Source organism: Harpia harpyja, chromosome 5 (genome assembly GCF_026419915.1).
Source record: "Harpia harpyja isolate bHarHar1 chromosome 5, bHarHar1 primary haplotype, whole genome shotgun sequence".
Taxonomy (NCBI): domain Eukaryota; kingdom Metazoa; phylum Chordata; class Aves; order Accipitriformes; family Accipitridae; genus Harpia; species Harpia harpyja.
This window is the reverse complement of record NC_068944.1, coordinates 26,334,168-26,402,371: the sequence shown is the minus strand read 5'-3', so window position 1 is coordinate 26,402,371 and position 68,204 is coordinate 26,334,168. Positions and strand designations below refer to the sequence as shown.

The window sequence follows — 68,204 nt, the reverse complement described above, 5'->3', positions numbered from 1 at the left end:
AGTTGTCGTCCAGCTCTTTTAAGTCCCCAAGACTCAGGGTTGAGGCTGAATTCTGTTTTTTTCCAGTCCCACATACCACTACTTAACATCAACATATATTCCCAGCAAGGGTTTTTGTTAGGGTAAACTGCACACAAATCATGTCTAACAAACTGCAGAGTGTCAGAGAAAGGACAGACACAGTATGAAGCCTCGTGCCAACCATCATTTTCTTTAGCAGCATGGAATAAAGAGAGTCTTAAGAAATATAAGACCATGAGTCCAGTTCTGTGAGGTCTCTGCTGTTCAGGGTATTTTCTTGAGATCTGAGAAACCAGTGTCTGAACCTCAGTTTTGTAAGGACCTTTTTGTGTAATTCTGGCTAAGACAATTTACTTGCCTGTGTCTCAGTTCCTCTGCTGTTCCTACCTGCACCGTGGGAAGAACATCCCATCCCACTTTCCTTGGATGTGATGAATCATGTACTACAGTGGCTGAGGTCATTTATGTATCTAGGCAGGTTGTACCAAGCACATTTGACTCATGATGACAGGAGGGTGTTCAGCATCTTATATTATAACAGACCAGGTGATACACAGACTCCAATCTTAGGCTGACTAAAGATAATGGTTTATCCTTGAAGCTTAAAAGAACTGAATATGTACTTGCCAGATTGCTTAGTGATTTTTTTTTTTTAAAAAGTAGACATTGCTGTTAGAAACAATTGCAAAGGTAGATTGAAGGAGGAAAAGGCGTGATATCATCAAGTCACAAGTTTTGTGGGTGTTCAGCTGATTGCTTGGAGAGTTTTGACATATTCAGCAGTGTCAGTGAAACACTAGACTTGAGTGGCAAAGAAGGAATTGCTCATGCTATGGTCTAGGGCACCGACTGGCTGAAAGGGCACTAGAAAGCCCTTCTAAAGCACTGCTGCAAACCAATTACATATGGAAGTGTCCTGGTTTCAGCTGGGGTAGAGTTAACTTTCTTCCTAGTAGCTGGTACAGTGCTATGTTTTGAGTTCAGTAAGAGAAGAATGTTGATAACACTGATGTTTTCAGTTGTTGCTCAGTAGTGTTTAGACTAAAGTCAAGGATTTTTCAGCTTCTCATGCCCAGCCAGCGAGAAAGCTGGAGGGGCACAAGAAGTTGGCACAGGACACAGCCAGGGCACCTGACCCAAACTGGCCAACGGGGTATTCCATACCATGTGACGTCCCATCTAGTATAGGAACTGGGAAGTGGGGGCGGGGAATCGCCGCTCGGGGACTAGCTGGGTGTTGGTCGGCGGGTGGTGAGCAATTGCACTGCGCATCATTTGTACATTCCAATCCTTTCATTATTGCTGTTGTCATTTTATTAGTGTTATCATTATCATTATTAGTTTCTTCTTTTCTGTTCTATTAAACCGTTCTTATCTCAACCCACGGGTTTTGCTTCTTTTCCTGATTTTCTCCCCCATCCCACTGGGTGGGGGGGAGTGAGTGAGCGGCTGTGTGGTGTTTAGTTGCTGGCTGGGGTTAAACCACGACAGGAAGTTACATCTGGTATGAGAAGGGAGCAATGAGAACCGCAGTGGAGCTCGTGCATGTGCTCAGTGGGTACTGCTCGTAGAACAACATTGCAGCCATGTCCTGTCATAACAAAATGCTTTGCCTAACAAAAGCCTCCTGCCCACCTGGCTGTGCATACCATGGTGTCCGAGATGTGGCAGCCCAGTGAGCTGGGAAGGCAGATGCTGCTGACAGTCACTGCCATCCTCAGAGGCCGAGGTCAAGCGCTTACCCACACGTGGACTGTCTGTGTGGTGGCTAGGTGCACCCCAGGGCCACCTGGGCTAGCCCCAGGCTAAGCATGCCAGGGCCTGGCAGGAGTTCTCAGCTCAAGCTCCATGCTGTCTGCACATAATGATTGATACACTGGCTTTGTGGCAGCCAAATTTCTGTGCGAGGCCCACAGAATTTACCCAGATTTCTCCTTTTTTTTGGAATAGCTCAGGTATCCATTGTGGGGCACAATGGGAAATTACTGCAGACTTTTCTTCCTCTCCAAATCATCTCTCCAAGCTGAAGACCAGGAGTTGAGGTTGGTAGGCAATACTAAAAGATGCCCATCTGAAAGGAAATTCCCAGTAGACCAAATGGTAGATTCTGGATGCTGCTCGATCATGGTCTTCAACTTGATCCTGGATGAGTCAAAATACCTCTTCTCCCCTCACCTTAATTTGCCATCCAGAGATAATGAAACTGATCTCATTTGTGAAGTGTTTGAGAGTGAGAAATGCTATATATTAGATAATAAGGGTTGTTGGGCAAGATGGCAGATGCCTTGGAAACCCCAAAGAGAGATGCTGCGTATCAGTAGATTTCTGCCTATTGCCTGGCATAACAGTGTCTCTCTTGAGACAAAGAACAAATGAGGGTTGTGATATTTTGTTGATAAATCAAGTGCATTTGCACAAGGCAGGCTGGCCTGTCAAAGTGGATGTTGTTGTGGTTTCAGCCCAGCCGGTAACAAAGGACCACGCAGCCGCTCGCTCACTCCTCCCGCCCCCCTCCGGTGGGATAGAGAGGAGACGGAGGAGAGAAAAGAAGAAAAAAAAAACAAAAAACCCGGAACCTCGAGGGTTGAGATAAGGGCAGTTTACTGGGACAACACACAAAAAAAAGAGAAGTTACAACAACAACGGTACTAATGGAAGAATATACAAAAAGAGTGATGCACAGTGTAACTGCTCACCACCTGGAACCCGACGCTCCGCCACTTCCCCCACCGAAATATGGGAATATTAAAGGGTGAGTGAGTCTTGCTGATCACTCCTTGGCTCTCCAATTGGCAAATCAGCTTATGGATGGGGATCAGGGAGTCTCGGTTGGTGCGATATTGCCGCCGGTGCACCGTCGTGGTAGTAAATGGCACCTGTTGTTCTTCAACCTTCAGCAACCCCACAACCGAAGGGTCTTGAGAGAGACCAGGCAGGGCAGACAGCTGTTCAATCTCCTCTGTCTCCAATGCAGCTATACCAAAGGCCCAACAGTATCCTTTTGGGTCCTTGAAATCCCTCCTGAGATAATCTATACCAAGGATGCACGGGGCCTCTGGGCCAGTTGCAATGGGGTGTTTATGCCACTCATTCCTGGTTAGACTCATTTCAGCTTCCAATACAGTTAGCTCATGGGATCCCCCTGTCACACCAGAGATACAGATGGGTTCTGCACCTTTATAACTTGATGGCATTAGGGTGCATTGTGCACCAGTGTCTACTAGAGCCTTATATTCCTGTGGGTCTGATGTGCCAGGCCATTGAATCCACACTGTCCAGTAGACTCGGTTGTCCCTTTCCTCCACCTGGCTGGAGGCAGGGCCCCTCTAATCCTGGTTAGAATATCTATTACTCACTTTTCGCACACGTGAATCAGAAGTCCCTTCAAGAGGATCAGAAATGAGATCAGCCCATTTGCTGTGTCTGGGGGACTGCTCATGGGAAACTGGAGCAGCAGTTTTCCAAGAAGAATCGTCTTTTCTGATTGCTTTTTCTCACAACTCCCGTACCCGTGCATCCAGGACTGAAGTAGGTTTTCCATCCCACTTCCTCATGTCCTCTCCATGGTCACGCAGGCAAAACCACAGGTTAGCCCGTCGTGTGTACTTTCTCTTTCCTCTCTCTTGGGCAGAGGAATGCTTACTCCCAATAGCTGCAATGTGGGCCTGTACAGGTGGGGAGGAGGACATATCCACTTTGAATTGCTGGAACTCTCGGGACAATTCCTCTACAGCCGAGACACAGGCCCGTAGGGAGGAAGAGAGACTTCCTTCGTATTGCCGGAGTTGGACAGCCAATTCATCCACCGTTTGTCCATTGCCTTCTTTCCAGGACATTACTGCCAATGAGTTGGCATAGGTTGGTGGTGGACTTCGTAGAAACTTCCGCCACATCGGTTGTGTGCATTGGACTTCATCTGGATCTGTAGGTGACTGAGCATTTTCTGGATCATTATAAATCACCTCCAGCACGGCTAATTCCCTCAGGTACTGGATACCTCTCTCCATGGTGGTCCACTTGCCTTGGTGACATGTAACTTCATCCTTGAAGGGGTATCTTTCCTTTACCCCTAACAGAAGTCGCCTCCAGGGGCTGAGGACTTGCATTTTTCTCCCAATCGCCTTGTCGATGCCCCCTTCCCTAGACAGAGATCCCAACTGCTTGGCTTCCTTACCCTCTAATTCCACACTACTAGCCCCATTATCCCAGCATCGGAGCAGCCAGGTAACAATGTGCTCACCTGGGTGGTGGCTAAAATCTTTTCGCATGTCACGCAACTCACTCAGGGATAGAGATCAGGTAATTATTTCAGGTTCTGCCTCTTCCTCCTGTTCTCGCGATGACCCTGGTTCATCTTCATCTCTCACTAAGCGAACTGATTTCTTTGTGTGTTTCTTTTTCTGTACAGGGGCGACTGATACTGGCACAGGTTGGTTCTCTGGTTTAGCTGCAGTATCTGTCACCGGGGTTGGGGTAGCCACGCTGCCTGTTGCCGGGGTTGGGGTAGCCACGGTGCCTGTTGCCCTGTTTTCCATCTTTTCCCCCTTTTCCCCCTGAGGGTACTGCCTAATATCAAGCAGTGTTTGGTAGATACTGGCCAGGGCCCAGCACAGTGCAGTGAGTTGTGCATCTCTGGAATAGCCACAGCATTTTCCTTTCAAATATTCTACCACTTCATGAGAGTTCTGTAGTTGTTCGGGAGTGAACTTCCAAGCCACTGGAGGTGAGAAGTTCTCTAGATACCTGCCCATATCCTCCCACATGCCGTGCCACCCATGAATACCCAGCTTTGGGGCAGATCTCTGGGTGGTACTCTTAAAGAGCCTTTTTGTAGCCCTAAACAAGACCTGAAACATATTCAGGAGGCATAGCACTAACAGCACACTGGCTTGCGCATCCCAAGGATATTCAAAATTCTCAAAAGCTGTTGTAATTAGTCGGAAGGAGAGAAGGGAGGCGAACGGACAGGGGGAAGTATCCCCCCCGACTTCCCCATGGATCGGGTGTAATTACCAATAAAATCCGATAGAAGGTGCCCGAAGTATGGAAATGATATCACTGCCTCATACAGATACCAGCTTAACCTCATGACCAGTGATGTAATCATTTCACAAGTCGACATTGCCCAGTACAGCAAAATGATAATCCCAATCACTCTCCCAGAGGTGAGAAACGTAACTACAGGCAATACATAGAGCATATAAGAACTTACAAAACACCACCATGTAAACAAATGAACCAACATTGTGACTAACATCTATTTATCTAATATAAGAAATGCGTATGACAAATTTGTTTCAACACGCTCTGGCCAGATCTGTCGTTATCTCAACCCTTCGTGCCCCACGTTGGGCGCCAAAAAAAGGACTGTCGTGGTTTCAGCCCAAGCGGTAACAAAGGACCACGCAGCCGCTCGCTCACTCCTCCCGCCCCCCTCCGGTGGGATAGAGAGGAGACGGAGGAGAGAAAAGAAAAAAAAAAAAAAAAAACCAAAAACCCGGAACCTCGAGGGTTGAGATAAGGGCAGTTTACTGGGACAACACACAAAAAAAAGAGAAGTTACAACAACAACAACGGTACTAATGGAAGAATATACAAAAAGAGTGATGCACAGTGTAACTGCTCACCACCTGGAACCCGACGCTCCGCCACTTCCCCCACCGAAAGTCCAGAGCCCTCCCCCCGGCCCGCTCCCCATTTATACACTGAGCATGATGTCACATGGTATGGAATAGCTCCTTGGCTAGTTCAGGTCGGCTGCCCCGGCTATGCCCCCCCATCTCCCAGGTTCCTGTAAAAATTAACTCTATGCCAGCCGAACCCAGGACAGACGTGTATCCCACTATCTTCCTGAATGCCATTTGTCATCCCCAAGCTGCAGAGAGGATCATTCCTTCTTAATGATCAATTGAACTGAGGGGGCATATCTATTGCTAAGTATACACACACTTGCTCTTCAAAACACTTAGTAGCAGTCTGAAAAGGCTGGGGCCATTCTAATGACAGTGGTGCCAGAGGTTTTATTTAACTTATTAGTAATCTACTTAATATAACCTTAAATCCACTGAAGCTATTGATTGAACTTCAGTTTCATATGGAAAGAAATCTCCCCTTGCAAATGGTAGTCCTTTGACAAAGGTGGCAAGAAGATTAAATGCACAGATTTTGATGCAGTCGCCTTAACAAATAACACTAAATTAAAATGTCAATATGGAAACTATTTCTATTGTACTTGCAGTCTTCTAGCACAAAGGAAAGAATATACATTTATGCTAGTCATAAGCCAGTTTGAAAGACAGAGCCATTCCAGAAGTGAAGAGGGTAATACAGAACAAAATCAAAACTCCAGTGAAAGTGATACGGATCTGACCTTGCTCTAATAAGGCTGCTCAATTTGCCAGGCACCTTCCATTTAAAAAAGAAAAAAAAAAAAGATGGTACATACGGCTGCTAAAGGCTTCTAATCTTTAATTCTGGGAATTCTCATATGTGTTCATGCTATTACTGCACAGCCACATGATGGAGAAATAAAAGCCAGTCAGTTGCAGTGAGGAGCAAGCACCTAGGCTAGAACTGAGAGGAAGGTGGGTAGAGGGATGTAAAGGATGGAAGTCATCTAGTCGCCAGCTTCCACTCTTAGAATGTGAGCCAACACTCTTGCCTTTTCTTGGGAACTCTTCAGAAGGACAGAAACACAGACTTGGCCACCTTGCCAGGACTGAACAGGGACTGCAATCTAGCACAGTTGTTCACTGTTTGACAACACACCTTGACTATCTCTGTGGGTGGCGTATTCCACAGTTGCTGGAGGAGCAGAGTGCTACCCTCACTGTTTTCATGATGAAGCAGTCAAATGATTAGATTTTCTCCTCATTTGTGGCACTTTTATCATAGGAGTCATGCTGAACTGAGATGTATCCTTTTTTGTCTTTGAAAGGGCAGAAATGCTTCCTTTCCCAGCAAATACAACCCTGGCACTTCCAAACACTGAAGCTGAGAGAAGGATCATCAGCCACGGAGCCCCTGGAAGGCTGCCCCAAATGTGAATAGATGTGGGGGTATTGAATGAATGGTGAATGCAGCAGCTGGCACCTGTTGAGGTCCAGGAAAAAAGTGAGTTCTTAGCATGCATGGCATTGATTTTCAGGGCCAAATGTAAGATGCACAGATCTATCCATTTCCCAGTATGTACCTACCAGTAGCTTCAGCTAGAGTTTCAATAACCTAGCAGCAAGGCACAAAGGAGAGGGGTGAAGTGCTCCTACTAGGAGTAGCTTTTTGATAAAAAAAGGAATGCTTTCACAGCTTCAATGTTGGTACATGACTGACTCATCAAGAGCGCTTGTATTCAGGTTTCCCTTTTAAATTCCAGACCCTGCTGAGTTTAACTAGGTAACTGTCCTCTCTCCTTTAAGAAGAACAAATAAGAGCAACACAAGGGCCAACACGTGTTTCTACTTACTTAAAGTAAATGAAATACTAAGAGGAGAAGGACAATGTTCTGTAAAAGTACACAGTGCTATGAATACTTTGATCCCCCAACAACAGTGGTTATTACAATTTGACAAAAAATATGCCTTTAAATTAAAAGAGAATGTTAAAAAAAAATAACCAATGTGCTACCTACAAGAAGCACGTTTGCATGCAGAACTAACAAGGAAAATAAGCTCAAAGAGTAGGACCAGTAAAGAACATGGGTCCCATGGGTAATGCCTGAACTCTGTTAAGTTCCTAGGCATGCTGTACCCACACGGAGGAGGGAAACCTAACACAAAATCCTACATCCACATACATCTACTAGGAAAGAAATGCTAAGCTACTGGCCAGCATCTGAAATGCCATCACTCCGGGGCTGAGCTCCAGAGGCAAGCATCCCTGTCAATTTGGTATGCAGGGACCAGTATCTCTCTGGTTATGCTCTCTGTATCTTATTTTTTTTTTTTCCTAAGAGCTGATTAAGGTTCACTCTTAAAAATGACAGCAGAATGATGCTTGGGACTCCCCAGCTAATATGAAGGGGCTCTGCTGGGAACCAGTCAGGGTGAGCTGACCAGAACCACCAGAGAGAACAGAAGCAGCACTTGACATTAGCTTTGCTCCATTTCCATTGTGCACAAGGGAACGGATGCCCTCAGTTCCTCTGCATTTCTACCTCCTTTTCAAAATATCACAGAGAGGAAAACAAGTGACACCTGCTATGCCACACACCTCAACCTGCTTCCCTCTGCCCAGTTAAGTGTAGTACCTCAGCAGCTCACCTCCATCATTCTGCCTCACTCTTCCCCTTTCCCTCCCCTATGCTAAGGGAGAAGCAGGGAAGCTGTTATGTTTCTCCAGCTAGCACTCTCCCTCTAAGTGTCAGAAGGGAAAAGCACAGAAAAAAAAAAAAAGAACTTGGTCCTTGAGCAAACACTTAAGCCTATGGCTGCGGGTGAAGTCCTACGGTGAGTTCTGCTCACCACTCTCAACAACCTCCTAACAGTCTCCCACAGCTGCCAACCACCTGTATAAGATCCACCAGTTATCCAGGATTCTTGATCAGAGCCCAGCTTTTACACTCGAGGTTGTTGTATCAAAAATAGATACAACCATGCCTTTTCCGTCTACTGTCTCTTCTCACCCTGCCTTGAAAAGGTGTCTGCCAGAGATGCGCATCATGGGGGTTCCCAGCCGTGCACTGACCGCCAGCCTCCTGCAGGGCCTGGAGGGTCAATGGCAGTCTTGTTCCTGCATCAGGATCGGGCTGAAGTAGGAGCATGATGTGCTGCTATGAAGGCACCTGCACTGCTAGGCATTTGCACAAATAAGAGTGCAAGTACCTACTGCACAAGATAATAGCTGTTGGATGAATCACAGTTCTGGACTTCAGCAGTTATCTGCCCAGACCTGCTTATGGTGCCCAAATCAGTTATTCAAATTCAGTCCTAAATTCCTTAGCAAGGTATGAGAATTTGAGTCCCTGTTTGCAATGTACTGCTTAGCTTAAGTGAGTGCTCCTGTGGTTTAAACCCAACATGACCGCGTAGCTCTAAGCAAAGTCTTGTGTGTTGGGGGAAAGTTGGCACAAATACAGACATCTACAGCATCTCCACAGAAAACTTAAAAACTGAGAAGTTTATTGGATTGAACAGATCAAAATAAATAACAGAAGTGGGGGCTCATTCAGTTTAGTTGTTTATATTCATTTATACTCATTCCAGCTGTGGATAATGTGTTTTAGAATAAACAGTATTGTAGATGACTACAGGTAAGATAGCATTCCGGCTTGATTCTACCCATCAGCAAACTCTAGGAGACTTTCCAAGGCTACTTTTCAGTGGTAAGAGCTATTCACACCTAATGAAATGACAATTCAGTGGTTGCAAGAATAAGAAAACATAAGGTTCTTTTCATAATGCTTTATGCTAAAATGGGGATGTATTTTATCTAAATAGTAGGATCATACACTTTTTATGTTTGGAAGTTTACTCAAAAATGGTATGAAAATATTCTTAAAATACTACAGCTTGAAACAACGCATGACAGAAAAAATCTGCAGGCGTAGCATGCAGAATGGGTATCACAATGTTCTGGTGGACAACAGGGAGAGTACAGATTACCAGAAATTACATGATTGCTGTCATTAAAAATAGTAAAACATTAATTACATTACAGGAAATACTAAAAATACAGTAAACTTTGCAGTTCGTAGGTTCTGTAAGAAGAATGGTTTTAGTGCTGTATTAATTACTATTGAAACTCAAACAGTACTAGCTCCTTAATCTACAGTGGCACTGTATATACATGTCAGGACTTGTGGTTTGAGTTGTACTGGTCATTGAGACAGGTAACATTCAATGAAGTTGAGAAAACATCAGCTATCACAATAACAAATGTATAAAATTCCCTGAAAAATTGCACAGAAGCCAACAGTGGCTGCTAATACCAGATAAAGCAAGAGAGAGGAAATGTGTTTGCCCTACAGCATGGCATTGACTGCCAGCTGAGAGTCTACGTTGGACTTGCTCTCACAAGAATCCCAAGTCTGTCTGTCTGTCATGGGAGTTAGTTTTAAGTCCAGACAGAATTGTTCTAGCCCATTCCTGCCAAGGACTTCTGAACTGCTCTAGAAAATGTCTCCCTTTTCACAGCAATAATGCACCACGAACTCAGCATCTTGTATGAAAATACATTAAAATAGAGGATAAAAATTCCCCTCCTTTTCCCCTCAATATGAAGGCTACTGTGCTTTTGTCCCCCTACTGCCTTCCCCCCTGCTCAAATAAGAAGATACAATCAAGGAGAAATTTATTTTGAACCAATTCTGCAAAACAGTTCAACAATGCCATACTTTATAAAAATACTTAGTTACATAATTAAACTTATTACTATTTATATAAAAAGTGTGAATGTGAATTTTAAACTCTGTTAGGGTAAGAACCACATCAAGGTCTTCAGGTGAAACAAATACATTTTCATAAACATACAAACTCTTTTGGAGAAGTCTTATAATACACAACCATTTACAATGAACATGTTCATTAAGTTAGTGTTTTATTCCTTTACTATACAAGTGTTATTACAATGAACTGTTCCATTCAGTAATTAAAAATCCAAACAATGCCAGTGTCATTTTTGGCATTTTTTGTTATAACTGTATTAATACATAAACTCATATGATTGTGTTATTAATTTTAAAATATTTAGAAAAATTAAAATTCCATTGTATTTTGGGTTTTCAATTTTTTTTGTGTGTGGTTTTTTATTTTTGTTTTTCTTACATAAAGCCCTTTTAAAATCTGATAACCACATATGTATAGGTGATGAGCAATGATGAGGGAAAATGAAAAATGATGGCACTGTTCTTACAAAGATCTGTTTGGAAGTGGTATTCAATGTAATGTAAACCCACGAAGAATGTTAAGTTTAGTACCAGAACTATATTACCAGTTTTTCTGAAATTCATTTGTTGGATAGCTTTACAATGATAATATGAATTCCAACCTGGTAACTAAGTAAGAGTTTAGTGTTTCAAAATTAAGGTACATAAGTTGATCAGAAATTCAAGAACCTCATGCAAATTGTTGAGTAAAAGACATGATGTTATTGCTTGATATGTCAGTAGCCAAAGAGAATAAATCTAGATGTAGTGTCAGCTGGGCTGAATGCCAGCAAATTTCAATGTCACTATTTGGACAATATTAAATATATTTTATCCCTTTAGTTTTTAAACTTTCACATTTTCTTTTGTTTATTTTTTCATTAAATAATTCTGTAGGAAGGGCAGAAGTGGGAAGAGCAACTGCATGTAAGCGTGTCTTAATAGTCAAGAAAAGCAAAAGTGCAATCAAATCCCTGAACTAGTGACAGCTAGCATTTGCGGCACCCACCCTTGTTAACACATAAAAGCCACATACAACAGTACCAAACCTGTCTGAAAAAGGACTAAAAAGTGGCCATTTACCAGCTTCAGCCTTGCTTTCCTGGTGAGCTTTGTTCAGGTGTCTTCCCATACAAAAGCTCGCTGTTGGATTGGAGCTTAAAAGATTAAAGGCTTCCCCCCCGATTGTATTACATAGCTTCAAGTTCAAATATCATCATACTTTATCAACACAATTTTATAAAATATTACCTCATTTCCTAGTTACCTTCATTATTCTTAATTAGCTATGCAGAAAGAGAAAAAGAAAAATCTCTCATGCTACTTTCCAGTTATATTAATAAAAGTATTAACACAGTGCATTATGCTCTCTAATTTCACTATTGAGGTCTACCATTTAGATCAAGTTTGTCATTCACTGTTCCAATTTCTCTTTTAACTTGCCTACCCTAATTAAGTCCATGCAAGAGGAAGCTTAAAGATCAAGACTATATATCAAATACAGTTGTACCATCTTTTTTTTTTTTTTTGAGCGGTGGGGCGCACACACATGTAATTTTGAACACAGGGAGTTTTACAGAACTGGAATAGAATTGCTTGGTCCCACAAAGTTCTTCTGCTTTAAAAATGTCTTACCACAAGATCACTAATTCCAGACAATTCCCTCTTTAGTAGAATGATTATCAAACATTGGGAAAATAAAGGATTTGAAACATTGTTTTTTCTGCTGTTGTTCACACCAACACTCATTTTTCTACCCTGTATTTTCAGTAAGCTTCCGTTGGACCCTGAAAACAAGTTGGGAAAGAGGAAAAAAACAACAACGTCATTGGTAAGTTAGATTATAACACTTTAAAAGTGGTTTTGTGCAACTGCATTACGAAATTCCAGTTTGCCATTAAGAGCATGCAAAGTAATGAAGATTTTCTTTCCTTTTATTCCTTATAGACTTCAGGAATTCTTTGCAAGTCTTTTACATTTGGCATATTTGTGCATGTTATACAGACTATTGGCTTATAAATTGTCTCCAGGCTGGTACTGTGGTTCTGTAGCAGTAAAGTAGTCCTCCAAGAACGACTGTATATATTCAAATGTTGGTCTCTCATCAGGGTCCTTCTTCCAACAGAGTTTCATTAACTCATGGAGAGACTCTGGGCAGCCTTGTGGGCAAGGCATCCTATATCCACGTTCCACTTGTTCCAGAACTTCCCGATTCACCATCCCTAAAAGGAAAGCATTTTAGCTCTGCATGACATCATACAAAGAACAGTTTCCCAAAGTTTTTCAAGTGTCTCTCCAGCTGCAATGCACGTGAATCTACCATAACAGAACCTTTAATGAACGCACTTTATAACAAATTAATTTTTTACATTTTGCATTAAATACATTTTCTGAAAATTATTTAATTACACTGGTAATTCCTCAACATCTGGTCCTTCTTCCATTTGTATGCTTTCTCATTCATATCCTTTCCCACTGCCTTGGGCCTGTCCTTTCAAAAAGGAGACTCAAGCACAAATACCTTCTGCCTGCCTTAGGTTCCATTCAAGGACCACTTAATTTGAAATCAGGCAAACAAAAAGGCATTTTATGCCTAACAGAACCGCCTTACAAATTCCAGTCACAGCAAAATATCTGACAAAATGTTACATATGCTTAGTTTCAAAAACTGGTCTAGCAGGTTCATGCTACCGATGCTCACTGTAGCCTGGGAAAATGTCAAAAGTAGAAATTTCAGGAACAGACAGATAGGAAAACATAAGGATACCACCTAATCTGAAATGAACTATCAGTCACATTTACAAATGCTATTATCTTAAAACACTTTAAAAAATATATAATAGTTAATCTGTAAATAAAACAAAGTAGCTTTGTGAACAAAGGAACCAGTCAAGCATGACTAAGTTTTTGTCTCTGCTTGTCAACTGTGGGCTCTGAATGAAGGCAAATAGTACAAAAGGTAGCTTCAGAAGCACAGAATACAACAAAGAAAAGAAAAATCTATTATATTTTCCTCTTACCTGGATATGGCACTCTCCCCTTTGTTACCAGCTCTGTCAGTAAAATTCCAAATGACCACACATCGGACTTGATTGTAAACCGACCATATAATGCTGCTTCTGGAGCAGTCCATTTAATTGGAAATTTAGCTCCTACAAACATTGGGAAGACAGATACTCAATTTTCCCTTGCTTATGCATCATTTGCTTACACTTCAAAATATTTTAGAAAGAATACTGCACTCAAAAAATTTTTACATTTTGCTTTGTTGACAAAATGCAAGGTGGTTTAGTATTTTAGTATTTCAAACTGGAAACCAGTTTCAAACTAGGGGAGCAACTACCAGCTACAATTTTTGGAAGCAGCTAAGACATCTGGGATTCTTAATTAAATATATTTCAAAAAGTGGGATGATCTTCAGAATCTGATGAGCAACCTCTCTGGAATTTCAGCTCTCTTCAAACTGTAGCAAGTTTTATCCCCAAAAAATAACTAAAAACATTTTTGAAAACATAAGCAAACTGCCAGATAATTTTGAACATTAAAAAGTTTACTAAAATTGCACTTAGGCGAGGGGACCAGTTAAACATAGCTATGAAAGCACATTTATATGCATAATCTTTATTCATGCAGACAGAATACACAGACACACTCTGCTAAATATAATAGTTCTAAGTAATTGGAAAGTAACTGGTCTTATTTATTCAGTAAATAAATCGGTCTTACCTTGTCTTGCAGTGTACTCATTGTCCTCTATTAACCTTGCTAAACCAAAGTCTGCTATTTTACACACAAGATTGTCTCCTACAAGAATGTTAGCTGCCCGGAGATCCCTGTGGATGTAGTTCATTCTTTCAATGTAAGCCATGCCATCAGCAATCTTAAAAATAAAGTTTTATTAAAGATTATTTTTCATGACTATATACGTTTCTCCCAAGCATTAAGCTGTACCCCTTTATCTTAACTCCATTCTCATTGTGTAAGTCTAGGAAGTATAGCATAGCAAGAGCTTGTGACAGCACTGATTAGAGTGTGTCTGGCTATACCGTATCTGCTAATTGGGAACTATACTGTTTCTTTTTGAGAAATTACAAACCTACAACAGAATATGTAAGACAGAACAGCATACAATAGCCAGAGCGTTCAACGTCTAGTTTAGTTTAGTTGATATCTCATATACTTTTAAATCTCTTTCCTAAGCAATAAATACAGTTTTCTCGGTTTATACAATGTACCTGAGCAGCCATGTCCACAAGCTGTGGGAGTTTTAAGTATTTCCCTTCTCCTTCTTTAAGGAAGTCTAGCAAGCTGCCTGTAAAAGATGACACATTTGGGGAAAAAAAGGAAAAAAACCAAAACATCAATTTCACCTGAAAACATGAATGAAATTTTTTTTCCTAGACATTACAACTTAGATATTCATCTCTCAAAATCTGTGTTTGAAAAACCTGTCATTTAACAGAATACATGACTCGATGACTATACCTGTAGTTGACTCTGCCCTGATAACTAGTTAGTGCAAGTTTTATTCAAGTATTTTGGAATCCATTTCAATAATTCAGCTAACTAAACACTAATAAAACAGACTGCTGCTTGATGATTATATGGCAATACATATGGATTTTTCCCAATATTCCTGGTATCAACACACTTCCTAGTTGGACTTTTTTCCACAGTGAGATTTATAATTAGAGAACAAAAAACCTCCTATCCATTACTTAAATTTTTCTGCCAGCTCAAATTATATACCAAAGAAATGATTCTGAAATCGTTGCTTTTATTTTGTTGCGTTGTCTTCCTTACAGGGGAAAACCAAACTTGCATTCTTCCATTCTTTACTATATATTATCTTCTCCCATTTACATAATGCAATCATTTCCAGAACATTACAACATAAGTAGTATTTGAAATCAGTTCCAAGGACCTGTGCTCTTTTTAAGACATTAATCTTTACATGCATTGTAAAACTTTGTCTCTGACATAAGAGCTTTCCTTACAGGTGTTATTAAGCCATAAGGGTATAGGAACATGATCTCTTTATTAAGAAACTTGTGAAGACTGATAACTAATCAGTCTCATCACAGCCAAAATTACAATGACAAAACTGCAAGTGTGACGATGGTGGGGAAAAACACACTGAACTGCAGATATTGCAGTGGATTCATGGCTGTAGCTGTGAATTAGGTACCTCTGATGTGGTTTTAGTCACTTGCTGTATTTTTGCATTGAAAGTAAAAGTGTGGCAGGCCAGACCCACACTGCTGCTGATGTTTGCTGGGTGTGTTTGCACAGACTTTTCTCCATCTTGGTTCATGAGCTCAAAGGTCTGAAGAAGAGCAAAGATTTCATGTTGACCTCTAGTAACCTGTCCACATTGGAAAAAAATTTTGGGTACTGTGCAGTTCATACCCACCTCTTTCCCTTGTAAAAGGAGAAAGAAAAAGAAAAGGAAAAAAAAATGTTCTACTAACTTTCAAGTATGAACCACCAAAGAGGTTTTATGTTTTTGGTAAAATGTGAGAAGTTTTTGAAATGAAAACAGAGGCTTCCAATGGCATTTTGAATCCATAACTTAGAAAACATGCAACTACTTTTCCAATTTTTTACTTCTGCTTTTGCAAGGTAACATCCCAGTTCTGGTTTTAATCTTTACTTTTTCTTAGGCAGAATACTATAGAGCTTTTTTTTTTTTTCCCCTGACTGCCTGGCCAAAACCTGATTTCTGAACAATGAAAACTGATTTTACATGGCAGCTTTAAGATCTGACAGAGAGACTGTCTAGTGTTATTTAGGAACACCACCACAGAAGGAACTTTTTATATTTTCTACTCCTTTCTACCTTTTTAAACTTATACAATGCCTAAAAACCCCATCCCAGCAGGACCCCCCCCCCCCCCCCCCATATTTGTGGCAGAGTACTGAACACAAGCAGCCACTCTCTTGGACTTTAACACTGTTTCTATTTCTTATCAGGATAGCAAAATTTCTCTGTGAAGTGAACAGAAGTCTGCATTTTATAAAACTGGAACAATTGACTTGAAAATCTGCTGCTTCTTAACACTAATATGCTTATGATGTTTATTTCTACATTCAGCCTAAATCTCTAAATCTCTGTTTCAGCAGCAGGGGGAGGGGGAAACAATACAGAGCAAGGGAAGAAGGATGAAAGACTGAAAACAAGGAGGTAAGGGAGGGAGTCTGGAAAAAAACCCTCAAGCTTTTTAAAATTTACTATTACACTCCTGGAAAAGAAAAACTAAAAAAAAACCCCCAACAAACCCAAACCCAACTGATTCTGTTGCTGTAAGCACCATCTGTCTACAGGCAGGTGTATTCTCATGATAATATTCCCAGCTATACCAACCAATTTAAATGAAACAGGCAGTACACACTAAAAAAATGAGGGGGAAAAACCCCCGAATCTTGTACTTGGAAGATTAGCAAGGGTGACAGAGATGTGCAAAAAAATCATGCCTCCACCCACGATCTAAATCAGAACTGCTTCAAGTAGGTCAAGCGTTGCTCATTTTAATTTAATCAAAATTACCACTTCCACTCCAGTCAGCTTAAACCTAACATTAATTAAACATTTAGTTTGTTGCTGGGATCTTAAATAATCTTTTAAATGTAGTATCTTCAAACTGTTCTGTCACACACCTTTTGTCATGAATTCAGTGACAATGTAGATTGGTTCCTCAGAAACGACGGCATAGAGCGGAACAAGTTTGTCATGTCGTAATTTCTTCATGATCTGAGCCTCCTGCAGGAAAGCTTCTGGCATCATTGTACCAGGTTTTAGTGTCTTGATCGCTACTTTTGTGGTTCCATTCCATGTTCCTAGAGAAACAAATTAGATTTTATTCTCCTCTATAATACTGAAGAGATTTTCTGCTGAAACTGCTTTTTGCTTCCATTTTGTTAGCTAACAGTATAATTATAAATTACAACTATATTGAATATTATTTTTACCTTTATGTGACTGATTGTAATTGGTACTTTTTCTGTTCAATTCTTTATCAGATTATCTTTTTAGATCCCAATACTGATTTACTGAAAATACTATTAAAACATTCACATGAACAACTGAAAGGTGTCACATTAAGCTCTTACCCATCCATACTTCACCAAAACATCCTTGGCCCAACTTAACTTCCAGCCTCAAGGATTCTCTAGGAATTTCCCAGGCATCTTTTGCTAGTCCCTGTGTTTGTGGTTTCACAGTGGGACACACGGTTGTTAGCTTATGACACAGCCCATCAGCATGTTCTGGAAAATGGAAAAAATAAGCTTTGTCATTAAGCAGGGGTTAAGGCTATAACAAAAGTAAGATCCTAATGTTGATAAAAAGAACTAGTCCATTTACTGTTTGTCAAAATAAAGAAGAAATTTTATAATTGTGAATTTTAAAAATAAGCTACATACGCAGGTTTTTTTCCTCATGATAGTCACAAGGTAGCATTAGGACACTAGGACTTGGGCTTACCTCTGTAGTGTTTCACCAACTTCTGCAGAGATTCAAATTGTGCTCTAGTTGTGATATAGTATCCACCATTGTCAAGTTTTCTGATTTTGTAGTGTTTCACATTATCACCTCTGACCTCATCCCAGTCACGTATGGAAAGGGAGTAAGCACCTAGGAAACAAGTCATACTTTGTTCTTCACCAAAAATTTAAAAATGTATTTAATGTATCTCCCCCACTGTCACTATACACGTGTGCACATGCATATATAAAATGTGATAGATGTAAAAATGCTCATTATGTCCACCTTGGTGGGGTGGGGGTGTGGGGAGAGAGAAGAGATATACATAAATATACATACCTTTAGTGGTTTCGCTCTCTCTTACTAAGAAAATACCACGCTGGTTCCCAGGATTTAAAAGTAGCCTTTCTGCATCCTTCCTGCCCATCTTACCAAAATACCACCTAAAAAATGTTAAAGGAAATATGTGTAAGTAAAAGCTTCCTATGCTTTGGTAATCATACAAATACAAGATTTAGAAATCTCAAGCATTGACTGGACTACTAATATCCCAAAGCAGTTACAGAGCAACAAAAGTAATGACATCCATATAATCAAAATATTTAGATGACCTATTTCTATATGACTCTCATTTCTATTGTTTGCAAAATACATGTAAAGAGGCCTCTATCTGCAAATACTGTGTTTTTCTGATGGTTTAACAATGGACATCAATGGTACTTAACATTGAAAGTAACTTCTGGTTAAGGAGTTCACAGGTCAAGCTGAATCAGATGACATACTTTGGTAGCACACTCAAAACACTGCAGCAGCTGAAACTAACTTCTGTAAGAAGTTTTGGCTGTATGATAGAAAACAATATGTAATGCAAAGTGGGTATGCATAAATATCATTGGATCACAGGTTTATTCAGGTTGGAAGGGGCCCTTGGGAGGTCTCTGGTCCAGCCTCCTGCTGCAAGCAGGGCCAGCTGTGAGATCAGACCTGGTTGCTCATAGCATTGTTTACTCCAGTCTTGAAATCCTTGAAGGATGGACCCTGCACAGCCAACCTGGGCAACCTCTGCCCCTTCCTGGTTGTCCTCAGGATAACAAGGTTCTTCTTACATCCAGGTGGAACGTCTTCTGTTTCAACTTCTATTGCCTCCCGTCCTTCTCTATCTCAGCAAAAGGAGCACTTTTTTCTACTGATCATTTAGAAACAACCCTGTGGTAGGTATCATTTACTTCTCTATGAGTAACACTCCATCTTTGTTGCATCATTCTGATATTGAAAAGTAAGCAGATGTTTTAAAACACCACCTGCATTTTTTCTTGCCTTAAGTTCTTTCACAGAAGGAGTTTCTTCTTCTATGCTCCCACAGTGTGCTTATCCTGATGAACAGCCTACATACAGCTCTGTCCTGAGCCAGTGATAATTTTAAGGTCCATCTCCCAGTGAAACCCCAGACTTTGGAATAACACTTATTTCTAACTACATTTTATTTTGATTGTGTGCCTCAGAAGTCACAAAATGATGCAAAGTGTAAATCTCAAACGTTTTCATTTGGCACCATCATAGCATCAAGCAGATCTGGCTTCATGAGTGTTGGGAGAAGAATAGTGTTGGAAACTGCTGCAAAACAATGGTTTTGTGGGTGAAACACTTTGCGGGGGAAAATATGTAGGCAGGGAGGGATCATTTTGTTGGCCTGTGAACAGAATGGCCTGTGCAATCACTTGGGAATTTGAAACTTATTCTTGCTTTTTATTGTATTTGCAGTTTGACTGTTTAAGTAGATGTGGAAAGTTAGAATCGGATATAAGAGTACATACACTTGAGACAATTTGGATGTAGCCAATAATCTTATTGAAGCAAACTTGAACCCTAGTTAATTACTTCACATGAAAATGCCTCTTCCCCAGACTACTACAACAATTTACAAACAATATTGTAAAGTGCTATTTTATTTTATTACCTACAAAATAACAGTAGGGTTTACTTGTTCTTTTTATGAGCATTAAACATTTATATTATAGTATCATTCAAAAGGCACATGGATAACATGGATCCCATCACAAGCAGTTTGTGACATAAATGCCTTCAGCTTAGAAAAGACCACTTAAAGAAAATCCTAGCAACCTGGGGCTGCGTATTGCTTTTGCACTTGTAACTCCAACTGCAATCACAACACAAAACCTATAAACACTATCAAAGCCCAGGGCTACCAAATGAACTCTAAAGCAAATTAACTCTATTCTGAATGCTGTGATGATATTTAATAAAATTAGCACTAGTTCTTTAAAATAGTTTAAAAAAGCTTCTTCACTCATCACCCCTCACTCCAGTCATCACACAAACCTATGACAAATCCCACCACCCTGTTTTGCCAGTCTTTAGGAGCAATACTTTCTTTGCAGAAACACTGCATTCTTAGTTTGCAAAGGGCTACTGTTTCCATTTTACCACCACTGCAGCTGTAATGACAATATGCTTTTATTGCATAGTTTAAAAAAAAAAAAAACAAACAAAAAACGCCCAACTTTTTTCCAAAAAATCTGAAGTCAATGATTTTAAAAGCAGCTGAAACTCAAGGGCATAAAATAACAGTGCGTCTTTGATGCGTTTTTTTAATAGCAAAGAGCCAGGTGAAAGCAGCAGCAACATGCTAAAGTCTCAGCTTGAGATTCAGGAAACATCTTGGAAATCGGGCACTTTGCCCAGAAGAGCAGTAGCAAACACAGAAGTGTGCAGATCACATATCAGGGAATTGCTTATTGGCAGTACCATACCTGTATATTGAAGCAAGAGCTGCGGAGCTTTATATTTCTAGTACAACAAATACAACTAATCCCTTGGAATAAATATAACCTGAAACTGTACCCCAACTCACAGTTCCCACTGTTACTTTATGTGATTTTGTAAGCACTCTGTGATCTTTGTAAATAAATGTAGGAAGTACTGGTACCCAAAGCAATACAATTTTCCCAATTCATAGTAGTTCGTAGTGTGCCTAAAAATTTTGTCACCAAAAAGTTGTTATAGATTAATAGATTAGTAATAACTGTCCACACAAATGATTTTTTAGAATGTAAGATTAGGTGCTACCAAGGAAATAACTGATCTTGAATTAGGGTTTGGCAAGCAAAAATAAGGATAAAACCCTAGAATTGATGGTGTGTGAACTCTTTAACTAAAAACCATCCACTTTTGCTTTACATGAAACACAATGCATGTCCCCCAATTCTTATCTTCATTATTGCATTCTCCCATCCTTTCTCCTTTAGCCCTACATATAGCAAGCAGGCATAAAACATTTGCATGACTGCCCACCTCACACTTACTACTAATTATACCTTTGACATCATCCAAGTAGCATTGCTATCCTTCAATTTGCAGTATTATCCTACTTTACCCTTAAATGTTACATACACTGAATTAAAGGAATAGTGTCACTACAGGGCACAAAGTGTAGAATGCATAATAAGAACAGATTGACAGGATACAATGTCTTACTCTTCTGCTTGAATAGAGTCTGCAGGAGCTACGTAATTGCTTGGGATGTAGCCTGTTTTTCCCGTAGCAATGGATCTTGCTTCCCACCAGTCTCCTTCCCTGCAATGAAACATCAGTTATCTCTTCCACATATAAATAATACATCATTCCCTAGGACCTATAACATCCTCACATATGAAAGACAGGTTAAATTCAGGTAACGTGTTATTTTAATTATGAAAGCATCTAAAATAGTTTGTGCTGCATCTAAATATATTTTTCTTTTCACTGTAAGCAACACGAGTGCCTCTTAGTGGAAGTTTGAATAGTAAAGATTTGGGTTTTAGGTTTTTTTTAAAATGTAAAAACAGTTTATCAATATATGCAGAACGCAAACCTACAACAAAACATTTTATGGCAGAGATGTGTAAATAAACTTCCCAGTTCTCTAGTCTTCATCTGCCTCTCCCAGATCATTCTGCCTGTGTGCTGACAGTGAGCAATAAAGGAAGCAGGAAGTCAGCTAATAAAATTAGAGAACTGGACGAATGAAAACTGCTACATGTATGAATTAGAACTATTACCACAGCCAAAAGCTGCATGTAAAGAAATCTCCAGGGTGAACAAATTATTTCCTTTTCACTAGACTTCCAGAAATCAGGCTGTAATATTGTTAACGCTGCTGCAATTGAACTAGAACATCAAACTACTAATAAACTATCTGAGCATGGATTTAGTGTGGAGGCCAGCTAGATGCACTTCCACGGTGAGATGTCCCTGCCTACAGGCAGTGCACTCGCCTCCAGCATTTGCCAGTGCAGCGCTGCTGGCTGCACCCACCTCCCCGTGAGATATGGAAACCTGTCAGAGAGAATCTGCAAGGTGCAGAGCCTTGGATGGGACAGTATGTGTCTCCACCTCTGCTGCCTTGCTGGAGCAGGGAGTAGAAGGATGCCACCCAACCAACTGAGGACGAGAGGCTTAGAGCTGTCCCAGTCACTACAGTTCTATATCTGCACCCAAACCATGAGCTCAGCCTGAAGGTTATTGTCTTACCAGTATCAATATCTTAACCCCATGCTTGTTGAACATTGCATGCATTCAAGAAAAAGAAAAAAAAAAAAAAAATCTACTCTTCACTGAAATAGGATACACAGATTTCAAGAAGAGTTGAGGATCTATTTATTCCCAACAACAACCAAGTGAAGTCTGTGAATGAGAACACTTACGTGTTATTTATTATCTGGAACCGTTCACCTTTCTTAAATGAAAGGTCATCTGTAGTTCTAGCTTCATAATCATATAAGGCCACAAATACAGTAACACCACCTTAGGAAAAAGAAAAAAACCTCATATGATATAGCAGTAACATTGCAACACTTGATTTAAGGACTTGTCTGTGACACAACTCATCAGTTTTGATTTGGAAGCAACTAAACACTCTGGGTTGCATCTCATTTTGGAAGCTGGATCAACAATCAGCTCATTTCTTAAGACAGCGGAAAGCCTATAAACAGACACCCTAAAAATATGCTTCCACACCACAAAAGGCAGCTAGATACATCACTGGAAGTACATTAATAATTAGAGCACTTATATACAGAAACCTGCACAACATATCAGCAGTAGAAAAAAAAAAACCTAGCTTCTTTATTAAGCTAGCTTCTTGTTAGGAGATGCAATTCTAGAAGATCCTACAACACCACAACAGTAAACAATCGGAAGTAGTTTCCTGTTGAACTTAGCTATAAATAACTGATATGTTCCCAACCTTCTGAGGTTACACATCAAGATCTACTCAAGGAATTGGACCAGAAATAAAAGTATTCCGTTGGGGACAAAGACATTTCTCTGCTTTAGGACTAATGATTTTCCTAATTCCATCAAGTCTCCCCACCAGTGAAGCAGACCCCTGCTGAGGATGATCCATCAGGGCATTATTCTAGAAAACAAGGACTGAGATACGTCACAGGACGAGCAGCTGCACTCCACCAGCCCTAAGGAATTTGCCTCCCCATCCCACTTCTGGTATAGGGCACGTTGTTGAACATGTCCCACAAACAGCATACTCATGTGACAGATGGATGGTAGGGAGGCTCCTATACTTACAGTAGGAAAACTTTTTCTATACTTAAAAGAACTAATCTATAAAACTGGGCTAAAAGAGAAAGAGGGAAAGGAGAACAGGCTATATGAAATGTGCAAGCTACGAGCAAAAATAAAAAACTATGCACCATAACTAGGAGAAAGTTAAAATAGAAAACTGCAGATGCGCAATTCAGAAGGACTTTTTAAGCTCTAGAAATGCCATTTCACAGTCTAATGGACATTCAGGAAGCCTAATGATAGTCCAAGCAATAACTTATTTTTAAATGTATAATATTACATCTCTAACATGCACATATATGTACCAGGATATACATGGAAGACCACCAACAGAAACATGCTGCATCTAATTTTAGATCTTATACTTAACACAACAGTGATCAGAAAGGAAGAATACATAATGCAACGGGTATTGTCTACATCTAATATTCTTTTGCAATGCATACTTTCTGATGTAACAGCTCCCAATTACTTAAATATTTTCATTTGATTTAGGCTTCCTGTGATTACAGTCTCTCAGCAGGCCTCAGATAGAAATGAATTTACAGTTCCTCTAGGAAAAACAGAACAAAAAATCCCCACAGGAGGTTAAAGTAACTGAGGGTTTTTTTCTGAAGTGTGATTTATGAACTGAAAATGAATTAGAATATTCCCTAGAAGTTAACAGTTCCTAATCTAAGTTAAAAATCAACACAGTTCTACCAATTTTTGCCTGCATAACTACATTACTGCATTATTTTGATGACAAAAAACACTACATGGAGCAAGAAAATTGTGGGGATACATACCGTATTCACACAAACAGAAACCAAATGTTACGGAAATAAACCATCCCCAGAGAGGTCTTCAGCAGATGAAGAAAATCAATACTCTCAAGTCACAATATCACAAAAGTTTTTAACTGCATATAAAGAAACTGGGAGACTCCAAGAACTTCAAAATAAACTGTACATCTAGAAAGATACTAATGTGGGAACAAGAGAAAGATTAATTCCTCTAGACAGTGTAGCACTAGTCAAAGTAATGGATTCAAATGTAAACCATGCAATAAAAGAATTATCAGTAATTATCAATATTTGTGTACTCTTAATTATTTTTAAAGAAAGAACTGTAAAAGCTAACATATAATCCTTGGAAAGTTTTGATTTCAGCAATTCAGCTACCATAAAACCTCTTTTTATTCTCACTCACAAATGTTATTTATTTCATAGCAAACGATAACAAAATACTTAAGGAGAACAGCATCAGCACAGAATGTTTTAAACAAACAGATACTGCTCAAATGATTTTTCAAGTCTCTTGCAGCTGTTTACTTTGTGAATCACTGCAAGGTGATCTTGTTTAGCTATTTGTGGTCATAATACTTCCCTTAAAGGTTATCCTTTCATTAGGTCAGTATTCCCATCCTCTAATCAAGGATTGGTTTTGGAGAGAAGACTTTACTTCCTTGTTCAGCATGAGGATTACAGAGCACTAGTGCTTACACTGCTTCATGGAAGGCAAGAACAGCAGTCCATTTTTCTGTTTTGATTTTCAGTAATAGTCTATGAATTCCAAGTATCTGATGACTGAGGATGTGTAATACAGAAGCAGTGTGACTAACTCAGATTTTTTTTCTCCTTTCTGCTCTAGAGGAATAAAAGATGGCTCCACTCTTCTCAGCCTCACTACAGGCCACAATGACAACCATATCATCCCCTTGTCAGACATCACTGATGGACTGGATAAGTACTACTGACACTTATGTCCTGTTTGACAAGCCCATCTATTCTCCTCTCCTGCAAAACAAAGGGCCACAGAATGCGATCCAGTGTTTTATTCGTCACAGATAGAAAAAGCTTACAGCCAGAAGCAGCTTGTCATCTTACACATTCACAAAAACACCCAATTTTGACTGATCTGAAAATTGGTACTGAATGTACCAGTTGCTGGTGCAATTTTTATTTAAAACAACAACAACAAAAAACCCCCCAAAACAACAACAAAAAAGTGTGTGTGTTTGTGGATGGGCTGGTTTTACAAAATGAGGACAAATTATTACATATGCAGTATCGTTTTACTTGATTGCAAAATGATGGGGGCGTTCACCCAAATCAGCTTGCCTGGTGATAACTGAATCCACACTGATGAGATATTAGACTATCTTTTCATGAGAAATCTCTCCTGTTGACTCTGGTCCAAGATATAACATGCTTAACTACCAGCAGGAACAGGGACAGGCAAGAGAATATCCCTTCTGGTCTCTGCAGCAAAGGATTTGGTACCTGCGGGGGGCCTACCTCCCTGATGTCTGGTAATGCCCAGGAGTGCCTGCATGCACTGCTGGAGGTTCCCACGTGAACAAAGAACCAGATCTACTAAAAAGAAATACACAGAGTTTCTTGGAAGAGATGAAGATTTGTTTAAGCACAATAAACGTTTTTTAGTGGAGCTAATGAATAAGAAGAAATGCTGCCCTTATTTCATTTCTCCATATGTTCATCCAAAACAGGGATTCAGAGCTGGCTCAAAAATTTTGATATAGGATAGATGCTCATTTTAATTATTTGGTTTTTAATGAATTCCCCAAAAGGGAATACGAAGTGATCATTACCCGACAATTCATATTTGGTTTTCTGAATTGCTTAATGTCACGGCCACAGTGGGTTTTCATGGATCTCAAATTTCTTGTGTTTAAAAGATTTTTAAATGCCACTGTAACGAAGCAAATATTTAAGCACTGTAATTGTGCTAATCTTAGAGGTTTGTGGGAAGACTAGAAATAGACTAATAAGGAATTATTCACCGTGTTTTGTGAAGTGTCTGTGCAAAGCTTCTAGAATAAACTACTCTTTCCTTTCTTTCTCAAAAAAGAATGAATTACGGCTTCCTCTCAAAAATACCCAGAAAAACTAAGTGAACTACTGAGATTAGCCACGTGCACAAAATCAACGTGTATGTAATGAAGTTTTAAGATTTTCATACAAAGGTGGGTTTATAACATAAAATGTGTGTATTGCTTTAAAATGCTCTATCTTCAGAGACTATATCTCAGCGCCTAGTAAATTCTACTTTTACATTTTCAACTTTGGTTTTAATATGACCAACAACAATCAGAATTTTGCTGTTTTGTTTCACACATATTGTTCATATAGTAAAGTACACAGAATATACTGCATATCCTGTTTAGCTTTATAAATGAACAGATTCAATGTTGCATTAATGTAAGTAACTTATAGGTAATCAAATAAGTCTGAAAAACAGTTTAAACTATATATTTCCTGAATTTGAAGCAGTTTATATTTTGCACCTCTCTCCAAAAGTTTTAAGCCATTACCCCATGTGCATCCCTTTAACAGCTTAGAACTTCTACCACAATTTTATCAACTATTCCCATTACTGCCTGTCATGGTTTATCCCCAGCTGGCAACTAAACACCACACAGCTGCTCACTTACTCCCCCCCACCCAGTGGGATGGGGGAGAGAGTCGGAAGGAAAAAGGTAAAACTCGTGGGTTAAGAACAGTTTAATAGAACAGAAAGGAAGAAACTAATAATGATAACAATAAAAACAACAATAAAATGACAAGAATAATAATAAAAGAATTGGAATACACAAAACAAGTGATGCACAATGCAATTGCTCACCACTCGCTGACAGATGCCCAGTTAGTTCCCGAGCAGCGATGCCCCGCAGGCCAACTCCCCCCAGTTTATATACTGGACATGACGTCACATGGTATGGAATACCCCTTAGGCCAGTTTGGGTCAGCTGTCCTGGCTGTGTCCCCTCCCAACTTCTTGTGCCCCTCCAGCCTTCTTGCTGGCTGGGCATGAGAGGCTGAAAAATCCTTGACTTAGTCTAAACACTGCTCAGCAACAACCAAAAACATCAGTATGTTATCAACATTCTTCTCATACTGAGCCCAAAACATAACACTATACCAGCTACTAGAAAGAAAATTAACTCTATCCCAGCCACAACCAGGACACTGCCTTTAATAAGTCTTGAATTTCTCTGTGCTGTAATCCTACGCCCTGCCCCCAAAACCAAAAGCCAAAACACCCAACCCCCAAGCCCCAGTCACTAGTGAATATGGGCTGAATTATTATCTGAGCAGTAAACATATTGGAAATCAGAAATCCCTAAAAGGCAATTTATTTTAAATTTGCAATTTATTTCTGTGTGGCAAGGGGTATAGTATTTTTTTTATATGGCTGTCAAGCTTTACTACTACTACTACCACCACCACCACCACCACCAGCATCATCATCTTATGTAACACTCACCTGTTAAAGTACTAGGATATGGACTTGGCACAGCTGAAAATGATGATGCTCCTCCGAACGGTGTCATTCCTGAGGGCCCTCCAAAAGGAGTCATGGAATGACTATTAAAATTAACTGCTGATCCCTTTATTGACGGTGACTGTGTTGCTTGGCTGGAGTCTGATCCATAATGGCTGACGTGGGAAATAACAGGTTCTGGAGTATTATCAGTTCTGTATTTCATGGCTGGACCTTTATCTTCTTTGCTTTTAATGCACCCCATGGTCACTTCTGTGAGAATGAGAGGAAAAAATAAGTTCATCTCCATGTTGCATCTTTTGATAGTTAACACAGAAGATTGCCCCAAAGTTACTGAAAATGCTGATTTATTACTGGTTGAAAAAACCAAAACCCCAAGCAATTGCTCCCATGTGTAGTTTATAAACTCTGATGAAAAACTGCTCTGGAATAAAATCTAAGTCATTCCCAGACTAGAGAGGACATAATTATTTTCCCTTACAACAACACATACTAACAGCGCATTTGGATTATTCTTCATCCCAGTTCCTTGGTGGACTGTAAATGGTAAAAAAGAAGAAAAAAAAGAAAAAAAAAAAAGAGGCAGTCAGGCAACAGACAAGGAAAAGACACTGAAGACTTCTATAGCAGGATGGAAGGGGAAACAGAGGTGACAAATCCTGAGTCAATTATATGAAAAAAATCCAAAGCAATTACACAAAGAAAATGAGTGGAGCATTCCTGCTTTCTTTTTTAAGCACCTGTGCAATAAGGTTATGACCTGGTGGTGGTATTACAAATAATATCTTTAAAGACCTAGAGAAGTTTTCATCCATTGCCAGCCCCCAAAATACAACTCACAAACAAACCTGGCATATTCATGGCCACAGGATAGGGTTAAACTCTAGAGTCTAACTAGAGCTACAAAAAAATTTAGGAGAGTAATTACAACATCTGTAGTGGTTTAGAAACTGAACTGTGCCCAGACAGGTTACAATCTATAGCCCTGATGGCCCAAGATTGCCACCAGCTCCTACTACAGGCAGGCTGTGCCAGAGCTGTTTACTAGGGGGACACTATTACCTGCTGATGGAGGCAACCAGAGAGATGTGTCATCAACAATTAAAATGATTGCGTCTTAAGAAGTCACCATCTGCCATTTATCAGGTGGTGACAACTGATAGCAGGCCTTTTCTGGCTTACCCTGGTGGGGAAACAAATCAGGAAGAAAAACAGGAGTCTCTATTAGATGCAGCACTAGTCTGGCATGAAAATTCCTGTATTCTTGGGGGAAAAAAAAGTTAAAAATCTACTTTAACTTCAAAAGTAGAAACCTCCACAGCAATAGGCAATCAGTTAAAAAAAAATAAACAGCAGCAGTCTGAAAGCATTAAAAATACATCTTTTGATAACTACAACAACATTTTCATGGACTGTAACTAACAATTAGGGAAACACAGTGTTTCCCATTGTGTGCCTAACTATTTATTTCCTTTTCAGTTCTCTCTTACCTTGTTAACTATTAGAAACAGAAACAGGGAATAAAGTAAATCTTACTAAACAAATGCTGCCTTAATATAGTCAAACTGAGAGAAACTAATGCCCTCTGTATAACTAACCATTAAAATACTAAAGATCCTGTAATTTCCTCAAGAACTCCAGAAGAGTTCCTGCAAAGAAAGTGGTCCATAGCTAGTGAAACACCATATGAAATTTACTGCTCATAAAGATTAAGAATATTCACCCTGTCAATTCAGGCCCTAATGCTGTAATGTAATACAATTACTGGCGCAGAAACAAGCAGCAACAAAGTCAAATGACTGCCTTTTTACAAATCTCGTCTAAGAGTTTTACACAGAATAATGAACCATCACAAAAGCACACCTTAACTTTTTTTTTTTTTTTTACTTCTGGTACTATTATTGCCAACTTATTAATTGTGCACAAATGTTAATAGAGCAAGACTCAAATACATGCATGAAGAATGTAGTGTGTCTAAATACTTTACAAAAGATGCCTTACAAGCTACAGTAGAAAAGCCAGTTATTAATTCACAATATAAGTCAATCAAGAAGCCAATCACATTCTCTACCACTGCAAATAGACATTGTAATTTGAATCACTTTTTTTTGGCCATGTGGCTGGCTACTGTGAATTCTTGCCTTACTCTGAGGCCTATTTCTTTGATTCTCTTTAAAAAAACGCAATCAAAGTTTTCTGCTAGCACTGAATAGAAGTCCAATCACCTTTGCAAAAATGTCTTTGCTAATAGCACCGATTCCTTGCCTTCGGCTGAAAGTTAAGCACCACACATGATTCAAAAGTCCAGCACACTACTTATGTTAATAAAGTAGATTAAAAGGGAAATGTATGGACATTTGTATGATTACATGTTCATCAGAAATATTTTTCCTCCCTTACTTGTGGCATTTGGTTAACTTATAACAGGCTGATAAGACTTCAAGATTAAAAAAAAAAAAAAGGATAAAAAACAATTTACCAAGTCCGGTAAAACTGCTGGATTCTGCCCATGGTATTGCTGATTTGATTAAATGGCCAGTGACAAAGCTACCCTGTACTGCAGTTATAACTGCTATCACCCATACATGCTCACCCACTTAAGCTGTGGTTAGCAGCAAGAAATTACCATTGGTACAGTTCAGTGCCTCAAAACAACAAAAAAAAGCCCTTATTGAAGACCTGAATTCTTTCTAGAGAAATAAAGTCAGCCTCTCCCCTTGCTTCTCCCCTCCCCAGCCACTTCACTGTTAAGGTAATCTTCTTTCAGGGGTTAAAGAGATTAACAACAGAGATTCAATCAGCACTTCAAAGAGAAAGACATTCAGAAACAAGCAGACAAAAATTTAAAAGCTCTACTTTTATAACTGCATACCCACAAAACAAAATTAAGGAAGTAAACTCCTTAGCTTTTAAAAGTCAAAAACATAGGTGGAAATTACTATAAAACACTGTATGCATTTATGAGGAGGAATTAGAGGAATGAGGGGAGGGAAGATGACATTAAACCAAGAGTGAGTAGTAAGGAAGGGAAAAATGATTGCCCACCGTATGGGGGGAAAAACCCAATGACCTATTACTGTTTAGTCTTGTAATAAATTACTGGATAAAGAAAAAAAAATCCCTAAGCAGCTGGTATGCAATGTTGGATTTGATTATTCTGGTACGGCATTTGGAATCAAAAATGTATGTAACTGAAATAAATTTACCACTATTTTTATCACCCTTTGTCTGACTAGCAACTATTAAGGAACACACTTCTGTCATAAAATTCATGGCGCTCTTTCTGAAGCACTGAACCCTTTTTAGGACTAGCTACAGATGAGAAGTTCCTGTCTGCTCTGTAGAAGTCCATCTATTCAAAGAAATGCTGGCCTAAGGTATGTTATTCACAAGCCACTGACTTCCCACTAGTTAAATCATTATTTTAGACTAGACTGGTGTCTGAAGCAAACTACTTGAGTAACTTCAGCAGCTTCTTCTTTCTTTGAAACAGTACTCTCCTATTGGTTCTGATCAGCATGCCCACAAGTTTGATGGGGGGGAAAGGAGTCAGCTTGCTGAAGGTCTATCAGGAAACCATGTTCAGAAAGGCATGGACTAAAAGCACAGATGTCTTGTTCCACTTTCTAGATGAAACCAATCCTATGTTAGAATGTTTTCAAGAAGAAACAGAAGCTAAAATGATTACTGGAAGGACAGCTGAAGGTTAGCAGGATGCCCACAAAAATCAACAGAAGAATGAGACTCCTCCAGGAAGTAGTCATCAAATGAGATTTTAGTGACATCTAATTTGACTTGGGCTTTTTGGAGAAGTCCCACAAAGGGCAAAAGTTCATTGTCATTCAATACTCTACAAACACCTGTCCTGGGTTCAGCTGGGATAGAGTTAATTTTTACAGGAACCTGGGAGGTGGGGGGTGGGGGGCATAGCCGGGGCAGCCGACCTGAACTAGCCAAGGAGCTATTCCATACCATGTGACATCATGCTCAGTATATAAATGGGGAGCGGGCCGGGGGGAGGGCTCTGGACTTTCGGTGGCGGAGCATCGGGTTCCGGGTGGTGAGCAGTTGCACTGTGCATCACTCTTTTTGTATATTCTTTCATTAGTACCGTTGTTGTTGTTGTAAGCTTTTTTTTTTTTTTGTGTTGTCCCAGTTAACTGCCCTTACCTCAACCCTCGAGGTTCCAGGTTTTTTTTTTCTTTTCTCTCCTCCGTCTCCTCCCTATCCCACCGGAGGGGGGCGGGAGGAGCGAGCGAGCGGCTGCGTGGTCCTTTGTTACCGGCCGGGTTGAAACCACGACAGTCCTTTTTGGCGCCCAACGTGGGGCTCGAAGGGTTGAGATAACGACAGATCTGGCCAGAGCGTGTTGAAACAAATTTGTCATACGCATTTCTTATATTAGATAAATAGATGTTAGTCACAATGTTGATTCATTTGTTTACATGGTGGCGTTTTGTAAGTTCTTATGTGCTCTATGTATTGCCTGTAGTCACGTTTCTCACCTCTGGAAGAGTGATTGGGATTATCGTTTTGCTGTACTGGGCAATATCGCACCAACCAAGACTCGCTGATCCCCATCCATAAGCTGATTTGCCAATTGGAGAGCCAAGGAGTGATCAGCAAGACTCACTCACCTTTTAATAGTCCCATATGGCCCGTGCGGAAACCTAATGGGGAATGGAGACTAACAGTAGATTATCGTGGGCTGAATGAAGTCACGCCACCGCTGAGCGCTGCTGTGCCAGATATGTTAGAGCTTCAATATGAACTGGAATCAAAGGCAGCTAAGTGGTATGCCACAATTGACATTGCTAATGCATTTTTCTCCATTCCTTTGGCAGCGGAGTGCAGGCCACAGTTTGCTTTCACTTGGAGGGGCGTCCAGTACACCTGGAATCGACTGCCCCAGGGGTGGAAACACAGCCCCACTATTTGCCATGGACTGATCCAGGCTGCACTGGAAAAAGGTGAAGCTCCAGAGCACCTGCAATACATTGATGACATCATTGTATGGGGCAACATGGCAGAAGAAGTTTTTGAGAAAGGGAAGAAAATAATCCAAATCCTTTTGAAGGCTGGTTTTGCCATAAAAGAAAGTAAGGTCAAGGGATCTGCACAGGAGATCCAGTTCTTAGGAGTAAAATGGCAAGACGGGCGTCGTCACATCCCTATGGATGTGATCAACAAAATAGCAGCTATGTCCCCACCGACTAATAAAAAGGAAACACAGGCTTTCTTAGGTGTTGTGGGGTTTTGGAGAATGCATATTCCAAATTACAGTCAAATTGTAAGTCCTCTCTACCAAGTTACCCGGAAGAAGAATGATTTTAAATGGGGGCCTGAAGCAATGACAAGCCTTTGAACAAATTAAGCGGGAGATTGTTCATGCAGTAGCTCTTGGGCCAGTCCGGGCAGGACAAGATGTTAAAAATGTGCTCTATAGTGCAGCTGGGGAGAATGGCCCTACCTGGAGCCTCTGGCAGAAAGCACCTGGGGAGACCCGAGGCCGACCCCTGGGGTTTTGGAGTCGGGGATACAGAGGATCCGAGACTCGCTATACTCCAACTGAAAAAGAGATATTGGCAGCATATGAAGGAGTTCGAGCCGCCTCAGAAGTGGTTGGTACTGAAGCACAGCTCCTCTTAGCACCCCGACTGCCAGTGCTGGGCTGGATGTTCAAAGGGAAAGTCTCCTCTACCCATCATGCAACTGATACCACGTGGAGTAAGTGGGCCGCACTGATCACACAACGAGCTCGCACAGGAAACCCCAGTCGCCCAGGAATTGTGGAAGTGATCACAGACTGGCCAGAAGGCAAAGATTTTGGAATGTCACCAGAGGAGGAGGTGACACGGGCTGAAGAGGCCCCGCTGTATAATAAACTGCCAGAAAATGAGAGGCACTATGCCCTGTTCACTGATGGGTCCTGTCGCATTGTGGGAAAACATCGGAGGTGGAAGGCTGCTGTATGGAGTCCTACACGACTAGTCGCAGAAACTGCTGAAGGAGAAGGTGAATCGAGTCAGTTTGCAGAAGTGAAAGCCATCCAGCTAGCGTTAGACATTGCTGAAAGAGAGAAGTGGCCAGTGCTCTATCTCTATACTGACTCATGGATGCTGGCAAATGCCCTATGGGGGTGGCTACAGCAATGGAAGAAGAGCAACTGGCAGCGCAGAGGTAAACCCATCTGGGCGGCCACACTGTGGCAAGATATTGCTGTTCGGATAGAGAAGCTAGTGGTAAAAGTACGTCACGTAGATGCTCATGTACCCAAGAGTCGGGCCACTGAAGAACATCAAAACAACCAGCAGGCAGATCAGGCCGCCAAGATTGAAGTGTCTCAGGTGGACCTGGACTGGCAACATAGGGGTGAGCTATTTATGGCTCAGTGGGCCCATGATACCTCAGGCCATCAGGGAAGAGATGCAACATATAGATGGGCTCGTGATCGAGGGGTGGACTTGACCATGGACACTATCGCGCAGGTTATCCATGAATGTGAAACATGTGCTGCAATTAAGCAAGCCAAGCGGTTAAAACCCCTGTCGTGTGGAGGGCGATGGCTGAAATATAAACAGTGGGAGGCCTGGCAGATTGACTATATCACACTCCCACGAACCCGCCAAGGCAAGTGCCATGTGCTTACAATGGTGGAAGCAACCACTGGATGGCTGGAAACATATCCTGTGTCCCACGCCACTGCCCAGAACACTATCCTGGGCCTTGAAGAGAAAGTTTTATGGCGACACGGCACCCCAGAAAGAATCGAGTCGGACAACGGGACTCACTTCCGAAACAACCTCATAGACGCCTGGGCCAAAGAACATGGCATTGAGTGGGTATATCACATCCCTTATCACGCACCAGCCTCCGGAAAAATCGAACGATACAACGGACTGCTGAAAACTACATTGAGAGCAATGGGGGGTGGAACTTTCAAACATTGGGATACACATTTAACAAAAGCCACCTGGTTAGTTAATACTAGAGGATCTGCCAATCGGGCTGGCCCTACCCAACCAAGACTTCCACATACTGTAGAAGGGGATAAAGTCCCTGTAGTGCACATGAGAAGTATGTTAGGAAAGGCAGTCTGGGTTAGTCCCCCCTCAAGCAGAGACAAACCCATCCAAGGGGTTGTTTTTGCTCAGGGACCTGGGTACACCTGATGGGTGATGCAGAAGGATGGGGAAGTTCGATGTGTACCTCAGGGAGATTTGATTTTGGGAGAGAATAGCCAGTGAATTAGGCTGTATGATATTTAACTGCTAAATAACCTGCCAATGTATGTCATTGTATCTATAGTCTCTATATGCCATATCAAGGGTATTACTGTAAGAATTACCCAAATGACTGAAGGATGGACTTTGAACCTGAGCCAAGTACAACAGTGATAGAACTTGAACTGGTGCCCAGCAATTTCCTCAAGATCAGCTTCTTCGACCTGCAGGCCAAGGGTGTGGGTTGCACCAAATGTACCAGCCACAAGTTCCAGAGGCAGCATACAACAACCTAACACCTCACACCATCTCTCTTATCCTGAAGAACTGTTACAACAGATGGAGCCCCAAAGTCATGGACTAAATAAAATTGATGGACACATTGGAGGGATAGCCCATCGACTAAGGGAATACTATTTGTGTGTGGGGGGGGGGGGGGGTGTCCATATACATATATATATATATATATATAAGACAAGGAAAGTGATAGTAGTTGATTGGAAAATGTAAGATCTGGGCATGATGTAGATAGTATAGAATAAGGGGTGGATAATGTCCTGGGTTCAGCTGGGATAGAGTTAATTTTTACAGGAACCTGGGAGGTGGGGGGTGGGGGGCATAGCCGGGGCAGCCGACCTGAACTAGCCAAGGAGCTATTCCATACCATGTGACATCATGCTCAGTATATAAATGGGGAGCGGGCTGGGGGAGGGGTCGGGACTTTCGGTGGCAGAGCATCGGGTTCCGGGTGGTGAGCAGTTGCACTGTGCATCACTCTTTTTGTATATTCTTTCATTAGTACCGTTGTTGTTGTTGTAACCTTTTTTTTTTTTGTGTTGTCCCAGTAAACTGCCCTTACCTCAACCCTCGAGGTTCCAGGTTTTTTTTCTTTTCTCTCCTCCGTCTCCTTCCTATCCCACCGGAGGGGGGCGGGAGGAGTGAGCGAGCGGCTGCGTGGTCCTTTGTTACCGGCTGGGCTGAAACCACGACAACACCTCAGACAATGACAGAGGACCCTTAATAACCCCTCTGCCAAACAAGAGAGCTCCACGAAAGTCAGTGCTGCCCTCTTATCTTCCCAATTCCGTTTTATAGCAGAGTGCTGGACTATGAGGAAAGCTTTGCTCAACAACAATTGAAAAGTGGGGTCAGTAAAGCCTTTGTGGTTTGTTTTTTTTTTCTGCTTTCCTTTCAGAAAGATGACCTACCAGCCCAAGAAAAATGAGTTTTTCCTCAAGAGCCATCATATCCTAGGATACTGACAAACAGTTCCCTTGGGGTGTCTGCAGCCTCATCCATCCAGCCCGGAGAGGTAGGTGTCACAAGGGAACAACTCGTTCATCCAATGCATCTTTGCTCTTTCCAGTTGATAGTTACAGAAGTTATCTACTCATTGGTTCCTTGGGACACAAGGTTCTTGGGAGTGCTTCAAGAAAGGTCTCCTACTGGTGTGGAGAAAGATGCTAGAGCTTTCTTTGAAAGAGGTGATTTTAATGCAGCTGGATAAACACAATCTATTACAGCTAGCTGCCTCAGAGCAAAGCAGTCTGCAAATACTTAAAAGGGCTAGATGTTAGCCTCTGAAACCCTGAAGACCAAAAGCTGGGAGAGCCTCCCATTTGTTTCACTTGCTGTAATGGACTTGATAACAAAACCCATTCACTAGAAAAAACCAAGAAAAATTAGTTTTCTCTTGGGGCCAACTGGAGGTACTCTTCTGATCTTGCACTTCTGTTACGATACAGCATATCCCCAGGTGCCTTCTGGAGACTTCGTCATGATGTAAGACCAGCTGCACATAGCTGTTCTGATGTACTGCAAAGGGAAAGACACTCTAGGGAGCTGTTCTCTTTTCAACCTCTAGACTAAACCAGGTACTAAAACCGTACAAGAACTAACGGGTAGAGCAAAAGAATAATCACTAAGGGGAAGGGCGGGTTGCAACATTTCTTTTTTCCATTCCTTTTGATTACTGAATTTCAGTTCATACAGCCAAAACCAGCAAATAACTCATTTTTCACTAAGAAAAAAGAGTCAAGTTAGAAGAACAAGCAAGTCAAATCTCTTTCCAGAAGGATAAAATAACACTGCAAATATCCTCCTGCCTAAAAACAACAAAAAAACCCTGAAAAACACACACACCCCTATGCTACATAACATAAAAAAGAATTTCATTTGAGGTTCACAAATTGCTAATAAAAAGACAAAAAAAACCATTGAAGATTTCCACTGCTACTCTACCTTCACTTCTCAGTGTTAGCAAAAAAATAAATTGTTTCTGTCAAGAAAAGAAGCGCATTCACTTCTCAAATGTGAAACAAATGTCTTACAAAAAGGTCCTCTTTCAACTAAAGTAATGATTTAAAGTTATTAAAATTTCATGCAATTGATGAAGACAGGATATTCTGTGGAAAGTTCGCTAATGGATCCATTAGCTGACAGCTGACTATTTCCTCAAAAATGTGCAGAGCTGACTCCATATGTCACTGGAGATGTGCAACCTATACTGGCTTTTCATACACTAGGCAAACAATGCAGAGCATCTGCCAAACAGCTGGTTTCAGCTGAAGGTATCGAAAACTCATTTATTAGAAGTGACACAGGCTGAAAGAAATGGAGATAACCAGAAAAGAGGCTAACAACTCCTCTGGCCAATACTACAACATCCAACTAATTCAGTCCACTTTTAACAGGTCACTGCTTTGGTATGAAAATATAGGTGGGCTTTCTTGTCTACAAAGCAACCCACCATGTTTGTAAAGGAAAATAAACTAAAGAATTGTCCTGTGTTCTTTGCAGAGTAGATGCAATTTTTAAAAAATTATGCAGTTTTTATCATATGATATATTTTATCTTTTATGAGCTGTCATAAATTGCAGAGTTTGCTTACTTTACCATGAACAACTCATGGCATTTCAAAGAATGATGTTCTACTGGATTCAGTTTTATAATTAGCAATAACATTAGTATAACGAGACCTTAGAAAGTCTGTATCATTACACATTTAAAGTGCAACTGACATGACCTTGTAATTAATGATCTATTACAGAGCAAAAAGTGAAGATAAAGGAAGAAGCATAAAAAAAAAAGACACCGAAGCAAGGATTTTGGTTGCTAGAATTTCAATGTTTACCATATGTCTTCACGCAGTTCTACCCCCCAAAATAACTATAAAACGGCACTATTAGACCTTAGGTTGCCCATACACTAAAAATATATTTTAAAATAAAGAAACATCCTCTTTATCACTGACCAATGCAATCTGAAATTTTGATCCTAATGTTTCTACAGACCAAATCCTGCTTTTATCATGACTACACAAACATATTCAAGGAAAAATTCAGGGCCTGCTGTGGTAATGCTTTTGATTTCATAGAAGCAGAACAAACCCCAGACTGTTTGCTAATAAAGCTACAGCTAGCAAACCCAGCCTAGCAAACAGAGGACTCTGTACAAAGAGAGAAAAAACAATGAGTATGAAGTTGCTTTTCTAGTTGGACATTTTGTATTTCAGAGTTAAAAGCTGTTGGAAATATTACGCATTGCTGTTCTAGTTCATGTTTTTTTATAGGAACCAGAACCTTAAATTTGCATTAAATTAACAATTGAGACTGATCATTCTACTGTAGGAGCTAGTTACCTGGCTGACAAGATCATTACAACTGTGCTCTGAAGAAATACCAGATCCCAAAACTACTTGGAAAATTAGGATAAGCAGGAATTGCATAAAAAAGAGTAAAGGCCTTCAATCCTTCATGTCCTTCCATGATTTCTTGACTTTTTTTTTTTTTTTTTTTGGAGTGGAAGACAAGAATTTTGATGGAAGTGTGCTTCCTCTGAGGTTTGAACAGCTTGGAAGTGGGAAACTTGCTCAGATGTATCAGACTTTGGACATCGTACCTATGAAGGAGACTGAGGATTTCCAGTCCTCCAATTTGAATTGTCCCAGACAAAGGCTTCCCTCCTGAAGAAACACCTACTGTCAGTTTTGGAACTAACAGGTAGGAGATGGAGCTGCCCCAGCAGGCAGAACAACCCTCATACCAATCCACACCAGGCCCTACCATCCGACTGCAACATCCCACTGGATGACAGGTTACAAAGTTGAAGGAAAAATTAACTACTGCAACAAGTTCTAACAAAAAAAGTGGAATTAAGGATTATCAGTGAGGCAAAGTCAGGAGAGATGTGAGCACTCCGTTTTGCCTCTCAGTCACATCTTCCTTTTATCTGGACCAAACATGTAGGATCTCCTCCCACTCACTCTGTATCTGGACAGCTGAATCTGGAGAGGTGGTCTTTAAAATGAAAGACAGGCAAAGGCTGCAGGAGCATACTGGAGACAATGATCATGTCATGGATGATGAGTGGCTGGCTCTGCAAAATACACACTCATAAAATTGTGTGTGTTTATAACCAGAGTTTCACCTATGCTATCTGACATAGTGCAGATTTCCTTTGACCAGATGTTGTATGCAAGCATAGCAAAAGGTGGCTTTTCCAATTAGACTAGTAAGTGGTCAGGAAAGACAGGCTAGAGGTGGAAGAAAGCAAGCCTACTATAATTTTAAAGACTTTTCTAATCACAGATGATCTAGTTCAGTATCCTGTCTTCAATAGTCTCTGTCTCCTTTGTCTCTAACAAGGAGAACTTCCTTCACCGTGGGCCTGGGCATGGACTCTGACAACAAATAGGGTTGTCCCTTTGCAGAATGAGTAACCAGCAGGAGACGCCTTGGAAGATGAAAGGAGCAAGATGAGCAGACTGCTCCAACCTCCACCAATCTGTAGCTCAGAAAGTCCACAGTCAGACGGAGACTAAGGACTCAGCCACACGAGAAAAGTCCTACAGGTGGAGCTAGCTTATGAATTTAAACTAATGTAGTTATTGTTGATGCAACATCTGCACAGGATTTGCATTCCAGTCTGAGTATGTCTTCACTTGAATTGTTTTATGCTGCCTGGTTTAAGTCAGAATAATCATATCCAAGAAAATAAAAAGTTATTACTATAATGATACAGATTTAAACATTGTAACTTTCTGTTCTAGACAAGGCTTCTGAAAACCCACAGGAGGTGAGTGTTGTAGCCAAGACCTGGACTGAGATCTTCCAAGTGCAACTGTAGTGGCCTGACTTCTAGTCTGATACACCTGAGCAAGCCTTCCTCATCAAAGCTGTTCAAGCACCTGAAAAAACACACATCCATCATCAACCTCCTTGTCTTCCAGTTGCTCACATGAGCAGTCTCCACTTCAGCTGGAAGCTCCCTACCCCCTGTGCAAAGCAACAGAAAGCACAAAAGAAAGAAGATACTGGGTGGAAAAAACAAACAAAAAAATACCCAACACCGCAAAGCCACCTGCAGTAGGCACAGAGCCTAGCTGGGGGTACCTGACTGACAGCCAGAGGGAGCTGCTTCTAACTTCCAGAGCAGAGCAAATATGTCAAATGTTTAAACTTCATTTTAAAAAACCCCCTACCAATTGCTAAATAGAATTTCCATTTTGAGAAAGTTTGTTTTCAGGATCTATTCTGAATTTTCAGTGAAGTCAGCATATTGTTAATATCAACAAAGAGGAAAAAATAATTTGTGCTTTTGCACATCCAACAAAAAACCTGCCCACAAACCTAAGGCAGATGGTGCAAAATACACAACACTGATGGATTAATTTTCTGTATTCCAGCAGTCAAGATCATAAGGGAGAGATTAACTAAAATATCAGAATTACAAAAGCAATTTTATGTGCTGAAATATATAATACATACACATGAGACCATTTTTAAAATTTAGAGTTACAATGCCTAGCCATACAATTTCAAGCCTTTACCACACAGAGACATTTTATCTGACAACAGATGATACCACAGACTAAACAACCAATATCTTGTCTAGACAGCATTACTGCTGCTGCATTGTCTTGAATGTTTAAGTACACAGTCAATAAATAAATGCAAGCAGAAGAGGACGATTTCTTTTTTTTCAGTGTAATAGCTATTTTTATTAATTTGTAAATAATTACAATTATCTTAAAAACTAGAAGTCTGATATATTCAAGAAGTCTGGCCAAAAGATTGTTTCAGATTACAGTAAAACGCATGTCATACTTTGTCAAAGCTATCTAGCCCATTTCAGACAGGATTTAGAAACCAATTTATAAATACAAAGATTTTGTATTCATCAAATCCTATTTGGAAAACAACAAAACGTATGCCTGGTATCATAAAACATTTTCGCACGTTCAGTTTTCAACCATTCTATTTAAGTACATTATTTCCCCCCCAAATGCCTCCAAAAGTTATTTTAAAAGCAACTTTTAAATATTGTTTAGTAAAGTCAACTAACATTCTGTTTTCTGGGTCTCACAGCAGGAAGCATGCAAACTGCCTTCCCAAGGGACACCTGCATCACAGAAAAAGTAAAGTAAAACTTGCACAGTAGAAGAAGTTTGCAGCATTTTTGTTCTGAAAAATTCTATGAAAATTTAAGAAGTAATTTCTTTCAAAGTTCAACTATGAACTACATATGAAAAATGGACTACAACATTTACAAGCTCCCAGAAATTCAGAGATACTGAAATTCGTATGAATCTATAGTATTTTTCATCTTCTCAGCTGGGCATACAGCTGAAGTGGCAATTACATTTTAAGATGACAGAGGAATTCAATATCAGCCAGAATCCAGTTTCAACTTCATTTAGTCAACTTAAAAATATGAAGGAAAGGAACAGTCACAGGAACTTAAAAGATGAATCGAAAAAGACCCTGTAATAAATTACTGTTACATCCACCCCCATTATAGCACAGGAACACTGCTAGGAAATCTCATGGAACTTTGACGTAATTTATTTGGTGTGTGTTTGACACAATGTTACTTTACATTTGCACATACCTGCTTTGTGGAGATGAATTTTCCTAGCTACTGTTTGCCAAACGTCACCCTAAGTTGAAAGTAAATTCTCCTTAATTCTCAATGCTATTTTACCTGAATATAACTGACGATTAGCATGTTAACAAAAAAATCAGTAATTAAAGTATTTAAATCCAATTTCTGACAAAATGTTGCCACTCATTTATTCAAGGGCCATATACCCAGATCTCCTTAAGCAATTACCTGTTTGCTGAACAACAGGAATTTCAAGAAGCCAGCTGGAAAATACCAACCTTTTGACTAAAACAAAAAGTAAAAATATGTATAAACAATTACAACTGTTCTTCATGATTCAATAACTTGTGTTTTCCTTTGTACACAAAACCCAAGTGAAAAGTACAATTAAATTTTAAAGAAATTCAAAATTAAAGAAACAAACAAAGAAAGTAAGATGACACCTGCTAAATAACACCCATATTAAAAGGGAAGAGCTGGATGAAGTTTTAACTAAACAAGAGTTACTACCCTAATAGCTATCATGACTGCTGTTCTATTGCTTTCTATACTGACAGATGTAATACTGTTCATAGGCAAGATGACCAGGAGAAATTACCTTAATTAGCTTGTCAGGCATCTTGCACAATAGAGGCCATAGGGCTGCCCTAAATTAATTTCTCTTTTTATGGTTTTGAATGTACACACATGCTCAAGTTCATTCAAAGTGACCTGTTATGAAAAGTTCACCCACACTGGACAAGTCCTAAATTTTAAACACAGTAATCACTAAAAGTACATGCCTCATGTCCCATCTGAATTTAATGCCAACATCCAGGCAGCAATCTTGTTACACCTTTGCCTTGGAGCCCTACCACCACCCCATTTCTGTTCCCTGTGTAAGCAAGCAGATCATGGCTCTCTTTAACCTTCCCCTTGGCAAGACTGATGTAGTCCCACTAGACTCCAGTCTAGCAAGTGCCTTTCCAGTCACTCAACAACCTCATCTTCTCCAAACGCCTCCCATTAACAGGGATCACCAGGAACAGACATGGTATTCCAGGTATGGGATATCTCTTAATCCTTCTTTCACAGAATCACAGAACAGTTTGAGTTGGAAGGGACCTTCACAGATCATCTAGTTCCAGCCCCCATGGCCACAGGCAGGGACATCTTCACTAGATCAGGTTGCTCAAAGTCCCATCTCACCTGACTTGGAACACTTCCAATTTTGTGGCAGCCACAACTTCTCTGGGCAACCTCTTCCAGGGTCTTGCTACCCTCATCCTAAAAAATTTCTTCCTTATGTCCAATCTAAATCTACCCTCTTTCAGTTTAAACCTGTTACCCCTTATCCTGTCACTACAGGCCCTGGTAAAAAGTCTGTCTCCATCTTTCTTATAAGCCCCTTTTATATATCGAAAGGCTGCAGTAAGGTCTCCCCGGAGCCTTCTCTTCTCCAGGCTGAACAACCCCAACTCTCTCAGCCTGTCTTCAGAGGAGAGGTGTTCCATCCCTCTGACCATTTTTGTGGCCCTCCTCTGGACCCGCTCCAAGAGGCCCATGTCTTCCCTGTGCTGAGGACCCCAGAGCTGGAGGCAGCACTCCAGGTGGGGTCTCACCAGAGCGGAGCAGAGGGGCAGAATCCCCTCCCTCGACCCGCTGGCCACGCTGCTCTGGATGCAGCCCAGCGTACAGCTGGCTTTCTGGGCTGCGAGCGCATGTTGCCGCCTCACGCCCGGCTTTTCATCCACCAATACCCCCAAGTCCTTCTCCACAGGGCTGCTCTCAATCCCTTCATCCCCCACCTTGTATTGATACCGGGGATTGCCCTGACCAAGGTGCAGGACCTTGCACTTGACCTTGTTGAACTCCATGATGTTCACACGGGCCCATTTGAGACTCTAGCACTTATTTTGGCAGCAGCCACTGTCCCTTACGATTCTCAGGTCTTTTTCAGTACTGCTCTAGAACAGAAATTTCCACATCCTGAAAGCATGGCCCACATCCTTTTTGCTACAAGTACGATAATTTGCTGTATTAAACAGGCATGACTTGAATGGATTACTCCAATCATGGAGCTGTGAGACAAATTTGGGGGGAAAAAAAAAAAAAAAAAATCTATCACTCCTCTGAAAACAGAGACAACAGGACACAGTAAGAATCTCACCATTACCCTGCCCAGGGATTCTTACAGTTATCTCCATTACTCCATTGCCCTGTTCATCATCTACCCTGCGAGCACCTGGCAATATGTTTTGCAACATGCATGGAGCTCAGCCACGCAGCAGTTCTACCTTCCAAGCTCATCTGCTTCTGCAGGAGAAAGACATTTCTGCTGCACCTCAGCAAGCACACTGCAGAAGGAAAGCACCCACCTTCTTCTGGTCTTGGGAGGCAAAACTGGCTTATTTGTAGGTTACAGTCACTTGTCCTAGGTCGGGGTTGGCTCCTGCAAAGTAGGTGTATCCTCCGTCTTCAACAGAAAAGTTTTGTTCCAAATGTGGGCATTTTGCTAATGATTTTGTGATCCCGCTACCAAAAAACCCAAACCAAAAAAAACCCACTTTAATTCTTTGCTTTCAAAAGCAAGGTGTTACTTTCCCTCATGTTCATGTTGTTCCATTTGCTTAAGGAATCAAAATATTCAACTCTTTCCAGCTCCAGACTAGCAATTAAGGGTGACATGTACAGGTGTACCAAGCCCGCAATGATGGCATGTAATGGAAAACCACAGAACATTCACTTACTATTCCTTGTTGATTTTCCTTTAGACTCATCTTCCGCTGATTTTTCCTCTACCGCTTAAAACTGTTGAAAGGGCTTTAAGCACAGTTCATAAAAGCCCTTCTGAAAAAGATGTCAAAGACAAACTTTTCCTGAGGGTGTTCTTATTTGATGGAGCGAAACAAAGGAGAACCATCTCAGCATTTCCTGTGATGGGAAGGTTTATCAAAATACAGCTCAAAAAAATGTTCAAGTCTTCAGACATCTTCTAAGGATATGTTAAAGATGACATCAGTTTTCTGTTCATCTTTTTAAAAGGTTTTCCATATTAGGCAATGGGCCTTCCCTCTAATTCAGCATTTTCCAGCTTAGGTTACTCCCTACCATGCAGGCAATACAATCCAAGCATGAACTAGCCAGCAGCATGTAACACATTATCAGTCACTACTCTCCAAAGATGTGCAAAGCGAACACAATTGATAACTTTTATAAGTTAGCCACTGTACAGGATACAAAATAAAACAGGAATAGACAAGAAAACGGTGTGAAGAGGAGACTGAAGAGATGCTACAGCAACTACTGGAGTGCTACCAGTTCTCTTTAAAAGAGAGAATATTAGTAATCAAAGAACAAAGAAAAGAGCAATAGAAAGTAGTTTTGACATATTTCGTGTAGGTAAATACTGTTAACCTACAATAGGGTACACCACAGCACAAAGACATCCTTTGGTTTTTAACAACAGGTTCAGATAACGCTCTTCTAAATAGGTAAGTAAAATGCCTTGGCCATTTTGTGTTTGCAGTCACTCTGGCACCTTGTTTTCAGGAGTACACAATGTATACTTAAAGATTCTCTTCAGGCTAAATAACTACTGTTTAGTAGCAAATTTTCTTGTTCCTAACCAGTAAGCAGAACTTTTAGCAATACTCTTTTGACTCCAAAAATATTGCCAGAAGGAAGGACAATTTCCATTTTAATTAAATGTTAATGGTAGAAACATTGAAGGGTGGGGGAAAGATATTAGGGATTCAGCAGAAGACTGCATGTCAAACAACTTATTCCTGAGTAACTTCCATGAGTTATCCAAATTTTGGTCACAGGTCAGAAGGATTTAAGTTATGAGTAATAATGAAGGAAACAACAAATTAACAATATTTAAAAAGAATTAATGCTGCCTGATAAAAACATTGCAATGACAGAACTTCTCATCTTCAAAAATTAGCAGCATGCTTAAAAGAGCTGAAATATGTACCTCGCTGCAGATTTGACAAGCTCCAACTGAAAATGTCAATAAAAGCAAGTATTTATTGAAAACAAATTTAAAAGATACAAACATTTTAAATAATTCTATTTTATCATGTTCCCATAAAACAAAAGAAAGGGAAGAAAGCCTTGTTCCATGTCTCTCCTGGAGAGTGGGGGAGAGGTATTTTAAGTCCTTTTACGTGGTTTTCTTATTCATTTCAGTGTTTTGGTTCTTCTCATACTGATCTAAACTAATGGTTTACAAATACGTAAAAACTAATATTTCTCACTTCTCATAAGCTTAAATAGGAAGCTGTATCTGAGAGAAAGTTAGAGGTGTTCCCTATCCAGCAGAAATGGGATTTCTTTGCTAAGCCTCAAATCTTCTAAACTTAGAAAATTCCTTAAGTCCTCACCAGTTTTATAAACTTAATGCTTCTAAATGTCATCTTTCAAGCAGGAAGCAATGCAGTACTATCATCCCACATCCCACTAACCATCCCAGGTTAGCTTTAAGAATCAATTTTGTATATTTTTCAAGAGTCTTCTAGACTAAACATGAAATTAATCTGTTGAAAAACAGGTTCTGCTGTTTGGAGCAATTTGTGGACTGCTTGCTGTCAGAATCCACTGCTATTCACAAAGAATAATACTAAGACTGATAACCCTGAGGCTGAGCAGAATTAGAAGTAAACACCCGTACCTTCAGCCACTAGAGGAGTGGCATAGTTCACTGGTGACAGGTCTAAAGACAGGTAAGATGTGCACAATACAGCACGTAACCCCAAATATACAGTAAGAAGAAAGAAAAACCAGAAGGGAATAACTTCCTTGGAACAGTCTATAGGGAAGGAATAGGTAGCACTTCATATTCCTACCAAATACTGACTGTAACTCAACATGAAGAAGGGATGTTGTCCTCAAGCAAAGTCCTACCCGGTATCAAGTGAAGAGGTCAGCAATTGCTCCTTATCACACAAACTGACAGGTTTGCATTTTGTGCTCATACAACACCCAGCATTAAACTGCCAGACTAGGGATGGGGAGAATTATCCAGCCATTCCCAACTGGAAGAGACTACTGGGTTTTTTTATATCCCCTCTTGCAGGGAAGGTATTTCTTTCTAGGAGTGCCTGGCAATTTCTATTTGACAAATGCTCTGCTAGTGTTAAGGGCTGGCGATGTGCTTCATCTATCCTCATATCTTCCTGTAGCATGTCACAGCTGTGACTTCTGACTTCTACTATTTTTGTTAGAGAGCTGAGAACTGTTTTAGATCCATGTTGGTACAAGTAAGGAGTCCACATGGTATCTGTACAGCATCCACGTCTCCCAGTTAGGAACCCCAATAACCCTTCAGTTCCAAGATTCCAACCAGTGATCTCCCCTAAGCTCCTAGTGAGGAGCTCCTCTTCACACCATGTTTGTATCTGGTGGAGGAAAACCTTCGAAGGATACAGGTTTCTATGATACACAAAACTATAATTTGTTCTAATCCCAAACTACTTTTCTAGAATGTTCAGGCTGACGTAGGAAATAAACAAATACTCACTTTAATGTAAAAAACCCCCAAACCCAAAAAACTTGACAGAGCTCCATCAGCCTTTGCTGTATAACTGAACGTAAGTATAATTAATAGGATAGAAAAATAGAAGTGGTACAATAGCAGTGGGATTGTTAATAACTTCTTGGTTTTGATTCAGGTATAAGGATAAAGTCTGATGGCAGGACTTGATCAGCGTGATCAAGAGGATAAAGCTGCCACAAATTATGACATAAAAAGCAGAGATCCCAAAAGGAAAGAAAGAGGAAAGAACAGGAGATTGCCACTGACAGGAATCAAGACCTATAAACAGGAAAAAAAGAAAGGGGGGGAAAAATGAAGAGTTTTCAAGCATGGCAGAGTGAGCAAGCATGGCACAGCATGAAAAGTACTTAAAAAGGATACCAGCCATTCCAAGTGTCTGCTCCAGACAAACAGAAACAAAAATTAAGGAAGGTATCTGCACTGCCTACCTTCTGGTCCTGAAAATTTGAAGGCTGGATCACCTTACACAGGCTTCCCATACAACCAGTGGAGAGGCACAGGCTCCTCTAGAGGAGCAGTGATTTTAAGGACACCTAAACACTTTTTTATTTTTTTTCATCCCTAACATTTAAAAGAAAGTTTAAAGCAGAAAGAAAATTGTGTTTTATGCTCTGCTTTTCTCATTATGCTAGTCCCTGTCACCATCCCCCCCACCCCAAAAATCAAACCAGTTAGCAACAAGACTAGTCAGATAGCCTCACACAGCTAGATGCTTAGAAATTAGGCAATGTGAATATACCCTGCTTGTTAAGTTTCAAATCTGCTGTAAAAGCAGAGAAGCTTCAAACAACACAAAATACGAAACAGGCTACAGAGTGCTGATTTTAAATCTCTGAAACCTAATTCATGGAAGAAAACCTAAGACTTCTACTCAATTGTTGTGCCAGTCAAGCTAGTGTCCTTTCAAATAATTCTGTATTTTAAACTAATGACATTTATATTCAGTAATGGACTTAAGGTGGAATCAATTTTCCAAATTTAGACATCCATCTGGGGGTGAGATGAATCATGCAACGAAAGTGCTTGTTTCTCTCCACTGACTATAAAGGGAGCCTACAGAACTAGCTCACGTATAGGCAGCCAAAGCTGGCATTCACCAACCTGTCTCCTGACAGCTAATGCTCAAGTTCACATTGCATAGCATGCCTAATGGTCATCTGCTATGACTGAAACAAAAAATTAGGCTAGAAAAGTTTTCTTTCAACAAGGTTAGAAGCAGCACTGCCCTAAATCAGCATCTGGAATTAGCTTAAGTTGTATGTAAACATCAGCAGTCACTATTTGCCCCTTGCACAACAGTTAGAGGTCTGTTCATGGAAAAATAAGTACACATTTCAAATAAAACCCCCACACACCTGACATTTCTGTACAAATCTTAACACCTGTTGACTATGAAAGAACTATTTTAAAATAATGCAACCACATACAGAAAGCTATCCAGAAGCCCATAACTTCATAAAATGATAACGTAACTGGATGAAAATATATTACTAACTCTACTAATTGCCTAAACTTTTAAGAATGTTTCTACAGAAAGCAGGGACTTAGGATTCAAAAATCAGTGACACAGTAAAGTATACTACTAAATCAAAATAATCTATTAAGACTGAACCAAACAGTAAAAATATTCTGTGATTTGCACAGCTGCCACCTTAACAAAAGGAACAGGACAGCTCTATTAAATAGCAGCCTCTTGTTTCAAATACTGTGAATCTTCTCAAATGCAGTATTTCTGTCTAGCACAATGTCCTCTTAATATTACTTCTCCATTTACAAGTAGAGAGGTCCCTTGATTATTTCAATAGTCACTGCAGACACAAAGAAGTATACTTTTATCAATAAACTGGTAACATACAACTGAGAGATACAGGGGCTTAGCATGTCTGGGGGAGGTAAGGGCAATACAAAATCACCACAAAGGAGTCTAAAGGGAGAGCAGAAATAACCAGCCTGCAGACAGCCCAGACCATGCAGTTGTTCGATCAATACCCACTCAAAAATGCCTCTTCCTTAAAACACCTCTTTCCTTAAAGGCCCTCTATTGTGTGAGGAGTGCATGAGAGAAATGTGATTGGAAGTGCATTCATTGCACAACCAAAAAAGTACTACTCAGCAGTAACAGGACAAAATCCTAGGAAATTAAGCCACCAACTGACATGTACCTGCAGTACTAACCCTGCCCTGAACATGACCCTTGCTTCCTGGAGATTTTATATTTTGGTGGCACATACAAGGTCACACAAAGAAGAGAATACGTAGCTAGTGGCCCTAAAACACCTCCCTAAATAGGTTAGTGCCCCATTTGGGGCCAAAGTTTGTATGCTACTGGTAGAAAGGATTCTGGAAAACAAGAAAGAGAAATTTAAAAAAAAAAAGGGGGGGGGCAGGCTTTACAACAAAGGAACGGCTGTACTGAGCAAGACCTAAAGATCCATGCCCATTCAAATACCCTCTCACAGCAACCAATAATAGATACCGACCAAAGCGTGTAAGAACACAATAAATATATAGTAATACCTCCCCAGAATACTCCCTAAGCCTCCAACAGTTTGCAGAAGCAGGATTTCCTGAAGTAGAATAGGTATTTGCATTTGATGATTCTTCATCCATGAAACAGCAGTTTCCCTCTGCAGTGATGTAATGTTTAGCCTCCTTAAATTCCTGAGGCAAGAAATTCTATAGCTTAATTACGCGTTCTGTGGAGAACCACCTCCTTTTGTCTGTTTTCAATTCATCAGCTGCTAGTTTCATTGGATACCTCTTAGTGTGTGTGCACTAAAAAAAAAACAGTGAATAAACACTCCCTATTTATGTCCTGTTGGCTGCTGAACACTTTACAGGATTCTGTCACACTGCTTTTTGGTCACCATTTCTACCCTAACAAATTCATGCTGCTCGTCTCACAGCAACTGTTTCATATTTGCTCTTCCTTAAAACTACGGGGTTTTTTGAGAAAATGACAGGGTTAGGGGTGAGTGGGGCAGAACTACATCAAATAATCAAAATTTTTTTTTTAACAGTGTAATCATTATTCTCCCTTTCTTTCCTAACCATTTCCAGTGGCAATAGTCAGCTTTGAGCTCATCTTTTGAGATGCAAATGTAAGCTTGCTCCTTCCCACCTTCAAATACACCACATGAAGCTATTTAAGGGAAATTTCATCTGCCATTTTAAAGTCCAGTTGCTGAGCACTGTCAAGTCCTTGTGCAATGCTGGGGTCTGCCTTTGCATCTACCACCCATCAGTAAAGTCTGTGAGCTCACTTTTCTTCTATATCCTTTATGAACTTGAACATTCTCCATTAACATAACCCTAGAGAATTATTACCCGGGACCCCTCTCTACCCCATTTACTCCAATTTTCCATTTCTTATATTTTAGTCATTAATTTCACCACATAAAGTCCTTTTCCCCTACCCTATTGCTGCTTAGTTTCTTCAAAATTCTTTGGTGGGGCCCTTGTCAAATGCCCTTTGGAAATCCAAGTAAACTATTTCTGTCAGATATTACTTATTCACATGCTTGCCTTCAAAAAACCTCCAGTGAGTTTGCAAACCATGACATCCCTTCATAGCAGGCTCTTACCTATTCTTCAACATATCATGTTTATCCATGTTGTTGTCTTTATTATTTTGACTGATTTACTTAGTACAGTTGTCTGTAGTTCCCCAGATCTCTCCTGAAGCCTTTTTTTTTTTAAATAAAATCGGCGTCACATGCAGTTTAAGACATTAGAGATCATACATAAATAAATTTATATCTTAACTAGATGTTGTACTTGTTGCTTACTGTCTACAGTGCAATGATCCTTGCTTGCTTGCCGTTTTCCAAGTGCACATACAAGCCTCTCTAAAGGGATGTGAGCATTGGCTTTTTTTTCCTTAGAAGGTTTAAGCAGTATCTTTGGGAAGATCAGTACATGATAAAGATTTACTATAACAGTAATAATACAAACATTTAGTTATATCAAAAGAACTCTCTTAGCTTTCCAGTCTGTAAATGATAGTTCCATAAATATGTGTTCCTGTGCAGTAGTAGCCACGACTATTTATAGCTGTCCTAATTACCAGAAAACACAAATGAGCTTGCAAAAACACAGTTATTCATTTGCAAATGAGATACTGTTCAAAGGGAAGTATAACTTTTAACGTCTTGCTAGAAGACTGGAATTGAGAACTTCTGTGGAAATTACAAACACCAACCAGGCAACTTGAGACAAGGACTAAACCAAGTTCACCCATTTTTTTCTTTGGCATAGTGTTGACTTTCATCTTATTTTCTATTTATAAGTCCAAAGACAAACAGTTGAAAATGAATGAGTCCTATCTTACTAAACTGATCAGGTGCCTTTCTGTGATGCAAACTCAAATGCTAGGTTTCATTGTGACTATATTTCTATTGGTAATCTGTTAAATATAAGAGTGTGTTTAAATCCATATGCAATTGTTTCAGCTCCTTTTTCACCTCTGTATTTTGTATTAGTCTAATGGAAGTTTGTAGTTCTAACACTAACAGAACAACAGCATGGATTCATCAATTCAGTATGTTTAGTCAAATGTAGGGAGAAAAACAAAACAATACCTTATCACCATTGGTAAAAAGACCGTTGGAGCAAGTGTAGCATTCACATTCTAAGTTTTTACAGTATTAAGAAGAAAAAAAATGACATTATCACAGATGTTGAAAAAACACCTTTCCAAATATGAGATTAAAACATTTCCTTGACTCTGGTGCTGCTCATTCTTCCAGGCAGCAGAGAAGTTAACAGTGCCCAACTCCTTGCCACTGCTGCCATGGGGGTGGGGAGAGGACACAACAGACAATAAAGCCATACACAGACTTCATATTAATAGCAGAAAGCAAAGAAACCCAAGAGAACAATGCAGTTGCAGAGTTATCTCCCCTCTTCCCAACTTGTCATAAGCAAGCTGGTAGAAACAACAACAAAAGCGTAGCTGCCAAAACAAACAAACAAAAATATTCTGCCTTTCAACACCTGTGTTTTGTTTCATTTCAACTACCACACTGTTGTGGCCCTCTTAAATCCTTTCATGAAAATCACAGAACAGCTGAAGTTGGAAGGGACTTCTGGAGGTCATCTACCCAATCCCCCTGCTCAAAGCCATGTCAACAACAGCAAGTTGCTCAGGGCTGTGTCCAGCTGGGTTCTGAGTTATCACCAAGGATGGAGACTCCACAACTTTTCTGGACCACCTGTTCCAGCGTTCCATCACCCTTACAATAAGAAACCCCACATTTTATTCTTATGTTTAAATGGAATTTCCTGCATTACAGTTTGTGCCCATTGCCTCTTGTCCTGTCACTGGACACTACTGAGCGGACCCTGACTCTGTCCTCTTTATTCCACATCATCATGTATTTAGACATGTAAGAACCCCCTGCACCTTCCTTCTCTTCTCCAAGCTAAGCAGCCCCAGCTCTCTCAGGCTTTCCTCATAGGAGAGATGCTCCAGGCCCTTAGTCATCTTAGTGGCCCTTTGTTGGACTCTCTCCACTATGTCCATGTCTCACTTGTACTGGGGAGCCCAGAAGCAGACACAGCACTCCTGGTGTGGCCTCACCAGTGCTAAGTAGAGTGGAAGGATCACCTCCTTGACCTGCTGGTAACTCTTTTCCTAATGCATCTAGGACACCACCAGCCTTCTTTGCTGCGAGAGCACATAGCTGGCTCATGTAAATCTTTTCCACCAGGACCCCCCGTCCTTTTCTGCCAAGATGCTTTCTGGCTAGGTGGCCCCCAGCATGTACTGGTGCCTGGGGTTGTTTCTCCCCAGGGGCAGGACTTGGCATTTCCACTTATTGAACTTCATGAGGATCCTGTCAGCCAATTCCTCCGATCTGCCAAGGCTCCTCTGGATGGCAGCACAACCCTCCAGTCTATCAACCACTCCTCACAGTTTTGTATCCTCTGCAAACTTAATGAGGGTGCACCTCCGCGTGACCACCTAGGTCAATAAGGAAGGAGTTAAACAGGACTGGCCTTGGTATTGAGCCCTGCGGTACATCACCAGACTGGCCTTTGGCTGGACTTTGTGCCACTGATGACAATCCTTTGAGCCTGGCAGTTCAGCCAGTTTCCAGTCGCTCCCACTATTCACTTACCTGGTGTGTATCACTTTGTCTGTGAGGATGCTATGGGAGACCATGCTGAAAGCCTTACTAAAGTCAAGATAAACAACATCCACTGCTCTGCTCTCATCCACTGAGCCAGTCATCTCATCACAGAAGGTGGTTAAGCATGATTTCCCCCTCATAAATCCATGCTATGCTAACAGCTCACAATCAACTTCTAGTCTTTCACATTTGGAAATTATTCTAGCTGCTGTTCTTCATCTTTTCCAGTCTAAGCATTTTTTTTCTGATGTATACAATACACATACTCATTAATAGTTGCACATCTACTAATTGGAATGTCCTCAAAACAACTAACAATCTCACGGCACTGCTTAACAAACTACTTATTTCAGCCAGGCATTGAAATAACAATGCTTCTTTTTTGTCCACAAATGTATCTAAACTAATAGCAATGTTGTTGCAGCTGTAATGGCCTAATGATCTCAGAGCAGCAAGGAAAACACCCTCCTCCCTGCCCCCAAATATACTCACTGTTGGGAAAACACAAGTTTACCAGGCATACCATTCAACCATCATGCCTGTAAGAATTTTTCTCTCCTTTAAACTGAGCATTTTGTTAATGGCATACTTTCTACACACCTAGTATAATTCTCCTATTTTGTAAGGCTTTTGACAGAATTAGCTCCTTTTCTCAGATTTCCTGGCCTCCCTGAAACAGAGATATCGGGAATTTCAGGGAGCATCTTCTCCACGTGTTTTTTCCTTAACTTTTTTCAACTTTTCTCTTCCTTTCAGAAGTGCAGTGAAGACATATCAGACCCCAAACTATGCTAAGAAAAGGCCCATGCTTACACTTATTGGGGAAGAAAGAATGCACAGCACCAAACCCTTTGCATTCAAGCAATGGTGTACCTAGAAGGTAAGCATCCTTCCAATCTCTACTAAAACTAAAAATGCATCAAAAAATTTTGGCCAGCAAAGAAGCAATGCAGTTTTCCTAAATTCTGTGCAGTTCTAAACATTTCCAGGTAGTGGATAATCCAGTAGCTGGTTTGGCTAAACGGTAGCTCAGCTCTGTAAGTCTTACAGTAATGGCAGGCTACAGTTGTGGTTTTACACTGTATTATACATCCAACTAAGTGTTTCGAACACATGCTGTGGCATTAAACTGAACTGGAAGAGCAGATTACAACACGAATCTGTATTATTTTGCCAATTTAGTGACGTACTGCCAAAAAAGAGTCCATTTTAAAAGCCGTGTTGTACATTTGGCTAGGACACATCTGCTGTTGTTCCGACAGACCAAGCACGATCGTCTGACAACAGTTTCTGGGGTACTAATGCTCTCTGCAGCCAAGTGGTTGACTAAAATATTTTAAACAAATTTGGACATACTCCCAATCAGATTATAACAATTTCCAGGCAGCTGAAGCCCTGGGCCAACATTAGTTGACAGCATCCATTTAAAAACTCTTTCACACTTGTGCAAAGTTAAATCAACTTGGCACTCTCTCTGGTAGGCAATTGTCTCCTTAAAGTATGAGCACTATTCATCCAAGTGAATTGCTGCATTAAGGGGACAGTTGGCTGGCATGGGGAGGACGGGACTGATTGACAATGCCTTAGTCACAAAGAAGTTGCAGCAAGTTCTAAAAACCAAAAAGCAGTTAAAACCATGAATAGATGAAGCTAGCTGAAGACGACAAAAGTACAGGATGTTTCCGGGAAGATGCTGGTGGTTCAATAAGCTTCCTAACTCTGACTAATCTTAAAACAGTTCTTGTGTCTTGTTTCGTAAATTTAGCACCTCAAATGTTTCAGAGAATTTCAGTTTTCTACTTAACCCCTTAACACCAGCTAAATATTGCAGCAGCAGTTATTTGCAGAGGGGTTTATGCAGAACTATGTATGCTAAATGGCTAAGAGCTCTGTGGATCTGCATTCTTCCCAGGGAGGGGATTTTATTTCACATGTGACATGTTAATAAAAAAAACCACAGAGCAGCATTTAAGGACTCATGCTCAAATTATTCTAAGGAGATTACAATGTTCCAGCCCCCCTTCCCTTTGTGAAACTTCAAAGAGAAAATACAAGAAAGCCATACAGTGCTTAGGTCAAAATCATCAGACTGCTGAATTAATTCATGATCCCAACAGATACCAGAAGCACTGAAAGAAAAACTTGATATGCAAGAGTGACAAACGATACATTTTACAAGAAGCGTAGCAGAGTATTACATAAGTAATCACTTTGAGTTCATTTTTCAAATACTATTTCTCCATCGTTTGTGTACACAATACAGTTACTGTTGTGTAAAGCCTAAGAAAAAGATGCCAAAGGCACTACCGTCTACTGTGGAAGTCAGTGGGATTACTCCCGATACCACCAGCAAACACACGGGACAACATGCAGTCCAACTTTTGGTGTAAATGAATTACCGTCTTCCCACTTCAGCAAGACTACAGAAAGCCACTCAGGACACCAGCCTGATACTGAAAATACAAACAAAGTCCCCCAAATCCCATAAAACTTGTCATATAAAGCCTATTAAATTTAAACAGTACATGGATCCCTTTCAGCTACTTAAGGATAAACTGCTTGAACATTTGCTAACAGTTTAGAAAGTGTTTGAGTTTTTTTGTGATAATTCTTATGCCACATAGACAAAAGAGTTCATAAACAGATTCTATTCTGTAAAATATCTGTAGTCAAAAATAAGTGACATTTTATTCATTGCTCAATGCAGTGAATTAGTATAACTATACTATCTAACTGGAAAAAGTAAAAAGTCTTTGATTCAACTGCTAAATTAACCTAGCTGTTTGAGCTAACAGATCCAATTCCATTGCCTGTAAAGGCAGGCAACACTTCTTTGTCTTCATTTTATACTTTAATGAAGTCTACTTCAATAGATTTGCCTCCACTTACCCCAGAGGACAATTTGGTCCTTTTGTGTGAAGCTAATACAGCTCTCCCTGAAGTCAAGGGGAATTTTGCACTTGACTTCAGTGTGAAAAAGGATCAGGTCCTAGAACAGCAATGCTAAAATATCTGTGATAAAAACAGGTTCAGATTTTCCACTTCCTAATCAGCTAAAAAAAAATTAATATATATATACACACACACACAAAGAACTGATTCGATGAAACAAACAATTAAAAAAAAAGGGGGGGAAGTCTCATTTCCATTTCAGTATAAAGCATGTGAAAAGTTGCCTTACACGGCAATGTTTTCAAAAAGAGAACATAAACTCTTTCAAATATTCTGACTGTAAAACTGTATTATCTAATGCATCTGCCTCGTCTTTTCAGTTTCAGAGGAACTGGGGGGGGGGGGTTCGGGAAGTAACAATCCCTCAAGTCTAGGAAATACTTTAAGAGAAGCAACAGCTTAATGGCATGGTTTCCAAGCTGTAGAAATCATGTAGCAATAACACTTACAAACTTTTAAATTCTCAGTGCTGTTAGGGTTTCAAGAACATCTTACACTGTGACCAGTCCCCCAGCTCAAAAGTTTTGGCAGGTTACTCTGTCAGCCTGAATATGATTTGATTCTGTCACCCAAATTACCTGCTTACCTAGCTATACTATACTACATATAATGCAGTAAACAATGTTTACTTCTAAGTATGTGTATAACAGCAAAAATAAAATACAACAGACCCTCACAGCCAAATTAAGTCTTAGGCTGATGGACCACATGCCATGTTATAATGGAAAGTTATCCTTCTGATGGCATTTTTTTAATATTTAAAGTGGAGAAAGAAATCTTCTTTAAAATTGTAACATCAATTTATATTAAGACCCAAACTTACTGTTAGGATAATGTATATTAAATTAAAAAATTATTCAAACAATGTTGTTAGCCACCAAAATTTTAGACAAATTCAAATCACCAAACTGGCAGAGCTCATTCATAACCACCTGGAATCAGAATTTGAACACCTAAATACCTAAAGTAACATAAGCTGTTACAAGTGTAGAGGATCCCACCCCCCCATCCCCCAATTAATATTACTTAGATATTGATTCACTAGAATCTGAGAAACATTTAGGAAAGATAAGGTTAAAAGACAGAGGAGTGATTTTTGTTCGTGTTTTCAAAGAAAACAAAAACTTGCAAGTATGAGACCTATTCATTCTAACACCTTAGAGGTTTTCGTGACGAAAATTAATTAACAATTAAAGCTAACATTCCCTTTTGTAAATAAATCCATCAGATTTAAAACAAAATGTGTTTTGCATTTAGAATTATTGCCTTCTATATCCTTATCTAAAAGGCAACATATTAACTTGTACCTTAAAATGTAATACTGGTTATTTATACAAATTTCAATCAGAATTTCCATTCAAATGCTACTGAACACGAAGTAGGAAGAAAAAAAACGTCCTGCATATAAATTAGGCTTTCATTGCTTAAATAATTATATATATAGCTTAAAAGAATTATTATGATACTTTATTATTACATTAAATACACATGCAGAAAATCCATGCCCCTGGCAAAAAGCTAACAAGATTAGTGTAAACCTAACATATAGTTAGAGTCAGTGTATTTTACTGACCAGTAAGACTCAACCTCTTTCTTTGGGAAAAGAACAAAGCAGCACAAGTGTAAAACTAAGTTAAAACAATCATTTAAAATAACCATATAAAATCAAGGTGTCGTGCTTGTTAATGTAAGTCACTTTGTATTAACTTGGCTATGGTTTCACCATGTATACACAAAATTTAAATAGTATTCTGAAGCTATGTCAGACCTAAGCTACGGGGGGGAGGTAATCAAAGAGCCCTAGATTTAATAACCTATGCAAATTAATGCCAGAATATTTAAATACACCTACTTTGTATGAATAAGTCAAACATTTCCAGGGAAATAATTTTTCGTCTATAAACTCTCACTTGTCTCATTTTACGTACATCGTGATAGCCTGAATCAATCAGTTCTACAGGTTTCTACAGCATACAAGCTAAGAATTATTTCCTAAAATGAAAAAGATTGATATCTTTAACAAATTACATAATATATGTAATTATTCAGCAAGCTATTTTGAAAGCTTATCAGCTTAAATAACCTCAACCACTATGATTTATGAATTGTGTTTAAGTGTATAACTACACTTAAAATACTGTACAGAACTGTAGTTGAAAGTAAAAAAAAGTATCCATATTACTATTGCATGTTGGCTTCTAAAGCCATATACAAGTCAGCATTTAATTTTTGTGTCTTCTGAAGTTGAGAATTTTGTACTTGCATTTTGCTCACTCATTTGAAAACCACAGAACTAAAAAAAAAACAAAACCAACCAACCCAAAAAAACCCCAAACCCCCCAAAACCCCAAACCAACCCCCCAAAAACATACCCCTTTTTTTCCACCCCCTACAGAATATTAATACAGTACTTACTTTTCAGGCTTGAAAAAGTGTGGCTGCTGAGAAAAGGAATTTTACTCAGGAAAATTTCCCCAACTGACTAGTGGTAACAGCTCAGGAATTATCCCGGTTTTCTCTTCTCTTTCCTTCATGGGTAATTGTTTTCAAAAGGAATAGTACGCTTTATGCTCTAAGTGTTCCTGAATAGAGTATTTAACTTTACTATGAAAACAGAATTAAACATGGGTGTCCACAATGAGACTAGTATACTCTTTTTCTCTCTCCAATGCATATTTTTCAGTCAGGTGTGGATGAGGTGATCTGGCCAATACTATTACAACCTTTAATAATCCTTCAAACAAATATTTAACATCAGTATCACTTAAACAAAATCCTCCCTCTCTTTGCTTTCACGACTTTGTCATTCTATTAATGCATCTTCTACCTAGAACTTATGGCAGGGGGGAACCCAAAAAACAAAACCAAAGAACATACTTTGGCAAAAATCGCAAATATCACATGCCTCAGAAACCAGAGAGCACACTTATATTTTAAGATATTACTGCTAGAAGAAAACCTGAATACTTTTTATTTAAAACAGGCAGAATCAGAACTACCATCTGTTGCTGAAAGAACCCATTCTGAAATTTTCCCTTTAACTAAACTTCCAAAAACTTTTGTTTGAGACATTAAGAATTTTTCCTGAATTGAGGGGAAAAAGAATAAAAAAAGAGAGAGAGATTTGCCTAGATGGACTTCTGGTCCGATTCATGACAGCTGTTCTTTCAGTAGGCTTTACTTAATAAACATGTGCATCAAAGAGGAGAAGCACTGTTAAGATTTAGGATAAAAAAACCAAACAAGAAAACCACAAGTCTTCTATCTCCATGCAGTACAGGACAGCCTTCTCTCAAGAATGATACACAACTCACCTGGGTTAGTCATTATGCAAAGTAGAGAATGGTCTTTGCCCTATGGATCTTATCTAAGCCTTGCATGAATTTGCATTAGGAAGAAGAAAAAAATAATAATCCATATTTTCAGGTTCACTTGTCACTGAAGTATTGCAAGATTTTCTATTAAGAGAAATTACCCACAAGTGCATACGATGCACTATTACATATGTATGCAGCTTCACAACAGCACCATAATAAGTTCACATCTCTAAGGAAATGAGGAGCACTTCAACTAAACTACTGGAATCAGAGCTAGTCACAAATACTAAATACTATCTATCAACAAAACCACCAGAAGTAGTAAAATATTCTGCTGGTACATTCTGTTTTCAGGTCAAGAAGTTATGGGAAAGGGGATACAAAACACTCACTTTTATCACCATAAGCTTTCCTCCCATTTCATCTCACCCTCACCTAGTCCTCACATGAATATAAATGCCACGTCTCAACCGATTTTTTAAAATGTGAAGTTTGCTATTAGGTTTGGTGCAGACTTTTTAATTTTTAAGATGTTTGGAGACTACTGTTTTATACAAATTTCAGACCTACATGTCACACTTAATTCTCTCTTACTCACAGACTAACCTGGTTAAACTTGTAACTGAGAGACTACAAATTTTGCCTGTTAATATGCTTCTGAAGACCTCTGTTTGGAAATCAGGTTTTAATCTCAAACTGCAGACATTCAGAAAAACAGTATCAGAATCAAGACAAAGAAAGGAGATACAAGAGAACTGAAAAAAATAACTTGGAAGATGTTCTGCTAAACTTACTGATTTGTTTTAAATGCTTTACAATGAAATACAGAACTTTTGTATTTATGTTCAGATTTCTTTCCTCAACCACAGCTCTTCATTCATGTTTTCTCTCCCACAGTTTGGCAAACGTGGGATAAATGTATAGTTTGAAAACAAGAATATTTTCTAGACATCAATTCTATCTTCATTTTTCAGTGGAGCATGCTTTGACCAAAACCTTAACAGTGTTGCTCATCTTTGAGGCAGGTGTTCATTAAACTAAGCCTACTGAAAGACCAGCTGTTATGAATCAGACCAACATAGTCCATTGTCGTGGTTTAACCCCAGCTGAAACCAGGACATCCATCTAGCCCAAATACCTCTGAGTCAGATCAGAGGGTCACCACTGGTCCCCGCCGTCTGAGATACTGGGCAATACTGGATGCTCAGGAAGGGAGCCTAAGAACCAGGAAAGCCTGTGGCTGTGCTATCCTTGGCACAGTCTTTTAGCTTGTGGACTTTGGGGTACTGTTGCTGGCAAAATAGAGTATTTATGTTGAATAAGCTAAGCTGGTAAAAACCAACCAGAAGCAGGAAGAGTGTAGAAAGGAAAAGCAAGGTATACAAAAGGACTTTGGAGGGGGTTTTTTGATTCTTCTGTGGTTACAAGTGTTAGTCACAATTTTAGGTTCCAATAAAACGTTCTTGAAAAGCAGGAAGATACACGTAACAACTCAGACCTGTTTGTCTTTCGTCACATTTTAAGCATAAATATTAATTTTGTTATCTAACCATACTTAAAGTAACTTATTAAAACTAGATTGTTCACTATTAATTTGTTTTAAGTCTTCTTTTCCTGGCTGACTGCCAAAACAGTTATAATGCTATACAATTGCAATACACAAGAGATTCATAGTACCCTCTAATTATTCTTTAAATACCTCACACAAGCACTGCCCTTTCTTACAATCATGAGGGCATTAAGTACAGTTGAAAATTTCAAAACCTTTAGCCCAGATACTGTATTTTTCTTTCTGAAGCTGAACTTTACATGCACCATCAAAAAGCTTGCCTGAACTATGGGCAAACATTTGGAACAGGACTGAACATGAACACCGTCCTCCACTCCGACCCTTCTTTTGCCACGGGGCCATCAGTCCTGGTAAGCATACCGGAGACCTGACTGCATTTATGCTCCGTCATTCACACCATGAATAAAACACTATTACTGTCTCAGTTTTGCAAGATTAGAAGGTGCTTTGGGCATGTGCAAACAAAGGAAATTAACGCCATTGAACCAAAGTCTTCCAATATGAAGACTGACTTTAATGTCTGATTAATGCCACAAAATGCTCCTGAAAGTTTCCCCAAAACAAAGTTAAAGGCCCTGATCTACCAAGATTTACTTATGTGGGTGTGTTTACTCAACTTCACTGTCAATGTAAGTAAATGAAGTTATTCACTTTTGTAAGCCTGGTCTAGCTGATCCTAAAATCTGAACTGAAGGAGTGGCTCAACACTTCTGAAGAATCATTTATTTCTCCCAGACTTCTCTAGACTTTTGGTGTGAAGATAGCCACAGAAACAAGTATCTTTAACCCTAGAATTTTTTCATCCCCCTTAAGTACCAATTTGAAAGACAAATTATTTGAAGTTCAGCAGCACCATCAGAATTAAAAATTTACGTAAACATTTAAGATGTAGATGTAGTCAATATAGACACTTATTAGAGTCTCATATGACACTATGATAATAGCATTTGCCTTCCAAAAATACAAAGATAAAATACAGCTAGATTAGCAAAACAAGTTATCCAATTTCCTATGCAACATCTTCGAGTACTCAAGAAGCTGAAATACAGATGATACCAGTCTGAGCTTTTAGTGGTCATTACTTCCTTGGCACTCTCCGACCATACCCTGTAACATTACCTAACACTACAGTCAAGAAAAATAGAAACAAAACCCCAGCCTCAGCCACAACAGTCAATGCAGCCTTGGATCTGCTTACTGATGATCCCTATGGCAGTACCCTGCTGGGCTGTGGGGCTCGGATACAAGCCAGGGCTAGCAGTCCTTGCAGGAGACCCTCAGCTCAAGGGCTCATTTCAGCTGAGCATGACTTTGATCCACTGACTTTTGGGACATGGCGTGAAACCCGGTGCTCTGTGCAGGTGCCCACCCAAAGCGACAACAGAAAGAGTATTTCCCATCCTATTTCCAGTTATCCTTTACATTTTTAAAGAATATGTGTTTAAAGGGAACAAAACTTATGCATAAGTAATAATGTTTACTTACTTCATTTCTAGCATTAACGTTACTATCATCTGGATCTCTGATCCTGCAATCAGCCATGCATGTTAACTTCACCTAAGGGTGCAGTCCCCCTCATTTCAATAACTTGCTTTGGTGCCAGTTTCTGCTTTGATGCACTGGCACTATTAAGGACAAACCCCCATAAGTGGAAAGGGCAGTAAGAATGACCTCTTAAAACCTAAAATTAAACTTGTCCTACAGTTAGTTGACAGCATCTTTTCAATATGACTTTTCCCCTACTAAATTCAGCACACACATGGGAATTTGTCCAGGTTTGCCTTCAAAACCTGGCAATCGATAATATAATCTGGAACCCTACAACTCTAAGTCATTGGTTTGAATGCAGCCGGGGACTGTAGTGATTGAAAGAAGTTACCATATGGCAACCATAAAGCAGTTTGTATTAAAAAAAAAAATAGCGGCTGCCATATCATAAAATCCATCACTACCAAACAGCATCCTACTGGCATTCTCAAGGAGAACAAAAAGGAAATAAATACTGAGAATGAGCTATTTACTTTTATTTGAAGGTGGTTCCTCCAGGACAAAAACTAAACCATTCTGTTACAGTAGTTTGAGAAAGTACATTTCTCCCTCACTAATCAATCTGTTCCATCAACTAGCAGAGAACTTCCAGCACTAGAAGCCCGAAACCTTTCATGAGGGCTTCACAGAAACCACAGACTGTGTATGTATGCACAGAAGCTGTCCTATCTGAAAAAGGCTGCTTGATGTGATGCAGCAGAATAAGGACGCATTCCTGAAGTAGTCTTTGTGTTAATGCTGACACCAATTTTTAAATTAACATCAAGGTAGCTTACTCAAACTGTGATCAAAGTATGAGGCAAAACAGTTGGATCCAAGTAGGGAATACAGATGAAAGAACATATTTCTTTTAACTAACAGTTTCAACACAAGTTTCAACACAATATCTATTGAAAATATAGAACTTTTGTCCGCAGACAGCACATATAGAAAAGTAAAACCATGCAGCTACTTTGTTCATAAAGTAAACTTTGACCACATAAACCGACATGTGCCACACCACAGACTTTCACATCACTGTCACATGACGGCCATCATTTATTGGAGTGAACAGAGTGCCAATTTCATTCTTTGGGAGCTGCAGAAAGGATGCAAAGCTCAAAATAAGACTATTCCTCTAGTGCAGAAATGTAGTTCTCTGCTCTGCTCCATGAATATTGACAAAAACCCTAAATTGTGAACTGCAGTTTTTCAGTAACTGTTACACAGTATGCAGCACACCAAAGATTTATTAAGTATTTTTCCAGCGATTTCAAGTAATGTAGCAATTTAAACATACTTTCAATTCCATTCATTTGTTTCATAGCCAAAGAACTGTTGTTAGGCAATAAATATTCCCCTGGAAATCTCCTTTGTAATATGAAATACAGATTAAAGCTACTTTGGTCTCACTACTCTCATTCCAAACTAAGTTCTTCAGATTTCAAAGAGCGGTACTGGGGTCCAGATATTAAAAAGTTACTGAAAACTGGACCAGTAGCTCTGCGAGCAGCAAAACCAGTGGGGGCCCATTTCCTGCCTCAATTTCCAGCTTGAGGTAAGTGTTGATGTGAACTCTCTGGTGTGCAGGTTAAGAGAGGTCTCTTCTACCTGGCTTCCCTACTTTCACAAATTTTGTAGAAATTGCTCACCCCTGCTGCCAAATTTTTTTGATATCGGCTAACAGCCAGAAGAGTTATTAGAGGGACTGATGGCACACAGATACTGCAGTTGCATTTGGGCTGCCCCTCCTGAGGAAATAAAGCTAACGAAACCCATGGAATAATTACTGGCAATTGCTGCTACCAACTATTGTCACCCTTTCACATGCCTGGTGTATCACTGGATCTTTTTCTTCAATATTCAGCCCAGTGCCAGTGCTCGTCTCCTTCTGTTCCCATCACAGATGCTACCTTGTCCCAAAATTAACTGCAACACCCTGGCTGTGCAAAACACACCCATAGTGCCTGCTCTATGCTCATGTTCAGCAGGAATTTAGTTTAGCTCCTATAGCTAAATTTACAGACATGCATCAGAAACATGAACGGAAGTGCAAGGTTTTGTTGTTTGGAAAGGAACAGTTCTTACATCTACGAAGCCTGCAGGAACATACAGTTATGGCAAAACTGTACTACCTACTACTGACAGAGATACTGCAAGTGTAACTGATAAGGCAATTTTATTAGAAATCCCTCTCCAAGGGCTTACTCTCCAAAAATGAAAGAAAAAGACTCTGAGGTAAGCTTTCGTATCTTGCTTCCCTGACTAAAGGTCAATTTTGCTTGCAAAATTTGCCTGAAATTTCATTCAGCTGTCTATTAATTACAAAGAGAAAGACTATACACCTTCCTGGGCAACATGCTCCAAGTTTTAAACTGGTTTTGGTTCACTCTGCCAGTTTAAGTAAATCCAAGCATCTATTTTTTAATTAGTGACCAGCCTCTGCTTAGGGTCAAATCCAGCAGGTACACCTGAATACACCTTCTTAACAATCATGAAGTTCGGAAATATTTATAACCTAGTTTTCCCAATGCAAAGCGGCCCGTACCCACATGCATACCAGACATCTGGAATAGACCACTCTGAAGTGAATGCAATAAACCTGTGTATTTGTAGTGCTGTATAATGGAGAAGACAATGTGCTAGCCCTTGGCCTGAGGGATGTGTGTGCACAACTTTCCGCACAGCAAGCCTGCGGGTCCACACAATGCAGAAAGTTACGTGCAGCCTCCACAGGAACAGGGGCCTCTGTGTGCCCAATACGGTTGTTTTAACTGTAAGAAAGGCGAGGAGCCTTGATAAAGTGTTATGATTGAACACTTAAATTAAAGACTCAGAAATTTAAAGCAGTTGTGTTCCTGTTCAATGCAGGGATACGAACCAGAACAGTCAGAATAAAAAAAAAAAAAAAAAAAAAAAAAGACGGTAATTCCACGCAGGCCAAGCTACAGGCGACTCGCAACTCAGTTTCCTGAATTTCGCCCTTTTACACCCTCTGGCCCCGGCCGGCTGTTCCAAGCGGTGCCGGCACTCGGCTGCCCGCGCCCGGGAGCTGAGCCGGGACCGGCTCACGCCGAGCGCTAACGCGGGCGGTGGACGCCACCACCGGGCAACGAGCAAGCGCCCCGCGATCGCGGCAGCCCGGCGGGAAGGGGCGGCGGAGGGAGCCCAACGGAGAGCGGCGGGGGGGCGCAGCAGAGGCCTCCCCTCACAAACTTACTTCCCCTCCGCCCGCCCCCCGCAGCCGGCCCAGCCCCGGGCGGCGCGGCACGCCGCGGCTCGCTCTCACCCACCCGCCCGACCCCTCGGCCCCGCGGGCGGGGGCTCAGGCCCGGAAGAAAGTTGCTAAGGAACTTTTTCTAGAGGAAGGGGCCGGGGGTGAGGGACGCCCCCCCCCCCCCGGGGCACGGCGCCGGGGCCGCCCGACGGGGAGAGGCCGGGGGCGGGCGGGCGGCCGGGGCCTAGCGCCTCGGCGGGCGCCGCCGCCGCCGCCGCCATCGCGGCCGCCTCTCCCGCGGGGCGGGGGAGCGGGGACGCGGCCGGGTCCTCACCTGCCTCTCCTCGGCGTAGCGGGTGGGAGAAGGAGGGGGGGGAGGGAAGGAAGCAGGGCCCCCCCCCGCTCCTCCCGGAGCCAAGGCGACCCGGGGAGGGAAGGGGGGAGGAGGGGAAGGGAGGAGGGACGAGGAGCAGGAGGAGGGAGCCGGGCGCTCCGGTGCGTGCGGGGAGCCGGAGCCTTGCTGCGGGAGGAGGAGACTCCCCGCCCCTACGGCCGGGCTCTCCGGCGGGCCCCGCGGCCCCTCCTCCGCGGCGCACTTACCCCCGCCCCCGCGGCCGCCCCATGCGCCCGGGGTCAGGCTCCCCGCGCCTCCCGGCCGGGGCAGGCTCTCCACGCCCGAGTCGGCGGCCGCCGGGAGGAGCCGGGCGGCCCCCGCGGAGCCGGGCTGGCGGCGGCGGAGGTGGCCCCGGCCCCCTCCACCGCGCCGCTGTGCGCGGAGCAGCCGCCTCCCTGGCGGGCCCGCGGTGCGGAGGCGGCGGGGAGGGAGCCGGGGCTTGGCTTGGCTTGCCCTGCCCTGTCCTGCGCTGCCCCACGGCTCGGCCGAGGACAGCCGCCTGCCCCTGTCCTTATCTGCTCGGACTGGAGACGGGGTTGGGTGGCGGGACCCTTGTCGGGGTAAAGACGGGGAGGGGGGGCGGGGGGCGGCTGAGCCGCTTCCCCCGCTTCCCGACGTGTCGGACGGGTGAGCTCCCTAAGCCTCTCTCGACGGAGAAGCTGAACTTGAACGATTTCGGCAGCGGAGCCCTTCGGCGCGGTGTGGGAAAGGCGAGCAAAAAAACCTTTAAAACTCCTCGACCAGGCATCTCCAGGTGGGCCACGGCTTAGGCTGCGTAAATTTAATTTCTTCGGGTCAAACAGATGCAAAACGATCCTTCTGAAGAGCGGGCGCTGCAGCGGGCTGAGGCGCTGCGGCGGCGGGCGCGGAGCAGCGGCGGCGGCTCGGAAAAGCCCAGCGCTGCACCAGAGAGTAAACCTGTCGCCCAGACACTGAGCCAACAAAGAACCAGCCTGTAAATAACGCACCAGTAACTCTGTGGTATTTTATGTTCGGAGTTTCCCCCTCATCGCAATTCCAGAAGTCAGCGTTTCGCATGTTAAGAAATAAAATATCGGATTTGTGTCAAGGTGGGCTTCACGGAGAAATGTCGTTCAAGTGCATCTAGCCTTCCGAATTCCAGACTGCAGGAAGAAGCGAAAGAAAAGAAGAAAAAAAAAATAACCCTAAAGAACCAAAGTTATTGAAGTTTACGTGGGGAAATCAGCAGTCCTCATTCAGCATTATCTTTTATTGCTTTCAGCTCTCTAATAGTCAAGTTTGGCACTGGAATAGCATTTACGTCTCTTGCCTCTTTATTTGGTTCAAAGGCTGAATATAAAACAGTAATTGTATTGATCACTAATAATAATTTAATATAATATATTTTTAATCTAAAAAAAAAATTGAAACAGGATGTCCAATTTATCTTCAGGCAATGCTGTGGAGTAAAGCCATCTGTATTTTTTAATTTAAGATAAAGCAAGTACATGTGTTTGCTTTTACAGGGCCATAAATACACTAAGCAGTTGTTAATACAAAAAAGCCAAAGTGTTTTAGGTTTGGAGATGCCTTACCATAAATCGTACTCATATAATCCTGTTAGAGTGGTGGAGTTTATCATATTCCTGTTCTGTCAGGAGCTGTCGTGGTTTAACCCCAGCCAGCAACTAAGCACCATGCAGCCGCTCACTCACTGCTCCCCCACCCAGTGGGATAGGGGAGAAAATCAGGAA

The 68,204-nt window shown here is 40.7% G+C and overlaps 1 protein-coding gene across 2 annotated transcripts; it reads right to left on the bottom strand.

Annotated features, from left to right (window-relative positions):
• Window positions 1-9,120: 9,120 nt before the first annotated feature.
• Window positions 9,121-66,605, bottom strand: YES1 (YES proto-oncogene 1, Src family tyrosine kinase). 2 transcript variants are annotated; one of them, XM_052787611.1, is made up of 12 exons: window positions 66,430-66,605; window positions 27,714-27,983; window positions 22,568-22,667; window positions 21,360-21,458; window positions 18,204-18,307; window positions 17,865-18,014; window positions 17,492-17,647; window positions 17,039-17,218; window positions 14,617-14,693; window positions 14,108-14,261; window positions 13,402-13,533; window positions 9,121-12,603 (listed from the first exon to the last, which is right to left on the bottom strand). In XM_052787611.1, exons 2-12 carry the CDS (start codon window positions 27,973-27,975, stop codon window positions 12,395-12,397), a joined length of 1,623 nt encoding a protein of 540 aa, XP_052643571.1. In that variant the 5' UTR covers window positions 27,976-27,983; window positions 66,430-66,605; the 3' UTR covers window positions 9,121-12,394. The 2 variants fall into 2 exon arrangements, with proteins under 2 accessions (XP_052643571.1, XP_052643573.1); XM_052787613.1 differs by lacking the exon at window positions 66,430-66,605 and adding an exon at window positions 42,010-42,030.
• Window positions 66,606-68,204: the final 1,599 nt, after the last annotated feature.

Excerpts from the sequence above, each read along its gene's own strand:
- YES1 (XM_052787611.1), bottom strand. The coding sequence starts at position 27,975 with ATGGGGTGCATTAAAAGCAAAGAAGATAAAGGTCCAGCCATGAAATAC. Across the intron at positions 21,459-22,567 it reads TTCCAGATAATAAATAACAC|GGAAGGAGACTGGTGGGAAG; the intron begins GTAAGTGTTCTC and ends GTTTCATTGCAG. Across the intron at positions 17,219-17,491 it reads TTTTGGTGAAGTATGGATGG|GAACATGGAATGGAACCACA; the intron begins GTAAGAGCTTAA and ends TTGTTTCTCTAG.